Here is a 72089-nt window from a genome sequence, read left to right as displayed (position 1 = left end):
ATTATTTTGGTGGTGAACCGGTTTGAAACCGAACCGGTTTAGGGGTGAACCAGTTTTTGACTTCGTTGACCAGAACCGAACCGGTTTTTTGAACCGGTCCGGTTAAAAAAAACCGGTTTGTGCATGCCTAGTATGAACTTATGAAGTATGAATTTATATTTTAGAAGACTTATCTAGTTAAGCAGCCCCATTAATATTGATTTTCTTTTATTTGGTTACTAGGTATTTTTTGAGTACTATGGGATTCTAAGTGTGCGTTTGTTTGTGGAAATTTTTCCAGTTTTCTAGGAAAATTTTCCAAGAAAAACGGAAATTTTGAAAACGCGTTTGGTTCGTTCAATTTTCCAAAGTTTTCTAAGAAAATGAAAATTTTCAGTTTTCCAAATTGTATGTAAACTAGAAAAGTGATATTTACAGTTTTCCAAAGTTTTTCAAATTTCTAAGATGGAAAATTAAAACTCCACCGGTTCCAACCAAACGCATTTTCATTGAAAACTAAAAATGAAAACTCAACTCTATTTTCTGAAAACATTTTCTTAGAAAATGAAAACAGTTTTCCACAACCAAACGCACCGTAAGAGTTTCAAAAAAAAATTCGATAAAGCTACTACAAGAAACTTGAAGCTGTGATTCAATTGCCTACGTTTCATTCCATCTGGCACTAACATTAACAAAACAGGTTCACATGGTGCTGACATGGAAATTTCTATTTAACTATAAAATATTATAAATATTAAAATAACAGTAATAATAATAATTCCTTATTATATATCTTATTAATGCATATATACAGAAAAACACAACTAATTATACATATATATTCAAAAAAATCCTTATATTATTTTTATGTTCGGAAAACCCCTTACATTATTATTTACGTTTCAAATAAAATCAAATTGTAATTTTTTAAGAGAAATGACAGGTAATTCGTAATTATCTTTTAGAACTGCTTCAAAATGAGTTTATAAGAGAGTAGGCACGAATAAAACTTTAACAACCTGTATGTTTACCTTCAAAACCTTAGGCGAACTAACCCACATACTTACACTCACATCAAAACTAATTTGATGGATCACTTCGAAGCTTGTTTTGTGGCTATTGGATGGGTGGTATATTTGTTTTCCACTTTTCTATTGTTTCTTTAAAATTAATAATGTTTCTACATCTAAACTATTTGGTTTGTGTTCCCAAAAAAATAAAGGTCCATGCATTCATAGGATGCTTCTGATGGGTCTTGAGCATAACAACATTTCTATGTGATCATGCAACCCTAATTGCTTTGGATCTAAGTTTTTCTCTATTGAACATACAAATATGAACACCAAAGCAATAACCCTAGATCTAGCATATACAGTTCGAAATCCATATATATATATATATATATATATATATATATATATATATATATATATATATATATATATATTAGGGTTAGATAATTTACCTCACTTGTTATATTGTAATAACAAGAACAATTCTTGCTTGATCTTGACTTCTGAAAGCCTAGTGCCCCAAGTGTTGCACCTCTAATGGAGTCACAAACACCCAATGCAAAGGAAGACTTGGAGAGAGGTGGAAAATCGGCTACTCTAGGGTTTCATAAGCTTAGGGCCGAAATTCCAAGAGGTGTAGGGGATTTATATAGTTGTGTGGGCTGCTAGGGTTTCTGGAGGAAACCCTAATTCCTGTTTAAGGCTTAAGCAACCCATGGACTTCCTCTTTAGAGCCCTTGGATGAAATCTTATGGTCTTACCCATAAATTTCGTCCAGTCCACTCTATGGAGTCCATCAGCCCAGTTTTGCAACTATCAATGATTTGCAAAACAACCCCTCCATTATTAATAAGTTCCTTTAATCCCAAAATTAATATCAAATTAATTTCTGATTAATTACTAATTAATAATACGATTTTCAAATAATATATTAACCTTATAATATATTAATAAATCATTTTGAGTACCAATTTATTATTCATACAATAAATCCTACTCTTTCTCTCTCCACTAGTCATCCTGTCAAGTTGCATGAGTGAAGGCAACCTAAAAGGACCATGCTCATAATAAAATCAAGTACATATCAATTATTGTTATGGGCTTAGACACCTAATCCAACATTCTCCCACTTTGATAAGTTTAATAACTATTATTGCAAGTATGACTTCAAAATTTGACTAGCAATTGTAGCTTTCAAAAGCCGTTGTCGAACTCTGATCTTATCAGCAACACGTCCTTTAGATAAGTGATCAAATATTTATCCGTTCTACAATATATCCTACGGACATGAGACATGGATTATAATCATTCTCTCTGTCTAAGTTTTGTTTCACCATTTCCAATTTATGACGAGTGACTAATTGAACAAATCAAATCAGTCCAGGCTTGGCCAAGCGCTTAGGGTGTCATCACTAAATCATCGAGGGGCCCACATATATCGCTTTTATCCCATTTAGGGTAAAAGGAACAGATAAACTTCAACTCATATGCTTGTACTATTCACTCATCAAATCACACACAATAATATGTTTTATAACATCAAGTTACTGATGCGTTTACGTACTATCAATGAATAACCGACTTGTAAACAACAACTATATGTCTCTATTTCAAGAATATAAGCTATTATCATCTCACAATCACTCGTGATAAAATCCATGAAGTGATTCAAATGAGCGTGGGTTTAATCTAATACTCAAATTCTTATTCCAGAAGTACTCACGAACACTGCAGCAAACATTTGCTATGTCTAAGCACTTAGACAATCTACATTCGACTTCATGACAGTCTTAATTCACTACTTACTTCCAAAGTAGGACCGACTGTGGATGTTCGAATAATCTTATTATTCGGGAAGTAAAACATGCGAAGTGAAACACAAGAATAACCTAATCCAATATGGTCTCAAAACTTTTGAGTATAAATAAAACACTTATTATTTAATCACCATATTAATTAGACCTTATTCATTGTATAATGTTTCGAACAATCAACTGAATAGTTGAATTAAAACATCCGTCATGTCATGCTCTTAGCATGCACACCATGTTTATCTATGGTCTTTTCTTTGTGAAACAGATCAACTGAATACATTTCCAATGATGCTCATTTCACAATTCCAAATCCTTATCATAAGTGTAAGAATACAAAATTCCTGCCACTTACTAGAATATGTTAGAGTCTAACCTTTCATGCATTTATCCTTTTGTAATGTCAAGGCTCCAAAATCACAGAGACTTGGCCAATGATATTACAAAGCATTCCATTGGGGATTGGTTACAAAAACAATTCCATGGAAACAAAGTCTCACATTCAAGGTACATTCCTTAAACATCCTTCTTGCATAAAAGTTTCTAACTTACACATAGATTCTTAACATCCAACTGCCATTATGTAAATATTTCAATAATTGCCATATGACTATCCATTCTCAATAGAATCCTATCTATTCGGAATTATATCAACATGGTCCATCCATTACTATACTTCCAACTATCTACAAGCAATCAATTTTTGGTAAACCTTAGATTGTCCTTGACAGTTGTTTAACAACTTTAGTCAAATCTGGTTCTGGTCCTTTTTCCCTCTTAATGTCATAGCATTTGGAAAATCAGAACGAGTGAATATTATAGCATATGCAATCGATCCTATACCCGAAACATATGGGACTTGATACATAATGTCTTACATAAATATATGATACTTGATCAGTCTTTTGCTACAACATTTCTATATATAGAATTTCCTATGTTGAATCATTTCAACATGATATTCATATATGTTCATGACTAAATTCTATTAAAACTTCAATCTAAGCTTTTGGATTCGAAATGAAGTACAAGTATCCTCTCCCTTAATTTTACTATAGCGAAACAATTTCCAAACTCTGCAACTTTGCAAATTTGTAACATTTGTTTCCTATAAATAACATCGCTAACTTGCAACACTCAACATAACAATCATTCTCCCACCAACATAATTATTATGTTCTTTCTAACATAACAATTCTGCTCCCATTGAAATTAATTCCTATTGACATTCTTACCAAAGTTTAGATTTCGGATACGTGGTGCTTCGATAAGTCTTTATCTTGACTTCTCAAGCTCATACACCTTTCATTAAATAGATCATGTGTCTGTCTAAACCCTTTCAGAACTTATAGCAATAAATCCTGAATGTTCAAACTATTTTCCATTTCTCACAATTCGAACTATAAGGAGGGATGCCGTAATCATACTCGAATTAGAGAACGCAATTATCACAACCGCTAACTCTAATGATATCAATCAGATTTAATATCTACTAGTGAAAGCGTTTCCTCATAATCATTTTCATAAAGTAGAGAGAAACCTCTTGCCACTTAGATTTTATGGTGTATGTGTTTCTATCCATGTGAATATGTCATTTCCAACCACTATCATAAGACAAAGTCTATAACAAATTCAAACTCATATGAACTGAACTTGTTTAATCATAATTTCTTGCCACCTAGTAGCACAAGGGCCTACCATTGCTTCCAGGTTGTTGAGCAGCTCACCTACACTGATCAATGTACTTTCACTGATCAAAGTGCTTTGCCTTATACATTCAAATGAGAACTCATAGAACTCACATGCATAGTCAACTTAATTGGAATGGGCACAGAAACAAGAATATGTCAACACGATAGGTTGTTAACCTCAGGTCGTGTGCTAGTGATAACTAAAAGGTTTATTCTTGATTAGTTCTTGAAACTATTCAACACCATTAAGACTCCCACTGACTTCTTGACATATAAGATTCTTTGTCAAAGAACATTCCTTGACAAACAAATATTCAAGATTTAGTGTGTGTTCTTATCAAGACAAAACTTCATATAATTGGTCTTAGTCGATCTTTGTTTTATCCAAAACATCATAACTACCATTTTCAAATGTGCAAGAGTAAGAAAACATTTCTACTCCACATTTTATGAGGTGTTATAAACCTACTTAGAATATGTCACTGAAGGTACAACTTGGAGTAACTATAATATGACTCTAAGACTCGATTTTGGAACGAAGTATGACTCATCTCCTTGATTTAACTATTTCAACAATTCCCGATACCTCTTCTTAGTCATGCAAATGTACTAAGGTGTCCTTAGGGAATCAATTGTGACATGGTTCCATAATCATGAGGATGATCATAAACACGATACTAAAGTACTCTCCTTTCTTTTCAGATTAGAGAAACTTTTATCTTTCTGCCCAATTTGATTCTTCTTATTCGTTCTGGTATACTTTGAAACCTTTTCAAGGTATCAGAATTACACTTAATCTTGTAAGTATAACCATATTTAATGAACCAACAGTAAACCATGACGAATAGACTTTGTTGTTCTTTGTGGTGGATCTAAACAGTTCACATCAATGTGTACTAGATCCTTTAGTTCTTCACTTGAATCACATGCATATGTGAACAAGGAACCATTCTTAATTTGCCAAAGATCAAGATTCTCATACATCACACAATCAATTGTATGATTCCAAGCTTTTGTCCAATTGAACCTTGGGTGATGAGAATCCTTCCTCACTTGGTAAATTGTTACACTACCACAAACGATATAGCTAAGAATCAAATCCTTTTTTCAATATTGCTACTAATATATAAACACCAATTTTCACAAAAGCCATTGCAAGGAAACATAAAATAAGACAAAATCAGAAATTTTCTTTATTTATAAAATGCGGAAAAACTCGTTATTACAATGCAAATTCATATGAAAACTATGTTTGTAAATATTCCTAAGCAATCTATCATAACTCCTAAGTAGTAGCTCAAAAATCTGATCATCAAACCATGTGACCGAAATCCATCTCTTCACGATCAGATTCAGCTTACTCTTCTTTTAAGCTTCCTTCTTTCTCTTTGATTCTGCAAAACATCAAAATATAACTTTACATCATGTATTAAGAATCTATAATAGGAACTTAATATAGTTAGATAGTGGATTTACCTGAAGTAGGGTCATACTGTTTGACTTTACTATCCTTGCGATCTTTCAGGTAGATATGGCAGCTTCGCATCCAATGCCCCTTCTCTTGGCAATAGAAACATATGGACTCTTTGGGAATGACACATGAGACTATCTCCGAATTTGCCTTTCTCTTATGATTAAACTTTTCGACCATGGCCAATTTCTCTCCCGTAGGAGGAGAAACCATTTATGGACTATCACCTTTGCCATCACAAATGTCCATGGGAATTTGGGAGGTAGATCTTCCAATCAATTGCACTTTACCAGTGTGCCAAATCATTGCTGATTTAGCAGCAATTAGCAAATATGTCAGATTGATAAGGGCCACATCGTGGTTTGTCATATAGTAGTCCTTAACGAACTGACTATACGACTCAGGAAGTGATTGAAGAACCAAATCAACATCCAGGTTCCTCGGGAGAACGACACCCAATATTCCCAGTCTGTCAATGTGCGACTTCATCTTCAAGACTTGTGCATACACATACCTTCCATCTTGGTGTTTTCTTGCCAAAAGGGCTTGAGTGACCTTGAACTTTTCAAGTTGACGAAGACATGGATAACGGAGAATCACTGGAGGAGGTGGAGGAAGAGAAGTATGATTTCTGGTTCCACCAATGCACGAAGAAGGGATTGTTCTTTCACCTTGATCGACACGTGGAATATCATCTTCATGAGGAAAGCTTTTTCCAAAAGGATAAGGAAGACCATAGTGTCAGAACTAGAATATACAAAAGGGATAAATTCAAGTTAGTTGATTTAGTCCTTAATATAACACCCAAATGAAACATTAAGGCTAGAACCCAACACAATAATTCACAATTCGGAAGAAGGATGTCGTAATCCAATTGTAAATTATTTGAAGGTAAGTAAATGACGATTTACCAATTCCACCAAACAAAATTTTAGCGAATTAGGTTTTAGATGAAACTCCTGGATCTTTTGAGATTCATTGAACTTTTCAATGGCATGTTTAATCTCGATTATGCCCTTTAAATTTGTGACTGGGATACCGAGGATCACAAACAAGGTGTGAATAACCATGCAAATTAGCTTGGTACTCTCGATGTCATTTATCACCTAATCAACGTGTTGGTTAACCACACACGCCCTATTGATCAACGATAATTTACGAGAAACCCATTGCCATCCTTCATTAGTCCACATTAGTGTGCCGGTTAACCACACACGCTCCATTAACTGACCAATAAGGTGCAACGTGCAATTTCATGGGTTAGCATCAAATTCACATTTTCCTAAAGTAACTAAGATTTAAGAATTTATAAAAGCATTTAGTTACTTTATAGTTCATTATACTTTTAATGAGGGTTTAGTGTCCTATCCTACCCGTTCGGCTAACGACCCTCCACTAGTCAAGGGTGCGGTGGGTAAGAGTGGATACCTGTTGGGTCAAAAATATGGTTTATACTTTGCTTTTCTAGTTGATTGTAATTTTCTGTAATATTTTATGAGTTTACGGTCAGGTTTATGGCCAAGGGGGTTTTTACGGCCGTAAACAGGTTTACGACCGTAAACCCTGTTTACGGCCCAATGGGTGTTTACGGTCGTAAAACCATTTACGGCCGTAAACCCATTTATGGCCCATATTCCCCAAGTATATATATTGGTGTTAGGGGTGTGAGGAACAGATTGATGAACATAGAAGGAGTGTACGGAATAGAGAAAAGAGAGTGTGTGTTAGTGTGTGTGAATCTTGTATCCGGATCTTCATTCATATAAATACATACAAGATTCATCATCTTCTTCTTCTCCTTCTCTTCTATTTGATCTGAAATCATCCGTTTGATTGGGATTCCGCACCATCAAACGGATCTGATTGATACACAAGCAGATTAGGGACTTACAATACCCAATGACGGTCATTTTACAAGCCGCTTCCTTAAACACCCCTTATAGACCAGCTTCGTGAATGAGACCTACTATTGGTAAGACTGACTTTTCTTATACATATATAATATATTAGACTTTTAATTTTATATAGTATAAGAGTATATTTTAAACTTTTAAAATATTAGGTGGTTTAATCTTTTAATAAATTAAGCTTTTAATTTAATTAATTTTAAACTGTGTCAAGGAATTATTATTTGTCTCTTAATTAATCTCTTAATTAAATTATTACTAAAACCATGAGGGTGTATTTTTAAACTATTCAAAATGCGAGGGTTTAACTATTTAAATTACTAAAATCAAAACTTTTAATTTCAAATTTAAACTATAAAACCAAAAGGGTGCAATTTGAAACAATTAAAAAAAATACTAGGTTAAATCTATGAATCAAAATAATCTTATATTATTCAAATTTAACCATATCTTCAATTTTGATAAGGATAGCAAGTTACCAAACAGAAAAATCGATTTTAGGCAATAAAAATAAGTTATGGTAATTATCCAAATCAAAATCTGATCAGAAAATCGAATTTTTAGGTAACAGACGAGTCAAGTCGTCGAGTTGGGTTCTGAACTCGTCGAGTTCACCCAACTCGTCGATTTCATAATGGACTCGTCGAGTTCATGTGATAGCCAGCAAAAAAATCAATTTCTTGTTCTTTGGACAGTTCACTCTTGCATCAATTCAATTGAAAAACATCCTAGGCTCTGATACCACTGATGGGTTTTGAGCATAACAACATTCATATGTGATCATGCAACCCTAATTGCTTTGGATCCAAGTTTTTCTCTATTGAACATACAAATATGAACACGAAAGCAATAACCGTAGATCTAGCATATACAATTCGAAATTCATATATATATTAGGGTTAGATAATTTACCTCACTTGGTATATTGTAATAACAAGAACAATCCTTGCTCTATGTTGACTTCTGAAAGCCTAGTGCCCTAAGTGTTGCACCTCTAATGGAGTCATAATTACCTAATGCAAATAAATACTTGGAGAGAGGTGGAAAATCGGCTACTCTAGGGTTTCATAAGCTTAGGGACGAAATTCCAAGAGGTGTAGGGGATTTATATAGCTGTGTGGGCTGCTAGGGATTCTGAAGGAAACCCTTATTCACGCTTAAGGCTTAAGTAGCCCATGGACTTCCTCTTTAGAGCCCTTGGAGGAAATCTTATGGTCTTACCCATAAATTTCGTCCACTCCACTCTATGGAGTCCATCAGCCCAATTTTGCAACTATCAATGATTTGCAAAACAGGCCCTCGATTATTAACCAGTTCCTTTAATCCCAAAATTAATATCAAATTAATTTCTGATTAATTACTAATTAATAATATGATTTCCAAATAATATATTAACCTTATAATACATTAATAAATTTATTATTCATATAATAAATCCTACTCTCTCTCTACACTAGTCATCCTATCAAGTTGCATGAGTGAAGGCAACCCAAAAGGACCATGCTCATAATCAAATAAAGTACATACCAATTATAGTTATGGACTTAGAAACCTAATCCAATAGCTTCTTGCCTGTCATCTTCATAGGTAGTGTCCATCTTATAGGGGACTACCTTAAAACAATGTTTGTAGTGGTTGCTATCGACGGAACAACCAAACCTTCCCTATAACATTTGGTATGGCCATGGAAAATAATCTCTACTGTTGTACCTGGTTCATGATGAGGTTTAAAGAAGCTCGCGGACATGGTAGGGAAGTATCATTCATAACCAATATGGACGATGTCGTTAGTTCTTTCATAGATCTTGTATTCCCTGATTTTTATCATGGGTGTACTTGTAAGAGTGTGTTTAAGTATATGCGCACAAGAGGCGTCTTTGGCATAACATTACAACCTTTGTTATGGATGACATCCAACTCATATACTGTGTCTGGTTTTGAAGAAAACTTTCGTCGGCTAACCCTTGATGCTCGTGAAGTACTTGCCAACATCGGTCATATGAAATGGGCAAGAGCCTATTTTCTTAATATCCGTTGGAATGTAGTCAACATGGATGTTCCCCAATTTTTTTGGTGTTATTGGTAAATCAACGTAATATACCGATAATAACGCTTATCGAGGCAATTCCTGACTACATTCAATGGACTTTCATTGAATGCAGTTTAATGACAGGTAAAATATCGGGTGCAATATTAAATTATTTAATTACTTGTACAAGAACCTTATTTGATCATGTTTACTTTTCAGGGAGGTTGACTACCGTACTCACCTCGTATGCTGAAATGGTGTTTCATAAAAGGATGCAAAAGTTTGTTTGGTGGCAAGAAACAAAGATCTCGCCAGAGATTTCGTCTCTGTTCCTGTCCGACATTTATCGAGTTTTTGATTTTCAAAACACTTGTGTTGTAGATCTGAACCATAGTATATGTTCATGTGGGAAATAGAGTAGTTTGGGTATAGCATACGGTCATGCTATTGCGCCATCACGTCATTCGAACATCCATGAATTACCTGATATGATTCATATATATTATCGGGATGATGTGTTTCAGACTGCCTACCTGTGACAACCCGAAAATTCTTACCTTGTATAGTCCAACCATTTAACTCAACTGAGTGTCAGACTCATTTCTAATGAGTTCTAGCCTTGTTAAGGGTCATTCTAAGGAGTTTTAAGCCTAGTACACTTAAGGAATGAGTGTTAGAATGTACCTGCTAGAGACACTGTGCAACCTTCAAGCCTTAACACCACCAAAATGGAGTTCACGGCCAAAGAACATGAGTTTACGGCCATAAAGTCATGGCTGGCCGTAAACTCCCCTATAAGTCTCCCTTTCCTTCACTTTTCCTTCATTATTTCACTTCCACCTCAAGAACACTTGAATTCTCTCTCAAGTATCATCGAGATTTTCATTCCCGATCTTCCAAAAAGTAAGTGATTCTTCCCTCTAGTTGTTGTTACCCTTCTAACTCATGAATCACTCTTTGATTTCGTCCATGGAAATCGACTTTTGCTAGATCTTCATCTTTCACCAAGAACACCAAGAACACACACTTGTTCTTGGTGGCCGAAAACTCTTCGAAGGGCGGCATGTTAAACACTAGATTATAGCCTTGAAACATCACCAAACTCAACATAAATGAGAGTTTACGACCAATAAGAATCTCCCTTGGCCGTAAACCCTAATTAGGGCCAAGTCTTGAACCTTAAACACTTCTAGACCTTTGCTAACCTTAGGAACACTTGAACCTTTGAAACTCCTTGCCCTTATGACCCAAAATGAGACCATTTGGAGGGTTTACGGCCATAGAGTTTATGGTGTGACCGTAAACACCTCAACACCTTCCATTAAGTTGGTTTTTCTCATCCTTGTGTAGAACAATGGTCCCTCAAGCTTCCCAAGCCTTCAAATACCCACTTATGCACCTTTTACCTTGAGTTTACGGCCCAATGCTCCATGGCCGTAAACCCATGGCCGTAAACACCAAACCCATGGCCGTAAACACCAAACCATGGCCTTAAACATCCCTTAGATGAATCACATGTGATTCCAACACTTGGTCAAAGTGTTTCCTAGTCCCTTAAGGTGTTTCCTTTCATATAGTTGCTTATAAACACTATATTCATGCCAATATATGTCATTTAGGACTTGTTGTGTCTCGGGACTTCATTCGTGGAACTTCTCATCCTTACGCGCATATTCGTTTGAATCACCCACATAAGGTGAGTTCATACCTCGTAATCCATCTTTTAAACTGTTTTAAATGCTTTTAAGGGGGGGGGGGGGGAATACAAAGTGAACACAATGATAATTGTGTAATTGTTTGTTATAAACATCTTTCAAAAGGTTGCTTATGTCTTTTATAGGTGATCAAAACATTTCAAAAACTCTTTTAAAGTAATGTTACTTTTTAGTTTAACCAAACTCCATTTTTAAAGTACAAGCATAACTTAGTAATAAAATGAGTCTTTTCAATAACAGTTCAAGTAAAAATACTAGTAAACTATAAGGGGTATAGTTTAGAGGTTCAGTTCATACTAGATACAATACACGATAACATAAAGAGAAACAGGGAGGTAGATTCAATACACGATAACATAAAGAGAAACAGGGAGGTAGATACAATACACGATAACATAAAGAGAAACAGGGAGGTAGATACAATACACAATAACATAAAGAGAAACAGGGAGGTAGATACAATGCATGATAACATAAAGAGAAACAAGGAAGTAGATACAATACTTCAAAGAGAACATACTAAGATATTATAACAGAACGAACATACTAAGATGCTATAGCATAGAACAACTACATGATCTAATTATACCAATGAATCACTAACTCATTGTTCTTAACAAAAGGTGATAGTTAAATTGGGTATACATGATCATATAACTTTAATGTGAATTACACGAGTAGCAATTGTTTGCTACAGTCGCGTTTGGTCCCCAGAATCTCTTGACAGGGAGAGCGTATAGTATGGGTACTAGCCTTCACATTATGACCTTACTAAAACAAACATGTTTTAAGGTAATTAGTACTACAGGATGTCAATTCAAAAGACAACTACGTACTTATAAATTCCCATTACTTTCAATAAGTGACAGTTCCACTTGAAAGCTAATACAAATTATTTTCGAGTCAAGATAGTTATAAACTAGGGAAAACTTACATTTTACAAACGACACACTGAACAGTCGAGTCTAGTACATTCAGTAGAAAGGGATCTATAATGCTAACTTTATGATTCCTTAGTGTATGCATTCAGGGATATATATTAATCGGGTCCGATAGGTAGTAGGATGTGTGCTTTCCGCTTCATTTCATGTTCCTTGTTTGGATGTGGGCTTAGAGCAGATACACACAACCTACTATTTATCCGAGCTTAGCTATATATATGTTCCTTGTACACCAAGTAATCATAAGGGGTACCATGTATGGGTCAGGTCATAGGACACTAATTCAATGCACCGTTTTCTAGTACAAAACATACTTTTTAAATGAAGAACTTTTGGAATACAAAACTAGAAACTTAACCAGTAAAGGGTTTAATCCATTTTATTAAACCAGTAAAACTTAAAGGACCTTAGGTGGTTCATTCTATAATACCCTAGTTTATACACCAGGGTTATATATAATTAATATCCGATAGGTAGTTAGATCTATTCCTTCCGCCTCATTCCCTGTTCCTTGTTTGGTTGTGGGTTTAGGGCAGATTCACACAATTAACTATCTGTTCGATATTAGATTATATATAACTAGTATAAACTAAGTGATTATAGAAGGAACGACTGTGGTTATCATTTTATTATAAGAAATAAGGGTTTTCTTAAAGGATCTTTTCATCAAATATAAAGGAACTATTACAGTTAACTCCGTGAGTACAGAGTGAATACGCATGAGTTATATACAACGATGATCTAACATACAATGGGATGTGTGCCTTCCGCCTCATTTCCTGTTCCTTATTTGGTTGTGGGCTTAGGGCAGATACACACAACCGATTGTTCGTTTACTCTGAGTTTTATATAACTTGTATCCATTTAATACTCATAGAAAGGACTGTAGAGTCATTTTTACTTATCTTTCATCAAAGTAGGAAATATAGGATTTTCTGGAGGAACAGGCAAACTTTTCTAAACAAGAACTTACTACAACTTACTATAACTTTCTACAACTTTCTACAACTTTCTTACTACTTACTACATCACTAAAATCTTATGAACTCACCAGCTTAAATGCTGATCTACGCTTTCAAAATAACTTGTATTCTCAGGAGACCAGTAGACAGGTTCGCGCACTGGGATTCGGAAGATGGAGCAGTATAACTTCATGTCTTTTTGTTATTTACTATGTATTATATATTATGTGAATCACATACTTTGTAAACACTTTCTTTCTAATGAAATGGTTGTTTAGTACTTGCTTACTATGATGCATGTCTTGTGATACTAAACATGACGTCCTCCGCCCCAGAACGTTTCCGCCGTTCCGGTTTTGGGGTGTGACACTACCAGACACAAACTGTGCACCCTCTTCCCCCCTCCATCAGAATCAGAAATACCAAACCCTTTGATGGTTATTTTATTGCCAATGTAATTGCAATTAGTTATGGTTGTAATTGATTTGCAGTGTCTAATGAAAAATATTATTATTGCCTAATATTTGTTACATATTACAAAGATAGAAAAACATAATTTACAAGTACCATAGTAATAATAACAAACAAGCAAACATTAAATATTACATATATTAAGTAATAAGCGTTACATAAACTTAGTTGATGAACATAAAGCTTACAACTTGTACACAACAATTCCAAAAAAGAAAATCCAACTACAAATTAACGTTATCTTCAAGTGCAAATTTTGGGTTTCAAGTTTTTCTTCGATCGTAGTAAGTTACAGATTATCAACGAATTATTGTCTTTTGCTTTGTCAAACCAACAGACAAAACCCAAACTGTGGTCCATAAGTATTTAATATCAAACACATGACGTATATTGTGTAAGTTAATATTAATTCAAAGAAAGTTAATGAAATGATAACCCACATACCTTTTTAGGACAAACATAAATAATCATCCATGGTTATTTCTAGCCGTTGTGTAACACCTTGTTCCGAAACGTTTCCTAATTCGTGGTCGTGACCCGAAGATCGGTTATCATAAGGCTTAGGGCCCTTGGGATGAGAGTCTTAGACCCCTTTAGGTGTGGAAAATATAGATTGGGTGACCCGGGAGTTCAGTTTTTGTTTCGGCGCCCAAGGGTATATCGGTATATCGGAAAGTTTTAAGGCAATGGAGAGTTGGTAGAAGTGTAGAGCTTATCGTTACCTTTCCGGTGATATAAGGATCATCGAAAACGGACTTAGAACGAAGAAGTTATGGCTTTCAGAATCTTAGTTGTTTAGGGATAAGCCTAGTACGCGGGACGTACATGGAGTACGCTGGGTGTACTAGGCAGGAGGATCGTGGATGCCCTCTTGAGTACGCTGGTCATACCAGGAGTACGCAGGGCGTACTCCAGTCAGATCCAAACCCTAATTTAGGGTCTTGGACCCTAATTAATGGCCTTAACTCAACTTCAAACCTTCTTACCTTCAGCCTCCACCCCCATTAAACCCTTGATACGAAACCCTAGCCCCCCATTTGAGTGGTTCTTGAGTTTGAGGTGATTTCTTGTGTTTTGGTGCTTATTCAAGAAGGAGCTTCTTTAAGGAGTGTTGGAGTGCTTGAAGCTTTTGGATCCCGACTTTGTGCATCTTGATCCATCTTCTGGAGGTATAAAGTATCAATCTTGGTAGCTTATTTGTATAGATCTAGTTTTGGGTGGTACTTTATCATGTTTTGGTCCCAAGATTGTAGTTCTTGTGAGTAAAAGTTACTCCAGGACCTTTGAGCTCCATATTTGGTATTTGTTGAGGTTATTAAGTCATAAAAATGTCATCTTGAGGGTTTTGTTGAAGCATGCTAGAGTTGGTGTTCTTAGTTTAGATAAAAACCAGTATTGGGTCCCATTAAGGCATGCAAAGGAGTAAAGTTGCCAACTTTACGTGTTAAGACTTTGTTTAGGATCAGATCTGAGAATTGGACATAGTGGCTTAACCATTTAAGCTCTTAATAAGGTGAATGGGCTACTAGGGAGTACGTTGGGTGTACCCAGCTTTTACGCAACACGTACCGGTGAAGAGTGGCATACTCCGGGTGTAGATTGAGTACGTCGGGCCTACTCCGTCGTTTGACTTTTGTTGAATTTCGCGTATTGGTCCATATTTCGGACTTTTAGGGTTTGGGTCAATAGTCTTTTGACATTGGGGCATTATAAGGCTTTGGGCCTTCTTGGATTAGACCCATGATAGATTTTGGGGCCCAATGAAGAAGTTGGGCCTTATTGGGCTTTTTGGGGCTATTGGATTGGGCCTCAAATTTTGGGCCAAGTGAGGAGAAGGTAAAATTGACTTTTACCATAAGTTGGATATTATTTGATGGTGTTAGCGCGGGGATTTTTCCGGATCAACAGACTGATATTTTATCTGAGAGATTCAACAGATTGAGGTGAGTTTCCTCACTGTGTTTATTGGGTCGAAGGCACCAATTCCGGCCCATGATTTATTATGATTAGGATGCTAGTTGTTTGTGTGACTCTACATGTATGATATCTGTTATGTATATCAGGCGGGGCCTGATGATTATCTTGTATGTTATTTATCTTTATGATATTTGCATGTATTTATGTGTTTGTATGTATATCGGGCGGGGCCCACTGACGAGCGGGGCCCATTATTTACTGACAGATCTGTTCCGAGCGGGGCATGATGTCGGGTGGGGCCCATTATGTGTTTAATATGTATGGTATGTAGTATTTTGGGGAACTCACTAAGATTTGTGCTTACAGTTTCCATTTTATGTTTCAAGTACTTTCAGATCCAAAGGGAAGAGCTTAGGGTGATCGCATCGCACACACCATATCACTCCGCTTTTTATTTGACTCTGATGTATTTGGATGTTTCGATCATACTTTGATTTTATCATGGTTTTATGAACATGTCCTGAATCATGTTTTTATTATTTTAAAATTTGAAAATTTTGGTCTAAATTTTTGGGACGTTACACGTTGATGTCCTTATAATACCTTGAGAGTCACAATCATAGTATGCCATTTGTTTGGATTATAAGAAATGAATTTTTAGTAGTAAATTTAATAAGGTAAATAGTTTGGACGCTTGAATTCCTTTATATAATGGCATTTACTACGGTCATAGATTCCTGACACTATTCTGGAACCACATTCCGAAGCCACATTCCAGAATTGCTATTTCGGACCCTCGTTTCGGACATTACTTTTGGACCATAAAATGCACCTAACATGCATCCTCATAGGATTTAGACTTGTATTCATAGCCTACACCATGTGTTGTCATTCAATACAGTAACTGTCATAGATTCCTAACACTATGTGTAGTCATTCCTAACAGTAAATGTCATAGATTCCTGAAAGTATGTGTAGTCACACAAAAATCTCCCATCGCGATAGGGATGAGGTCTATCGGATATCCAACACCGAAGATCTCTAATACACAACCTCAATAGACATCAGTAGCAGAGACGAGACGCTCGTCAGGAATCGAGACTCTCAAGGGCCTACTCAAAGTCTCTCGTGAAATACTAAAACCGCGACAAAATGATGACGACACAAACGATCGACTCAGACCCAAGTCAAACAACACATGCGCATGCACAAAATTCACAAGAAAAGTACCTACACAACTAATAATATAAGCAGCATAAATAAATCAACAGAAATATAAGTAAAACATACCAGCCACGACGTGTCGAGCTGCGTGGGCCTCCTATGCTGTCAACTAAAATGCTCCCCCTCGAGCCCTAGGTACCTCGGCCTTCCCCTGCCAGCCATCAGTGATACGTAGGGTCGCTGGGGTCGGAGTCTGAATCGCCCTAGATGCAATCTGAGGACAATATGCCTTCATGTGGCCCGTCTAGTTGTAACACCCGGATTTCCAGGTATATTATTTTAATTATTTATTTTTGTGAATCATTGATCTACTCGACGAGTTGGTGCTATGACTCGTCGAGTAGAAGCGGGGTGGCCACGTAAGTTTAATGAACTACTCGACGAGTCCAAGAGTAGACTCGCCGAGTAGGCGCTGTGGGTGGAAACCCTAAATCCTCAGGCCTGTGCCCTATTTAAGGGACCTTATGGCCCTCATTTGCGGCCACCTTCACCCTTGAGAGCACCAGAGAACCTGAGAGCGTTGTAAGAAAGAGAAGAAGCCGTTTTCATCATTCTAAGTGTGATTTTGCAAGAAAAAAGGAAGGAGGGCAAGCAAGGAAGATTGAGGAGCTCAGATCTACCACCATTTTATCAGAAGAGGCTGCTAGAGGTATTAATCTGTGCTCAATCTCGTGTATTTGGTGATCTACTTGAATCTAGGGTTTTCTTATGCCTTCTTTAGCTTGGATTCGAAGTATGTGAGGTCCCAAGGTGGAGTTCTTCTTAGATCTAGACCTTAAGAGGTCCAGAGAGTCCTATCTATCTTGCTTTATGCTATTCCATTAGAGATATGAAACTAGGTTGCCATTTTAGAGGCTATTTCAACAAAAGAAGCTCTATGGACGTTGCATGAGTGTAAAGGTCGGACCTTTACGTGATTTTTGGGTATGGTAAGGTCAGATCTATAGGTTAGAGAAACAGATTTGACCTCAGAAGGTCATTTGAGTGTTGCCATGGAAGGAACTCGCCGAGTCCATTAGTGCACTCGACGAGTCGAGTCGGGGTTGCCCCGCGATTCATGACTAGTGGTAACCGTCGAGTAAAAGGTTAACTCGACGAGTCAAGTGAAGATCTATGAGGATTCGGAAGACACTTGGACTCGCCGAGTCACACGAGTGCACTCAACGAGTCTGGTCAAAGTTTGACCGTTGACTTGTGTTGACTTTAGTTGACCTTAGGGTTTTGGTCAAGCTGGTTCTAGAGAGAAATCTGGGAGGGGTAGAATGGTCTTTTACCCACTCCTTAGAAATTAGGACAAGAGAAAGTATTGATTAGAGATGTTATTATGTTAATAGGAGGAAGCTAGGTCGGGTTATCGAGCACGAGAGGTTATCCGACATCGTACGAGGTGAGTCTTCTCACTATACTTTACCTAGAGTGGTAATTATGTGTGACCGGAAGGTCTTATATGCTATGCAGAATATGTGATGTATGTTGGTATGTGATATGTATGTGCTATGTTATGTTTGTTGGGTTTTGAGCATTCTAACACTCCTAAGTGTACATGCAACCCTAAATACCTTGGATCTATGTTTTCTCTATTATACATGCAAATATGAACTTTCCAAGGTATTCATCCTAACTAGCATAATAACATTGATTCATATGAATATATCAAGTTAGAATTACATACCTCTTTGATGTAGAATATCTTCATGAAGCTTGAGTGCCTAGTGCCCCAAGTGTGACACCTCAAAGGGTTCACACAACACCATGAACTCTTGGAATAACCTTGAGAATAAGGATACTTTGATTCTCTCTAGTGAAATCGGCTAGCCCTCTTAGTGTACCCACACTAGTGCCAATTTCACCAACCAATGACCTCTTTATATAGTGTGGAGATTAGGGTTAAACCCTAATACCCATGACCTTTCATTTCTTATGATCCATGGGTTAAACACTCCATGGACTATCCATGAAAGCTTAGCCCAACTTAAATGAACTTGGCCCATCACACATATATATCTAAGAGTCCATATTTAATTAGTTCCTTTTGATCACTTAATTAATTATAAATTAATTCTTGATCAATACTAATTAAATAATATGATTATATATTAATATATTAGAACTTATAATATATTAATATAAAATCACTAGTATCCTTTTTCCTCATTTTGTCTATCCAATTGTCCCGATGCCATGCAACCCAAATGGACCATGCCGGGTCGGGTCAAGTCTTACCAGTTATAGTTATGGACTTAGACATTAATCCAACAGTCTCCCACTTGGATAAGTCTAAAACTATTATTGCGTATGACTTCAAGAACCGACTGGCAATCGTAGCTCTCAAAAGCTTCCGTCGAACTCTGACCTTGCCGATGATCTCTGACCTTTGTCAATGACTTGTCCATTAGATAAGTGATCATATATTCCTACATTCTAGATATCATATGGACTGAGACATGGATTATCAATCATTCTCTCTGTCCATTTGTTGTTTCCTGATTTCCGATTTATGATGACTGACTGATTGAACAAATCAAATCAGTCCTGGCTTGGCCAAGCACTCACATGTGTCATCGCTAAATCATCGAGGGGCCCACAGATATCGCTTTTATCCCGAAGGTAAAAGGAATGGATAAACTTCGACTCATATGGCTTGTTCTACTACTTGTTGAATCATACACAAAGACACGTTTTATAACATCGAGTTACTAATGCGTTTTCGTGCAATCAATGTATAACCAACTCATAGTAACAACTCATATCTCTAGGTTTGAAGAATATAAGATATTATCGTCTCATGATCACTCGTGATAAAAATCCATGAAGTGATTCAAATGAGCGTGGGTTGAATCCAATACTCAGAACTTATGAGCACTCATGAGTGTTGTAGCACCACTTTGTCCACCAACTTGGACCTCTACAAGCCAACTCATGACAGTCTTGATTCATATCTACTTCCAACATATTACCGACTGTGGATGGTTTGAATAACTTAATCACTCAGGAAGAGCGACTTAGTTATTCTGGAAGTCAAAACATGCAAAGAGAAACACAAGAATAAATGAATCAAATATGGTATCAAACCCTATGAATATAAATAAACACTTTTATTTATCACCATACTGATTACTCATTATTCATTGTTTCGGTTTTATCAACTTTATACTTGAATTAAAAACACTAGTTGTCCCATGCTCCAAGCATGTACACTATGTTTTTCTTAAACAATAGCTTTGCCATACACCAAGTATGCACTCTATGTTTGTCTATGATCCTTACTTTGTGAACTATATCGATTGAACATACTTTCAATGATTCTCTTTTCACACTCCCAAATCCTTATCGAAAAATGTGAGAATTTCAAATTCCTATCATTTATCGAAATCTGTTTAGATTTTAAACTTATATGCACTAACCCTCCTGTAATGAATATGTACAAAATCAAAAAGACTTGTCAACAGTCATTATAAGGTATTCCAATGGAGTTCAACTCCATGGAAACTAAGTCTCATATTCAAGGTACATTGCTTTGAACATTCTTCGTGCATTAAATTTTCTAATCTTACACAGATAACTTCCACCTATGGAGACAACTCCATATTCTCATTTTGACTATCACTTTTGAACGAGAGATGCCTCTTTTCAGAATATGTCAATATGGTCCTTCCAAAATTAAACACTATACTTCCAACTGTCCATGAGCAACCAATCTTTGGTAAACCGTAGATTGTCCTCGACAATTGCTTAATCATTTTAGTCATATCCAATTCTAGACCTTTTCCCTTCTTAATGCCCCAGGCATCTGGAAAATTTTAGAAAGGATAAATATTATAGCACATGCAATCGATCCTGTACCCAAAGCAAATGGTACACGATTCATGATGTCTCACATAAAGACATGATTCTAAACCAGTCTTTTGCTACAAAAATTTTTATTTGCCATGTTCTCTAAATTTGACTATGAAGAGGGATGCCGTAATCATAATCGAATTTTGAGAACGCAATATATGGAATTTCCTTAAGTTGAACAAATCCAACATGAAATTTATATATATATTCTTGACTAAAGATGATTAAGGTCTCAATCTAAGCCTTTAGAACTGAAATGAAGTATATCCTCTCCCTTAATTATAGCAAAACAACTTTTTCAACCCCTGCAACTTCACGAATTGAAACTTTTGTTTTCTATAATTAACATTGCTATCTTGCAATAGTTATCATAATTATCATGCTCCCACTAACATGATGATTATTAGCATAACACTTATGCTCCCACTAGCTTTGACATGTACTCAGAAATCAGCTGGACTTCTGGAAATCAATACTTTATTGAATTTCTTACCAAAGTTCAGACTTCTGATACGAGATGCTTTGATAAAAACTTTATCAAAATCATACACCTTTCCTTAGATAGCATGCATGTGTGTCTAAACAATTTCAATACTATGAAAAGGGATGCCGTAATCATAGTCTCAATTGTTTAGACCTTTTGCCATCTGCTTCAAATCTACTTGGTGGAAGTGTTTCCTCACCATCATTTTCATGAATCGGAGAGAAACCTTATGACCCTTAGATTTTATGGTGTATGTGTTCTTATCCATGTGTATCTTCAAAACCATAGTCACAAGACAAGGATAATGACAAATCCAAACTCATATGGACTGAACTCAATCTGAATTTCTTGCCACCTGGCAGCTCAAGGGCCTGCCATTGCTTCCAAGTTGTTATGCAACCAATTGAGAACTCTAAGAACTCATATGCAAAGCCAACTTTAACTGGAATGGGCACAAAATATGTCAACACGATAGGTTATAAACCTCAAGTCATGTGCTAGTGAAGAACCTCAGGTTTTATTCTTGATTAGTTCTTGAAATTCTTTTTAGGATCTTTAAGACTCCCACAGTCCTCTTGACATATAAGACTATCTTGCCAAATATTCAAGAGATAGTGCAGATTCTTTATCAAGACAAACACTTCACACAATTGGCCTTAGTTGGTCTTTGTTTTATCCAAAACATCTCAACTTACCAATTTCAAATGTACAAGAGTAGGACACTTTTACTCTTACATTTGACAAGTGTTTTAAACCTTTCTTTAAGATATGTCACTCAAGTTACAATCTTGGAGTATGACTCTAAGAATTGTTTTAGAACGAAGTATGACTCATCTTCCTGATCTAACCATTTCAACAATTCATGACTCCTCTTCTTAGTCATAAGAATGCACTAAGATGACCTTTAGAGGACTAATTGTGATATGTTTTCTAAATCATTAAGATGATCACAAACATGATACTAAAGTACTCTCCCATCTTTTCAGATTTGAGAAACTTTTATCTTTCTGCCTAATTTGATTCTTACCATTCGTTCTGCCATACATTGAGACTTTTCCAATGTTTCAGAATTATACTTAAACTTGTAAGTATAACAATATTTACTAAACTTTAGTAAATCAAATAGTCTTAACGAGCTTTGTGGTGGACATGACCAGTGCACAAGAATGTGTACTCGATCCCTTTAATCCTTCACTTGACTCACACATCCATGTGAACAAGTAATTAGTCTTGATTTTCCAATGCTTGAAAGTTCTCATTCATCATACTATTCAACTTGCATGATTCCAAGTTTCGGTCCAATTGAAACTTGGTCGATGAGGAACTTTCCTGATTTGGTAAATTTAGACACTACCACAAATGAAAGAATCAAATCCATTTTCCAATATTGCTGTCAGTGGAATCATATAGGCAACAATTTTCCACAAATGCCATTGTAAGGATACTTCAAATAAATAAAATTAAACAATTTTATTTTATTTTAAAACTTTGCGGAAAAACTTATCCTTACAATCCACATGGAAAATTATTGTTATCTATTCCTTAGAAATATATCATAACTTCTTAAGCAACTGCTCAAAATTCTGATGCGATCGAAATCCACCTTCGCGATCAGAATCAGCATATACTTCCTTTAAGATTTCTCTCTATTCTTTGATTCTTAAAGCATCAACATGTGACCCAGTCACATCATGTAATGAGAATCTCAGAATAGAAACTTAACAGAGTTAGATAGTGGACTTTTCCTGAAGTAGAGTCAAACTTCTTGACTTGATCAACCTTATGATCTTTCAGGTAAATAGGCAGCTTCGCAATAAATGCCCCTTCCTTTGGCAAGAGAAACATATGGACTCTTTGGGAATGGTGTACTGGACTATCACAGACTTGCCTTTCTCTTTACCATTTGGTCAACCGAGTTGACTATGGCCAATCCCTTTCCATTGGGAAACGAAAGCTTTTCTGGATTTCAAGTGTCACCATTTTCAATGTCCATAAAGTTTTGGGAAGTTGATCTTCTAATCAAATTTGCTTTACTATCGTTCCAAATCATTGCTGATTCAGCAGCACCAAGCAAATAGATATGATCATTAAGGTTCATGTCATAGTCTGTTTCATAGTAGTCCCAAAGGAACTCACTATGTGACTTAGAAAGTGATTGAACATCCATCTTTCTCAAGACTTTGACACCCAACTCTCCCGGCTTGTCAACATGTGACTTCATCTCTAAGATGTGATCACACATAGACCTTGCTTGCCATTAGGGCTTGAGTGACCTTCAACTTGTGGGTTAGGGAGAATAATTGGAGGAGGTGGAGGAAGTAAAGTTCCAAGAGATTTGGGAAGATCATAGATGTCTGAACTAGACATCTTTTGGGAGATATTCAAGATAGTTGATCTAAAGTCCTTAATATAACACCCAATATGAAATATTAAGGCTAGGATCCAACAACCTATTTATAACTGGAAGAGGGATGCCGTAATCCGAGTTATAAAATAGTTGAAGGTAGGTAAATGACGATTTACCAATTTCCACCATGAAAAACAAAATAATTTAATTAGGTTTTTACTTGGATTTGAAACTCCTAGATCTTTTGAGATTCATTGAACTTTTCAATGGCATGTTTCAATCTCGAGTGTGCCCTTCAGGTTTTGTGACTGGGATGCCGAGGATCACAGAACAAGGTGTGAAGTAACCATGCAAATTACTTGGTACTCTTAAATGTTTATCACCCAACCGATGTGCCGGTAAACCACACACGCTCCACCGGCCTATGATAAACTTTAAGAAACCCTTTGCCTACCTTGTTAAGTCCAATTTGTGTGCCGGTTAACCACATACGCTCCACTAACGGCTTTAACAAAGTGCAAAGTGTAATTTCATGGATTAGCACCTTATTCACATTTTCCTAAGTAACTAAGATTGAGAATTTATAAGTGTTTAGTTACTTAGTATTTATCATTAATACTTTTAATGAATGGAGAATTATAGTCCTTGTCCTACCTGTTCGGCTAACGACCCTCCACCAGTCAAGGAAGCGGTGGGTGAGAGTGGACACCCATTAAGCTGCCATTTTATAGGCAACAACCTTATACCCCCCTTATAGACCGACTTCGTGAATGAGTCCTACTAATGGTAAGACTGACTTGCTCTTATACATATATATATATATATATATATATATATATATATATATATATATATATTATTAACTTATAATATTATAAAGTATAAGGGTTGAATTTTAACTTTTAAAATTCTAAGGGCTTAACTTGGAATTAAAGTATTCATAAGAGAAAACTTTTTCAAATTCCAAAACTTGAGAGCAAGTTTTGAAACTATTCAAAACTAATTAATTCCATAACTTATGTGTTTAAAGTAGTTTTAATTAAAAGACTCTTCAAGTTCCATAACTTGAGGACAAGTTATGGAAGACTTTAAACTAATAAAAGAATGTAACTTTTCTTTATTTTGTAACTTATGGAATTAATTAAGGTTACATATTTTATTACTTAATGAAGTGACTCTTGAATCTTCATAACTTGAGGACAAGACTCTTCATTTTTGTAATCATTGCCAACTTTTATGAGTTTTATGAAACTTAAATGTGACTTTTCATATAACTTGAGGACAAGTTACAAAAACACATTTTAGAATCAACTCTTAGATTAAAATGGATTGAAAACACATAATCAATTAACTTTTCTATTAATCTAAGCAACTCATATGAACAAGATAATTGGAATCAAACTTTTGCATGTAATTAGCATAACACTTAAACTAATACAAAACATGAATCTATTGACAATTATCTTTGAAATTGGATTAGCATGAACATTACCACATCAAAAACAAGTTTATAAGTTCAAAAACAACTTATGGTAATGTTCCTAGTCCAATTCCAGCCAAAACAGTCGAATATATGCTGTCAGGGGGTCCAACTCGTCGAGTGCACGAACCAACTCGGCGAGTTGGATGCTTTTTGCCTTGGACTCGGCAAGTCCATCAGTGGACTCGGCGAGTCTGCTGTGCAGACAGCACCAAAATTCGATTTTTAAGCAGTTTAAGCAAGTATAACAAGAAAACAAGCCTAGGCTCTGATACCACTGTTGGGTTTTGAGCATTCTAACACTCCTAAGTGTACATGCAACCCTAAATACCTTGGATCTATGTTTTCTCTATTATACATGCAAATATGAACTTTCCAAGGTATTCATCCTAACTAGCATAATAACATTGATTCATATGAATATATCAAGTTAGAATTACATACCTCTTTGATGTAGAATGTCTTCATGAAGCTTGAGTGCCTAGTGCCCCAAGTGTGACACCTCAAATGGTTCACACAACACCATGAACTCTTGGAATAACCTTGAGAATAAGGATACTTTGATTCTCTCTAGTGAAATCGGCTAGCCCTCTTAGTGTACCCACACTAGTGCCAATTTCACCAACCAATGACCTCTTTATATAGTGTGGAGATTAGGGTTAAACCCTAATACCCACGACCTTTCATTTCTTATGATACATGGGTTAAACACTCCATGGACTATCCATGAAAGCTTAGCCCAACTTAAATGAACTTGGCCCATCACACATATATATCTAAGAGTCCATATTTAATTAGTTCCTTTTGATCACTTAATTAATTATAAATTAATTTTTGATCAATACTAATTAAATAATATGATTATATATTAATATATTAGAACTTATAATATATTAATATAAAATCACTAGTATCCTTTTTCCTCATTTTGTCTATCCAATTGTCCCGATGCCATGCAACCCAAATGGACCATGCCGGGTCGGGTCAAGTCTTACCAATTATAGTTATGGACTTAGACATTAATCCAACAATGTTATGAGTAGTATGGTATGGACTGGAAGGTCATTATGATAATGGACCGGAAGGTCAACAGTGAATGGACCGGAAGGTCAAGATGATGAGGACCGGAAGGTGATTACGGGTAGGACCGGAAGGTCTACCAGGGTTGTGGGACGGAAGTCCTCTGAGACACAGTGACCAGAAGGTCTTATAGCCTTGAGTGGCGTATGTGCGTATGTGGTATTTTGAGGAACTCACTAAGCATTCATGCTTACAGTTGTTGTGTTATGTGTTTCAGGTATTAGCGAGGATCGCGGGAAGGCGTCGGCATGATCCGTACACACTCATGGAGTTTATGTTTTGAGATTCTGGGATATGTTTTGTTATGACACATTGGATACATTATGTTTTGATATTACTTTGTGATTAAAAGTATGTTTTAAAAATGAAAAATTCTTTTGGAAATTTACGTTATTACAAGTTGGTATCAGAGCCTTGGTTTGAGGGATTCGGATGCACCTTCAGGTGTATTTGAACTCAAACTGAGGATTTGAGAAGGTTTTTCATAAAATAAACAATTTTTCAAAAAAGTAAAAGAATTTGAGAAAGGCAGAAGGAAGCAATGTGTACGATCAGCTAGCGCCCGAACGGTGATTTCCCAAAATACCCTTACATTATGTGTTATGAGTTATGTTATGATATGTTACGCATGCTAGAGTAGGCTAGGTATTCATATTAGGACTAGAGTGGCCTGATTTGTGATGCCTTAGCCTAGGAAGATTTCTGCTGCTATGAGATGCTTGAGAGGGAGTAGGTAGCAGTGAGGAGCTTATGAGAGGTCTACCGAAGGGTAGCCTATGCTAGCGAGATGTAGAGTACTTGTGATATGGGATCCTAGGAGGAGGACTTGGGGTGAATAATGATGCGGTGTGGACGGTAGTATAGGGCCCGTACTACTGAAGACACCGGATCAGTGCACAGTCCAAGTAAGAATCCTTAGGGTACTAGGGAACAAGTAGGGTTGAGTTATCGAGTGCAAGTATGCTCGAGCGAGTCTCTGATATTTTTATGTTGTATTTCAGAGACATCATGGTTGGGACACGCCACCGAGCAGAGACCAGCGACGTGAGTGACGAGGAGCTTCGACAGATGATCCACGATGAGGTGGCTGCGACTATCCGCGCAGAGATACCGGAGATGTTTGGGTCTATCAAGACCACATTGATTGAGACCTTTGATGAGCGGTACACAGCGGTTACTGAGGCTGCGGCTGCTGCAGCTACTGCAGCTGTTGCTGCTACTAGACCACATGGGGGTGACTCGTTGCTGTTCCGGGAGTTCAGCAACACGAAGCCACCAGAGTTTGATGGGACGCAGGACCCGATTACTGCGATGAGATGGATTTCTGATATCGAGGGATGCTTCTACACCTGCTCGTGTCCGGAACATCTGAGGGTTCGGTTTGTACTGAACCAGCTTCGCTTGGGGGCGAAGGACTGGTGGAAGTTTGTGATGGCAGACTTCACTATGGCGGAGCTTACTGTGGTGACCTGGGAGAGGTTCACCACGATGTTTCGAGATGAGTATGTCCCCCCTGTGGAGAGGGAACGTTTAGCCTAGGAGTTCTTGTCCCTCAAGCAGGAAACTGAGTCTGTGACGGTGATTACGAGGATGTTTCATGAGAGGGTGTTGTTTTTCCCCGAGCACGTGTCGTCTGAGCAGGCACGTAAGAGCCGGTACTTGAGCATTTTGAGGAGGGATATCAGGAAGTTCGTGACGAACTCATCACACCGGACATTTGCTGAGCTCTAGGCAAATGCCCGGAAGAGGGGGCTGGAGACTCAGGCCCAGGAGGAGGCCGAGTCTCAGGGGAGGGACCGACGGCCGGCACAGTCTTAATCGGCAGCCAAGCGGGCAAAACCCGCCGATTCGAGATCTGGAGGCCAGAAGGGCCGTACTTGTGGGAAGTACGGCAAGGGACATTATGTGGTTTGTCGATCAGGTGCTTGCTACAAATGTGGCAAGGAGGGGCACATAGCCAAGGAGTGCCCCAAGGGGTTCGTGGTTTGCTTCCATTGCAACCATACTGGACACCGCAAGGCCGAGTGTCTGCAGCTGCGGGGGACAGCACAGGGAGCACCGCAGGGATCTGCCCCTGTTGTCGTGTGAGCTACTGAGGTTCGGCCGGTGAAGGCCGAGGCACCGAAGGCTCGCGGGAGAGCCTTCCAGTTGACAGCGGAGGAGGTCCGCGCAGCGCCCGATGTCGTGGCTGGTATGTATTCTTTCATTTAGTTTATGCTGAGTTGAGATATTTTGCTTATATTATGATATGCATAGGTACTTTTCTTGTGAGTTTTGTACCTGCTTTGGTGTTATTTGACTTGGGTGCGAGTCGGTCATTTGTGTCGTTAGCATTTAGTCAGCACATCAGTATCCAGCGGGAGGCGTTGAGTCGACCTCTACGAGTTTCCATAGCTGACGAGCGAGCGGTGTATGCTACGGATGTGATTCGAGGATGTGTTGAGTTTCCGATAGATCTAGTCCCGATTGCGATGGGGGAAGTGTGTCATAGTGGGCATGGATTGGTTAAGCTGATTTGGGGCTGTTATAGACTGCGAACGACAGTTGGTGACGATACGAGACCCTAGTGGGGGAGTACTTACGGTGTACGGCGAGGGTACCCGTTCTGGGTCAGCGTTCTGTTCGGCTGCTAGAGCGAGGCAGAGTCTACAGCAGGGCTATAGTGAGTTTGTGGCCTACGTGATGGACACGCGAGTAGCAACGGAGAGGCTGAGATCGGTTAGTGATGTGCCGATAGTGCGTGAGTTCCCGGATGTTTTTCCCGAAGAATGGCCGGGTGTGCCTCCCGAGATGCAAGTGGAGTTTCGCATCGATTTAGTTCCAGGAGCGGCGCCTATCGCCAAGGCGCCCTATCGCCTTGCGCCACCAGAGATGCAGGAGTTATCCTCACAGCTTCAGGAGCTGTTGGGGAAAGGATTTATCAGGCCGAGTAGCTCACCTTGGGGAGCGCCGATCCTTTTTGTCAAGAAAAAGGATGGTTTACACCGGATGTGCATTGATTACCGGGAGTTGAACAAGTTAACGGTCAAGAACCGTTACCCACTACCTAGGATTGATGATCTGTCCGATCAGTTGCAAGGAGCATCTTGGTTCTCCAAGATAGATTTGAGGTCTGGATATCACCAGATGAGGGTGCGAGATGAGGATATCCAGAAGACGGCGTTCAGGACTCGTTATGGGCATTACGAGTTCGTGGTGATGCCTTTTGGGCTCTCCAACGCACCGGCAGCGTTCATGGATCTCATGAACAGGGTGTGCAGACCGATGTTGGATCGTTCGGTGATCGTGTTCATCGACGATATACTGGTGTATTCGAGATCCAGAGAGCAGCATGAGGAGCATTTGAGAGAGATCCTCGGAGTATTGAGGTCGGAGAGGCTTTACGCCAAATTCTCCAAGTACGATTTCTGGTTATGCGAGGTCCAGTTTTTGGGGCATCTCGTTAACCAGAATAGGATATTGGTCAATCCGGCCAAGATTGAGGCTGTGATGAGTTGGGTGGTGCCGAGATCCCCCACCGAGATCAGGAGTTTTCTGGGGTTGGCCGGCTACTATCGGAGATTTATCAAGGATTTCTCCAAGATTGACGTGCCTCTCACCAAGTTGACCCAGAAGGGCGTTGCTTTTTCATGGGGTCCGGAGCAGCAAACCTCGTTTGAGACTCTTCGCCAGAGGTTGTGCGAAGCCCCGGTGTTATCCCTTCCAAAGGGAATGGAGGATTTTATGGTGTACTGCGATGCATCGATATCGGGGTTAGGTGTGGTGCTTATGCAGAGAGGGCATGTGATAGCGTATGCATCGAGGCAGTTGAAGCCTCATGAGACGAGGTATCCCAACCACGATATGGAGTTAGGGGCAGTGGTGTTCGCCCTCAAGATTTGGCGTCACTATCTGTATTGGGTTCGGTGTACCATATACACGGACCACAAGAGTTTGAAGTATTTGATGGATCAGCCCAACCTGAATATGAGCCAGATGAGATGGTTGGATGTGGTAAAGGATTATGATTCTGAGATCCTATACCACCCGGGCAAAGCTAATGTTGTAGCTGATGCTCTAAGCCGAAGGGCAGAGAGTGCCCCGATTCGAGACACTTGTATGCGATTGATGGTGATGACTCCGGTGCTGGACACCATTCGGGAGGCCCAGACAGAGGCCGTGATACCAGAGAACCGCAAGAGGGAGCGGGTGATCGGGCAGGTGTCTGAGTTCGTTACCGATAGCCGATGGGTGATGACCTTTCAAGGTCGGATTTGGGTGCCATATACAGGAAGGGCACGTACCATTCTGATGGAGGAGGCGCACAGATCGAGGTTCTCGATCCATCCCGGGGCCACTAAGATGTATTTGGACCTGAAGAGAGAGTATTGGTGGCCCTGTATGAAGAGGGATGTCGCGTGGTTTGTTGAGAGGTGCTTAACCTGTCGCAAGGTTAAGGCCGAGCACCAGCGTCCGCATGGCAAGTTGCAGCCACTTGCGGTTCCCAGTGGAAGTGGGAACAGATTTCTATGGATTTTATCATCAAATTGCCGAGGACCGCGAGGGGCGTTGATGCAATTTGGGTGATCGTTGACCGGCTGACGAAGAGCGCTCACTTCCTTGCTATCAGTGAGAGCTCTTCTGCAGAGAGGCTGGCCGAGTTGTATGTAAGAGAGGTGGTATCGCGTCATGGAGTACCGATCTTGATTGTGTCAGATCGAGATGTACGTTTCACTTCCAGGTTCTGGAAGAAGTTCCATGCGGAGTTGGGTACGAGGCTGCATTTCAGTACCGCATACCACCCACAGACGGACAGGCAGAGTGAGCGGACGATTCAGACGCTCGAGGATATGCTTCGAGCATGTGTGTTAGACTTCGGAGGAAGTTGGGACACGTACTTGCCGTTGGCTGAGTTTTCCTATAACAACAGCCACCATTCGAGTATTGGTATGCCTCCCTTCGAGTTGTTGTATAGGAGGAGATGTCGGACTCCCATTTGCTGGGGAGAGGTAGGGCATTGCGTGATGGGTAGCACCGAGATAGTGCGTCAGACGACTGAGCAGATACAACAGGTCAGGCAGAGGTTGTTGACAGCTCAGAGTTGCCAGAAGAGTTATGCAGACAGGCAACGATCCGAGCTTGAGTTTCAGGTGGGAGACTTCGTACTCCTGAAGGTGTCTCCTTGGAAAGGAGTGATCCGATCCAGGAAGAGGGGCAAGCTGGGGCCCCGGTATATTGGTCCGTTCAGGGTGACCGCGAGGGTGGGCAGGGTAGCGTACCGTTTGGAGCTACCTGCGGAGTTGAGCCAGATTCATGATACCTTCCACGTGTCCCAGTTGAGGAAGTGTATAGCCGACGAGTTGGCGGTAGTGCCACTAGAGGATATTCAGGTGGATGCGAGCCTGAATTATGTTGAGAAGCCGATCGCGATCTTGGATCAGAAGATCAAGGTTCTGAGGAACAAGGGGGTGCCCCTGGTTCAAGTCCAGTGGCAGCATCAGAGAGGGTCCGAGTTGACTTGGGAGCCGGAGGCAGAGATGCGGGAGCAACATCCTGAGTTATTTGCGGAGCGAGACTTCGAGGGCGAAGTCTAATTCTAGTGGGGGAGAAATGTAACACCCGGATTTCCAGGTATATTATTTTGATTATTCATTTTTGTGAATGATTGATCTACTCGACAAGTTGGTGCTATAACTCGTCGAGTAGAAGCGGGGTGGCCACGTAAGTTTAATGAACAACTCGACGAGTCCAAGAGTAGACTCGCCGAGTAGACGTTGTGGGTGGAAACCCTAAATCCTCGGGCATGTGCCCTATTTAAGGGACCTTATGGCCCTCATTTGCGGCCACCTTCACCCTTGAGAGCACCAGAGCACATGAGAGCGTTGTGAGAAAGAGAATAAGCCGTTTTCATCATTCTAAGTGTGATTTTGCAAGAAAGAAGGAAGGAGGGCAAGCAAGGAAGATTGAGGAGCTCAGATCTACCACCATTTTATCAGAAGAGGCTGCTAGAGGTATTAATCTGTGCTCAATCTCGTGTATTTGGTGATCTACTTGAATCTAGGGTTTTCTTATGCCTTATTTAGCTTGGATTCGAAGAATGTGAGGTCCCAAGGTGGAGTTCTTCTTAGATCTGGACCTTAAGAGGTCCAGAGAGTCCTATCTATCTTGCTTTATGCTACTCCATTAGAGATATGAACCGAGGTTGCCATTTTAGAGGCTATTTCACCAAAAGAAGCTTTATGGACGTTGCATGAGTGTAAAGGTCGGACCTTTACGTGATTTATGGGTATGATAAGGTCAGATCTATAGGTTAGACAAACAGATCTGACCTCAGAGGGTCATTTGAGTGTTGCCATGGAAGGAACTCACCGAGTCAATTAGTTTACTCGACGAGTCGAGTCGGGGTTGCCCCGCGATTCATGACCAGTGGTAACCGTCGAGTGAAAGGTTAACTCGACGAGTCGAGTGAAGATCTATGAGGATTCAGAAGACGCCTGGACTCGCCGAGTCACACGAGTGCACTTGACGAGTCTGGTCAAAGTTTGACCGTTGACTTGAGTTGACTTCAGTTGACCTTAGGGTTTTGGTCAAGATGGTTCTAGAGAGACATCTGGTAGGGGTAGAATGGTCTTTTACCCACTCCTTAGAAATGAGGACAAGAGAAAGTATTGATTAGAGATGTTATTATGTTAATAGGAGGAAGTTAGGTCGGGTTATCGATCACGAGAGGTTATCCGACATCGTACGAGGTGAGTCTTCTCACTATACTTTACCTAGAGTGGTAATTATGTGTGACCGGAAGGTCTTATATGCTATGCAGAATATGTGATGTATGTTGGTATGTGATATGTATGTGCTATGTTATGTTATGAGTAGTATGGTATGGACCGGAAGGTCATTATGATAATGGTCCGGAAGGTCAACAGTGAATGGACCGGAAGGTCAAGATGATGAGGACCGGAATGTCATTACGGGTAGGACCGGAAGGTCTACCAGGGTTGTGGGATGGAAGTCCTCTGAGACACAGTGACCAGAAAGTCTTATAGCCTTGAGTGGCGTATGTGCGTATGTGGTATTTTGGGGAACTCACTAAGCATTCATGCTTACAGTTGTTGTGTTATGTGTTTCAGGTACTAGCGAGGATCGCGGGAAGGCACCGGCATGATCCGTACACACTCATGGAGTTTATGTTTTGAGATTCTGGGATATGTTTTGTTATGATACATTAGATACATTATGTTTTAATATTACTTTGTGATTAAAAGTATGTTTTAAAAATGAAAAATTGTTCTGGAAATTTACGTTGTTACATTGCAGCTGAAACAAACCCAATTCCCTTGGTGAAATCCCTAGCCATATGCCCTTCCTTGCCACACAGGTAGCAATCTAACCTGAACCGACAAGGTCCCTCGTGTCCCTTGCCGCACTTCCCGCAAGTGTGGCCCTTCTAGCCTCCAGATATTTGATTAACGGGCTTGGTCCGCTTATTTTCCGGTTGCGACTGCACTAGCCTCCTATCTTTCCCCTGGGTCTCCCTCTCCTCCCTAGCCTGGGTCTCTAGCTCGATCTCTCTCCTCCTGGAATTGGTCTGCAGCTCAGCCAATGTCCTATACATGGTGTTCTCCATGAACTCCCTGATATCCCTCCTCAAAATACTCAAATACCAAGTCATACGAGCCTGCTCCGTGGATACCTGCTCAGTGCAGAACAAACCCCTCGCATGAGACATCATGGTGATCTAAGTCATAGTCTTTGTCTTCTTCTTGGAGGCAGGAACTCCTGGTCCAACCTTTCCCGCTCAACTACGGGTACAAACTCATCCCTGAACATCACAGTAAACCTCTCCGAAGTCACCGCAGTATGCTCTGCAAGCGTGTAGTCAGCTGCCACAAACTTCCACCAGTCCTTCGGTCCCAAGAGAAGTAGGTTCAATGCGAATCGAACCCTAAAATTCTCCAGATAGGAGTAAGTATAGAAACATCCCTCAACTTCAGGATCCATCTCATAGTGGCAATCGTATCCTGGGTCCCATCAAACTCGGGTGGCTTTGTGTTGGTTAACTCCCGATACCACAACGAATCACCCCCTGCGGTCTCGCAAAAATAAGAGATGCGGTGGGTGCGACAACATCAACCTCGGTAACAACGGCATAACGCTCATCAAAAGTCTCAATCAGCATGGTCTTGATAGACCCAAACATCTCTGGGATAGCCTCTCGGATTGTTGCGGGTACCTCCGTGACATCAATCTTGCGGATCTCATCATCACTGGCACTCGGCCTCTCAGGGTCGTTGGAGCCTGAACCTCGGGTAACCACCATACTGAAAAATATAAGAAAAATATCAGCAAACAGGCTAAAGTGAAAATACCAACACTCTCACCCCTACAAGCCCTTTATTTCCTTGAGGTTATTCCTCGATCCGCATATGGATCCAGTGCTGCCAGTAGTACGGGCCCAATACTATCTTCCACACCAACCCGTATTTGTCTCGAGTCGTACCCTCAAGACCCTAAGTCACAAGGACCCTACCTCCTCACATCAGCTGAGAACTCGCCATGTAGGTTCCTTGGAACCACTACTAAGCATCTAGACTGCTCCCCAGCACTACTCCGCCTCCAGAGACCTCCACTGTCCTCGACATTTTCTTCGCGTATACCACTTGTACATAGTACGAGACTCAATAGAAATTCAAATAAATGATCCGACCTCAAATCCACAACCAAACAAGGAACAAGAATAAAGGCTAAATCAGGCATTCTGTAACACCGTAATTTTTCAAACAGATTTTTCATTTTAAAATCGCATACTTTTCATAACATATTGTATAGAAAACTCGTTTATTCAAATTACAAAGCACAACTCCATTAATGATCCAGGATCCTCAAAACATAACTCTTTCTCTGGTGTGTACAATCAAGCCGGTGCCGTCCCGCGATCCTGAGAAAACCTGAAACACATAACACATAACACGGTAAGCACAAAGCTTAGTGAGTTCCCCAAAATACCACGAACAACAACTAGCCACTCGAGGCTAAAACTCTGCGAGACCTTCCGGTCAATGTGTCTCAGTGGGACCTTCCGGTCTCATAGCTCGTTGGACCCTCTGGTCCGGTCATAGCTCGTTGGACCCTCCGGTCCGGTCTAACTCGTTGGACCCTCCGGTCCGGTCTGGTTGAGCCTTCCGGCCTCATAAATCGTCCGACCCTTCGGTCCAGTCTGTAACACTCCGCATAGCATAAATCACAAAGAACTAATGCACAGCATAAGGCATAATAACACAATACTCAATGTAAGCACATAAGACCTTCCGATCACATATAACTACCACTCAAGGTAAAGTATGGTGAGAAGACTCACCTCGGATAGCAGGTAAGCAAATAACCTCGTGCTCAGATCTCGAACTAGCCTCCTCCTAACACAAAGGATGAATATCTCTTATTAATACTCTTTTCACGACTCAGATAATCTAAGGCAATTCTTTCTCTTTCTAACTCTTTAAAGTGGGTAAAAGACCATTTTACTCCTCCAAGGTCTCTATCACATATGTTGACCAAAACCCCAAAGTCAACAGAAGTCAAACTCGAGTCAACAGTCCAAGTTTGACCCGACTCGTCGAGTGCACTCCTGCGACTCGTCGAGTCCCCTCGTATCCTCAGAAGTCTCAAAAGTCCAGCTCAACTCGTCGAGTTGACCCCCAACTTCGCCGAGTTATCGCACAATCAATCCATCAGGACAAACCCTCGTCGACTCGTCGAGTCAGCTCATGGACTCGGCGAGTCCCTTTGATCTGATTTCTCATTCAGACGATTTCAACCAGATCTATCACTCTAAACTATAGATCTATCATTCCAAGGCTCAATAATTACGTAAAGCTTCAATCTTTACGTTCATACATGATGCTATTGCTTCAAAACGCCAATATATGCTCTTCATGAAGGTTTTTGCTCATCAACCCTCATTTGGACCACTAAAGCTGGGGCACCTAGCCTCCAAGGACCTCACAAGGTTCAGATATGAGGTTTCCCACCTCAGATCATGTCTGACTTAGCTCATAAGCACAAAAGAAGGGGAGTTAAACCCTAAAAACTCCCAAGATCATGAGGTCCAACCAAAATAGAAGAAAGGGTGCAAGATTATACCTCATACAGCAGTCCCATGTGAAGAAATGCTAGATCCACAACCCCCATCTCGTTCCTTGCTTGAATCATGCTCTTTTCCTTCCATAAAACCCACAAAAATACTTGATTTCATCATAAGAACTCTCCCATGGCTCCAATGGCGATTTAGGGTTTCTCACAGGAGATATGAGGCGCATCCAAGGTCATAAGTTCCTTTAAATAGGCTCTAACCCCGGAACTTAGGGTTTTCTCTACCTAGTACCTACTCGGCGAGTCCATCCTTGGACTCGTCGAGTCCGCTCATTAAATCCACGTGCTCAGTCGACGTGACTCGGCGAGTCAGACCTTCGAATCGTCGAGCCCCTCCTAAATCTTCAAAATGGAAACACGAACTATCATACCCGAAATTCCTGATGTTACAAATCTCCCCCACTTGAATTAGATTTCGCCCTCGAAATCGCTCCTCCAAAACATACAGATCTAATCCAATAACCGAACAGCACCATCGAAGGGATCTCATACCACACAACTATCTTCCTCTCTGGGCACCTGAATCCAAACAGGAACTCCTCCCTGGAAAAGGACAGACCCATCTGCCACTATGCTACCCCTTCTGACTCTCAAGAATTTGGGACTCTAGTAGCCTGACACACAGCCAGACCGCCCTCTCCAGATGTCACCACGTTATTCGCTCCTCGAATAACAAACCCCGATAGCTCACTGTCCTTCTGATTCTCTATTGGGGACCGATAAAACAAGTCCATGCCCAAAACTGGCTACCGATCACTTGTCCCAGACATGATAAACAATCCAGATCATATACCAAGGAATGGAAGGATCATATCACACCAGGGACTCATCCACTATACTGCAATCACAACCCTTCTGAACAACGAACCCTCAACACCCTGTCCTCAGACATAAACAATGACCATGCTTGTTCAGAAGCGTCCTCCGATATCTGACAAACATAAACCTGTAACACCCGGATTTCCAGGTATATTATTTTGATTATTCATTTTTGTGAATCATTGATCTACTCGACGAGTTGGTGCTATAACTCGTCGAGTAGAAGCGGGGTGGCCACGTAAGTTTAATGAACTACTCGACGAGTCCAAGAGTAGACTCGCCGAGTAGGCGCTGTGGGTGGAAACCCTAAATCCTCGGGCCTGTGCCCTATTTAAGGGACCTTATGGCCCTCATTTGCGGCCACCTTCACCCTTGAGAGCACCAGAGCACCTGAGAGCGTTGTGTGAGAGAGAAGAAGCTGTTTTCATTCATTCTAAGTGTGATTTTGCAAGAAAGAAGGAAGGAGGGCAAGCAAGCAAGATTGAGGAGCTCAGATCTACCACCATTTGATCAGAAGAGGCTGCTAGAGGTATTAATCTGTGCTCAATCTCGTGTATTTGGTGATCTACTTGAATCTAGGGTTTTCTTATGCCTTCTTTAGCTTGGATTCGAAGTATGTGAGGTCCCAAGGTGGAGTTCTTCTTAGATCTGGACCTTAAGAGGTCCAGAGAGTCCTATCTATCTTGCTTTATGCTACTCCATTAGAGATATGAACCGAGGTTGCCATTTTAGAGGCTATTTCACCAAAAGAAGCTTTATGGACGTTGCATGAGTGTAAAGGTCGGACCTTTACGTGATTTATGGGTATGATAAGGTCAGATCTATAGGTTAGAGAAACAGATCCGACCTCAGAAGGTCATTTGAGTGTTGCCATGGAAGGAACTCGCCGAGTCCATTAGTGCACTCGACGAGTCGAGTCGGGGTTGCCCCCGCGATTCATGACCAGCGGTAACCGTCGAGTGAAAGGTTAACTCGACGAGTCGAGTAAAGATCTATGAGGATTCAGAAGACGCCTGGACTCGCCGAGTCACGTGAGTGCACTTGACGAGTCTGGTCAAAGTTTGACCGTTGACTTTAGTTGACTTCAGTTGACCTTAGGGTTTTGATCAAGCTGGTTCTAGAGAGAGATCTGGGAGGGGTACAATGGTCTTTTACCCACTCCTTAGACATGACGAAAAGAGAAAGTATTGATTAGAGATGTTATTATGTTAATAGGAGGAGGCTAGGTCGGGTTATCGAGCACGAGATGTTATCTGACATCGTACGAGGTGAGTCTTCTCACTATACTGTACCTAGAGCGGTACCTATATGTGACCGGAAGGTCTTATGTACTATGTGATGTATGTGTTGTATGTTGTTATATGATATGGATGTGTTATGTATGTTATGAATGCTCATGACCGGAAGGTCATTATGATATGGACCGGAAGGTCATTACGGGTAGGACCGGAAGGTCTACCAGAGTTGTGGGACGGAAGTCCTCTGAGACACAGTGACCGGAAGGTCATATAGCCTTGAGTGGCGTATGTGCGTATGTGGTATTTTGGGGAACTCACTAAGCATTTATGCTCATAGTGTTTGTGTGATGTGTTTCAGGTACCAGTGAGGATCGCGGGAAGGCGCCGGCATGATCTGTACACACTGATGGGATTTATGTATTAGAGATCTTGGGATTTGTTTTATTATGATGACATGTGGTACAATGGATTTTTATGATATCTTATGAATGAAATCATGTTTTAAAAATGAAAAATTGTTTTGGAAATTTACGTTGTTACAAGCTGGTATCAGAGCCTTGGTTTGAGGGATTCGGATGCACCTTCGGGTGTAACTGAAATCAAACTGAGGATTTGAGAAAGTTTTTGTTAGAACAATGTTCTATCAGGATCGTTAGATTCTATGCAAGCAAACAATTATGAACGTAAATAAGAACACGTGTATGGCTTCGAATATGTCGTATGATTAATGCTTCAACACCTCAGAAGAGCTCGATTAAGAACTTCGACTGTAGAGGTGTTTAGGGTTGCAAAACAATAGACGTAATAATCAACTGCGTATTATGCATACATGCATGCATATTTATAGTATAACCCTACTAGATAATCATGGATGGACAGGCCCAATCCGGATACTAAACAAAAAGCCCATGACGCAACACAATTAAACTCTACAATCTCCCCCTTTGCGTCAATGGAACCGAAAGCTCACTTCGGTTGAGCTGCAGAAGTCTTCTTTATAGTTTTGAACACCTTCGGAATGATAGCCAAAAGATGATGACGGAACGTTATGTACCATCGAAGCATGTCAGTAAAATTCTTCTTATCAGCCTCCGAGTTCTGCTTGCACCGATGAATAATGTTGATGATGTGCTCTAAGCAGTCGGTTGAAAATAAGTGTTTATCCACAAGAGCGAATAAAAACCTGTGAGCTTCGCCTTTGGTAAACATCACAGTGAGATGTTTTGAATCTATTTGGCCCATCTTCATTTTGTTTACATCTCCTGGTTTTGGTGTTGGCTTAATGGTCGGTTTCTTGTTCATGACTTTCGCTATCTCTTGATCCATGGCCGCAACCTCATGGATGTAAGAAGCCAACATCCTCTTCAAGTGTTCCAAAATTGGCTCATATTCTCTCGGATTTGTGAGCGGAATGTTGAACAGCAAAATCCAATCATGAGGGTTAAGATTAGGAAGATCTGCTAAAGAAATAATCGACACCGAGTTTGTAGAACCTCGTGTGATTTTGAAATTAACATTCACAAACTTCCCAGCAGGTGTTGGTTTGAGTACCTTGACAGTGATTATTTTCTGTGCACTCCATGTCAAGTACTGAGGTTGTCCATACTTCAAATAGAAATCAATCAGCTCTTGGTCAACCTTGGGATGAGGAAAAGGAACCTCAGCAGTCGAGTCAAAGCAGTGAAACGTGAATGCTCTTCTTGTGATTGGCATATCGAACTGCGAGTCCTTAGAGTTATCACAGTCAAACGAAGCAACAGGTTCCAACCAATAAACACTTGGAAACTCTATAGCTTGATTGATAAGTGCCTCTTTAGTCCATAAGGGAAACAAGGCCTTCTTGCATTTCAAGGCTTCTTCTTCTTCCTTGTTTCTCCTTTCCCTCTCCTCTGCTTCCTTTGCAACCTTTAAATTCTCATCCAACTCTCGGTCTCTCTTCTTTCTTTGAAGAGCCTCAGCAATGGTTTCTTCCACATCACTATCTCTGTCATCATTGATCTCCTTTCGCTTAGCTTGTGAACCAGAACTTGAAGCTACATTATCCTTCAGTTCTGTTGTGACTTTGACTTTCGGTTGGGTAGTTTCTGTTTTCACAATCACTTTCTGTTGAACACCTTCTCCCCCTTGTTTTGGAGGTGTGAATGGCTCCGAAACACCCTTCATTTCGTGTAACATGGCAAGGGCAGGAAGAATTTTTGTAGTGAGATGATTTCTGATTGTCAAAGTAAGAATAGGATCATGAGCACCAAGGAGATTGGTCAACATGTCCTTCACATCTCCTGCACAGCTACGAAATACAGCCCTTTCGGTCTTCAACAAAGAAATCTCTTTTTCTGCTTGGGCTAGCTGCACTTTCTGTACTTCAATAGTGGAGGATTGTCGGGCCAGATCTTCCTTCAGAGCACTTTTTGTTGCTAGATTAGCGTGAAGAGAGTCAAGGCGAGAAGTCACTGAGCTGATAAATGATGAATTCTCGGTTTGAATAGATGAACGCACAACTTCAAACTTGATTTGCTCTTCTTGAAGAGACTTAGAAAAGGAATCCACAAAGGCTTGAACCTTGGCTGCATTCGTGTCAGCATGCCCCTTCAGCGACTCAAGGAAAATCTGAGTGGTATGAACAATGTCAGTAACATCATTGGTGGCGTTTTTTCAAGAAGAGGTAGACTCATCAATGACTTTTGTGGATTTTTCAATTGACTCTGTGTATTGTTCTAGAGCAATATCCATAAACGCTTTGAGCACCACTCCACTATAGGACTTGCTGTCTTCAAGCAACTTATCCAACTTCTCATGAATGCTCTGCAAGTGTTGGCTGGTAATAGGAGCATCATTATCCTCATCAGTAGGAAGCCGATAAGGACTGAAGTATGTAGAGTCATATTCATCATTAGCACCACCGAGAGTGGCACCAGAATCGGTTGAGGTAATGGGTGAAAGAGGTTTAGAAGTAACTGGAGGTACTGTTTCAGTAGTTGCCCCCGTATCAGATACGTTGACTACTACTGTTGGTTCAGGAATGGTAGTGGTGGTAGACTGGGAGATGAAAGGAGGAGGTAAGGGAGTTGTAGAAATAGGAATAGAAGTAACTGGTGGTGGTGGTGGTAAAGAAGTTGTAGTTGGTGATGTGGTAGGTGAAGGAATAGGTGCAACAGAAACTGGAACTGTTGGTTTCGGTGATGAAGGTGGGGTAGGAATTTTGTCATGAATAGGTTCAGTTGGAGTTGGGGAGTGGGGAGGAGTATTACCTCTCGGTGATTCATGATGACTTTCCTCTTCTTCATCTTCCTTGTCATTGTCTGAGCTAGGAGGAGTGGGACTCTTGGATCTTCTGGCCATCTTTTTATTCTTCTTGGGCTTGGAGGAATCTCCTTTATCAGACTTTCGCTTCTTTGACTTAGAAGCCTTAGACTTGTCCTCCTCTGTTGACTCCTTCTTTGTTGTAGCCCTTTTCCCTCGGTTTCCAGGCTTGTCCACAACTTCCAGGGCAGCCTGCTGTTCTGGAGAAAGGACTCTCGGTCCTGTAGGAGTAAGTTTGCGATAATCAGCCATTACCGTACTCTCAGCTGTGACACATCGATACATAGACTCAGGAATAAAGCCATTGTGAGGGAACTTGATTGGATCAGAAATAATGATCTTCTTGGTGTGAAACATGGCAATTGAAGCAACCAGGGCATCCTTCATTACAGGAATATCCAAAGTGTTAATCGCCCTACGTGTAATAAGAGTCCAGAAGCGTCCACACGAAATCTCTGAATGCCTCGTAGAAGTGTTGAGACTCTGCACCACTTGAGACCAGATAATCGTCCCATAATCCATATTAATACCATTGTAAATTCCATAGAGAAGGGTTAGAAAACCCTTGCTGGTGCCATCTGATCCACCACTCCTTTCTGCTAAACTCTTGATGAGAAGAGTAAGCAATCCATTCCACTGAGATGGTAAACACGACTTCTTGACCTTTGTAACTGTAGTGAGCACATCCGTATACCCCATCTCGTAAAGCATCGAGAATAGTTGAGTAGTCGTGATAAAGTCTGGCGAGATGACAGAGGAATCCACGGCAAGATGCATCAACGAACAAAATCTCCCCTTTGAAATAAAAGCCTTTTTATTATGTATTTGAAAGTAGATGCGTTCTTTGTTCTTGTCATACATGGCCGTAGAGGAGACCTGCGATAAGAGCGACATTGGAACGGATTCCACCTGCGTTAGGGCTATAACCAACGGGAAATACTTCAAACATTCAACAACGTGCAGCATATATGAATCATACAAAAACGGATTGAGTTCGATGATCATATTCTGATTTGGCTTTATCGAAAGCAATGTGGATAAAGCGGTCTGATCATGAACTGATGAAGAAGTCGCCATTGTTGATCGAAGAGGGAAGATGAATAGTTTGAACTTGCCTTGTAATTTGAGAGAATTTGTTGCTAGTAAAAGACAAACAAAAGTAGAACACCCTTTATATACTGTTGCCAGGAGAGAGAAAAATCATGACGATAATGACGTGATCACTAAAACGTCGCCTGAAAAAGCGCGATGTGACAGTGTCGTTACTCCCAGGAATACGTCAACACACGTGGGTATAGAGACCGTTCAAATTCACGCGCCCAAATTCTTATCCTCAATTGTCGTTTGAAATTCTGCATCGTTCCAAAATTCAGGATAACCCCTGTTTAGCCAAAAGATAAACAAAATTCGAACCAACAGCAACCAGAATGTGGAAAATAAAATTTTCGTGCAATAGAGTGACAAAGATAAAGAAATAAATAAAATGTGTATGGGATGTGAGTGATGTCTTTTTAGAAGACAGAAAGAAGGGGATTCCGGGCAAGAATCGCTTCCTTCAAAGTCAAGAGAGACTTGAAGTGCTTGTGTGGTTTCCCGAAAAATACGATCAAGTGTTTGTAGAGAAACATTGAAAGTCTTCTTTTGATTATTAGGCTGTGGGTAGCTTATCTTCAACCGAACTTCGAGTCTTAACATAAGACCGAACGTTGGAAGAAGTACTTGTGAGACCGATGTGGTCTGTTGAACAAGTAGGTAGGATATATTTTATTATGACTAAAGAAGATATAGAAATCTTAAAAACAAAAATAAACTGGATCTTTATGGGAAGAAAAGCCTTGGTGTTAGACGAATTCATAAAAGATCACTCAAAAATAAAAATAAGATTTCAATTAGTAAGATCTTGAATGTAATCATTCACCGTCAATTCATTATAGGTGTTGAATTTTGGGTTTCACTCAGCACGTGGTATACGTATCTAAGATCATAAACACAGATTTTGTGCAACCATAAACCTCAGTGGTAAGGACCGAGAGTCTCAAGGGTTGCAGTGATGAACCGAAAGTAGATGGAGAATATAAGGAAGGTGGTTTAAAGAACCGAAGGTACCTTCTGCTATATAGGTGGGACAAAGCAGAAAAACTCTTAACTCATATGAGAAGAGTAAGGTAGCTCGAGACTGAGTTAATTTTAATAGCCTGATTGGGAAGAAACGATAGGTAGAGATCGATTCATTAAGGCTTTGCTCTTAGTCAAAGAGGCTTTGGTCAACATGTAGCAGCATGCTTCTAGGGACCCTTAACTAGTTCTTATGGAAATGATTGTACCTGCCTTAGCTCCAAATTCTGTTGAATTGGTTCACTTATGATCTAATAAAAAGAAAGAGCAAACAAACACACCACACAAACAAAACAAACAAACAAACAAAACAAACAAACAAAGAAAACAATTTTTTTTTTTTGAGATTTTTGAAGTTTTCTGAAAAATAATAAAAACAGAAAGAGAAAATACTTTTGGAGTTTTGAAGTTTTCTGAAAAATAATAAAAATAGAATGAAAATATTTTTGGAGTTTTGAAGTTTTCTGAAAAATAATAAAAACAGAAAGAGAAAATATTTTTGGAGTTTTGAAGTTTTCTGAAAAATAATAAAAACAGAAAGAGAAAATATTTTTGGAGTTTTGAAGTTTTCTGAAAAATAATAAAAACAGAAAGTAGTTAAAAGAATAGAGATTATAGAAAACACAGAATATACAACCGAAACCTTATCCTTATTGAATGAAGCGAAATAGACCGAGCGTTCAGTTCATTTCGGTTCCTTAAAATTCCAGAGCCGAAATAGACCGAGCGTTCGGTTCATTTCGGTTCCCGAAAATTATGGAGCCGAAATAGACCGAGCGTTCGGTTCATTTCGGTTCCTTAAAATTCCAGAGCCGAAATAGACCGAGCGTTCGGTTCATTTCGGTTCCCGAAAATTATGGAGCCGAAATAGACCGAGCGGTCGCTCCATTTCGCCTGTCTACTTTTTAGTGTAAGATTTGAGGATTCGGTACCGACTCTGCTTCCATCATTCCCAGGCCTTGTAAAATTTTATTGAAACTAGCTTCAGGTAAGGCCTTAGTGAATATGTCAGCCAGTTGATCGGAGGATCGAACAAAATGCACTTCCACGTTCCCATCTTCTACATGATCCTTGATGAAATGATATCTAAGTGTAATGTGCTTAGTCTTTGAGTGTTGCACTGGATTGTGACAAATCCTTATTGCACTTTTTGAGTCACAATAGAGAGGAATCTTCTTCATATTTAGCCCGTAATCTCTCAGTTGACTTTGAATCCATATGACTTGAGAGGTGCAAGATGCTGCAGCTATATACTCAGCTTCGGCTGTTGAGAGTGACACGCAGGTTTGCTTTTTGGATTGCCAGCTAACGAGTTTTCCATCAAGAAATTGGCATCCACCTGTAGTGCTCTTTCGGTCTAGACCACATCCTCCAAGATCAGCATCAGAAAAGGCTTGAATGAAGAATCCAGATCTTGCAGGATACCAGAGACCGAGAGATGAGGTTCGCTTCAGGTAACGGAATATATTCTTCACTGCAACCATGTGAGGTTCTCTTGGATTAGCTTGAAACCTGGCACAATAACAAATAAAAAACATAATGTCCGGTCTACTAGCTGTTAGATACATGAGGGACCCTATCATTTGTCGATAAAGTGTTACGTCAACAACAGGTTTTTCCAGAGATGGAGTTAACTTGGTGCCAAATGCCATAGGAACCTTCACTTTAGAGTCTCCTGTCATGCCAAATTTTGTTAGTAAGGTCTTTGTATACGCCTCCTGGTTGATAAAGATACCTTCTGGTCCCTGTCTAATATTCAAACCAAGGAAAAAATTAATCGGACCCATTGCGCTCATTTCAAATTTAGTCTCCATCAACTTCTTGAATTCAGCTGTTAAGCTAGGATTCGTAGAGCCGAAGATGATGTCATCGACATAGATTTGAACTATCATTAGATGTTCGCCTTATTTCTTTCGAAAGAAGGTTGGGTCAACCGAACCTTGCTTAAATTTCGACATTTTCAGAAAGCGAGTTAAAGTTTCATACCAGGCCCTTGGTGCTTGCTTCAAACCATATACCGCTTTATCCAGCACATAGCAATGATCAGGAAATTTCTCATTTACGAACCCGGGAGGTTGTTCAACATACACTGTCTCTTTTAGTTCTCCATTCAAGAAAGCACATTTGACATCCATTTGAAAGACTTCGAAATTTTTGTGAGCAGCATATGCAAGGAAGATTCTTACTGATTCCAACCTAGCTACTGGAGCAAAAGTTTCCTCATAATCTATCCCTTCCTCTTGACAATAACCTTTAACCACCAACCGAGCCTTGTTGCGAATGACATTACCCTCTTTATCCAATTTATTTCTGAACACCCATTTTAAGCCAACCACCGAAGCATCCTTTGGTGTAGGAATCAGCCTCCAAACTCGGTTGCGTTCAAACTCATGGAGCTCATCTTGCATTGCTTGAACCCAATCAGAATGATCAAGTACATCATTAATTGTTTTTGGCTCAACCTTGGAGATGAATGAATTAAACATACATAATTCAACTTTAGAGAATAATGCAGTTTGTTTCACTTTCAACTGTGAACGAGTGAGCACTTTTTCAGATGATTCTCCAATAATTTGAGCTTTGGGATGGTCCTTGGTCCATTTGACTAATGGAGGATAATTTGGGTCATATGCAGGATCCAATTCAGCATCCACCTCCTCTTCCAATTCTGATTGATCACCCTCGCCTTCGTCAGTTGTATTTTCTTTCTCCCCCTCGACTGGCGAAGTGAAACCTGTCGCAGTATCAGAATTAGCATTCTCTGTTGGAGAAGGATTCTCCCCCTCGATTGAACTGCTATTGAGTGGGTTTGTAGCCGAGTTGTCCCCTACACCTGGACCTATAAGAATCGGGGATGAAATTGGATTCTCCCCCTCGAAAGATACTCCAGTTGTCTTTGGTGCTGATGAACTCTCCCCCTTGAATATTGGGCCGTTAATTGGAGAGTCAGTTGAGGATTGACCATCTGTAGTTTTAAGAGGTTCACTTTCCATTTCTTTGGCAGCTTCATCTATGATCTTTTTGAGATTATCAATTTTGTTATCTGCTGCTTTCGCCTCTGAGTGTGCCACTTTCTCTGGTTCATCGAATAACCGAATGTACTCTTCAAACAAGTTGGATATAGGAACCGAGACCTGTCCAGATTCCGGAAATATTTCAGCTAAGTCACCTTCACTCCTTTGCACTTTCTTCATGTAATTATCGTCAAAGGTGACGTAATATGTTTCTTCAATTCGTTTGGAGTGTTTGTTTAACACTCTGTAAGCTTTTGAAGAGAGTGAATAACCAAGAAAAATTCCTTCATCTGCTTTGACGTCAAACTTGTTTCGGTTCTCCTTTGAATTAAAGATGAAGCACCTTGAACCGAACACATGGAAAATTCTGACGTTGGGCTTCCTATTGTTTAAGATCTCATATGGAGTGATTGAGAATCTCTTGTTGAACAAGGACCGATTCTGAGTGTAGCACGCGGTTGCAACAGCATCAGCCCAGAAGTATAATGGGAGTGAAGCGAAACTGAGCATGGTTCTTGCTGCTTCACATAGAGAACGGTTTCGTCTTTCAACAATCCCATTCTGTTGTGGTGTATAAGGGGCCGAAAAATTGTGAGTGATCCGCTTGTCAGCCAGAAAGTCTTCAAAATCGTTATTCTTGAATTCCAGACCGTTGTCACTTCTGATATTCCTCACCGTTTTCCTCAGCTGTACTTCTACTTGCTTGATAAATGTCTTCAACTTGGGAGTTGCATCTGATTGCTGTTTAAGAAAGAAAACCCAGGTGAAGCGTGAAAAATCATCTACAATCACAAGTATGTACTTACTACCACCAATGCTCTCAATAGCCGAAGGTCCACATAAGTCAATGTGTAATAGTTCAAGAGCTTCAACAATCTTCGTATTGATTCGTGTAGGGTGGCTCTTTCTGCTTTGTTTGCCCATCTCACACGCTGCACACAGATGTTCTTTGTCAAACTTAAGAAGAGGGAGCCTCGAACGTGATCACCAAGCACCAACTGATTAATGTCTTTGAAGTTCAGGTGCGATAGTCGCTGATGCCATAACCAGATTTCATCTGTGTTCGCCTTTGACAACAAACATATTGCTGGTTTTCCTCGTATTGGGTTGAGGTTTAAGGGGTACATCTCTCCCTTGCGTTCAGATTTCAACAGAACCTTCTTAGATTGTTTCTTAATTATCTCAGATCCCTCATCATCAAATGAAACCTTCAAGCCTATGCCCACAACTAATTGTGACACACTAATGAGGTTATGTTGCAATCCTTCCACATACGCCACTTTTCGAATCGAGAAATCTCCATTTGTTATCATACCGTATCCCTTGATTGTTCCATAGGAGTTATTTCCATATTTTACACACCCACCATCTTTCAGGGACCAAAACTCCCTCAGCTCTTCCTTCCTTCCTGTCATGTGACGCGAGCAGCCACTGTCTATATACCATTCATCATCGAACTGCTCGTCACTGATTACCTGCAAATTTAAGCAGATTTAGGAACCCAAAGTTTCTTGGGTCCTGGTGAGTTTTTCACAGAAAAAGGAATTACAGAAGAAATATCAACCAAATATGTTCTTTTTACTAGAGTGGTTTGATCTTTTCTTTTAATGGTATACACCTTGATTTTAGTTTTATCTTGTTTGATTTTTGGTGTATTACTTGGTGTGTTGTTAGATGGTTTAGGAATTTTCTTTTGACTCCTAGGGTTAGCTGATAATTTCTTATTATGGAACTTAGGATCTGATGCAAGCTTTCCCTTTCCTTTGATGTCCTTCACAGGATTTGTTTTGCATTGGGACTTGGAAGGACCAAAACTAGACTTAGGACCGAAACTGGACTTAGGACCGAAACCTGAGTTTCGGTTCTGAGTGACGGTGTTGGGACCGAAAGCGTACTTTCGGTTGTTAACCACAATGTTCGGACCGAATCTTATCTTTTGATTATGTGAGTCTGTGTGGGGACCGAAACTTGACTTTCGGTTCTGAGAGCCCTTTTGGGGACCGAAACTGGACTTTCGGTTCTGAGTTTTGGAATAATAGGAACTTGGGCTGAAGTTTTCTTTTCCATTCAGTTTTTCCTTTCCTTTATCCGTTGATTCTTTCTTATGAGGAACATAGTTGGGATTTTAAGATTCCCAGTGACGTTTTCGCTCATTCAGATTCTTTGCATATCTTTGATTTCTCAAGCGTTTCTGTTCGGCTAAGTCTTTCTGAGATTTGTGGATATTGAAGCTGACTTTTAGCTTCTCCTTTTGACTTTCGGTTGTATTGGCTGGAACAGTTGATTTAGTCATTGGTTCTTCAGGAATTTCCTTAGTTACACTAGTGCTTGGTTTGTCAAAACTTGAGGGTTTGTTGATGGGTTCAGCAACATATCTTCCTTTAACCCTCCATGATGTTTGCTCAGATAAGCCTACGGTTTCGTCTGCATTGTCGATAGGGGCAGACCAGAAATAATCGTCACATCCTTCGGCATTGTCTTTGTCAACCAAGATCTTTAATTCTGCCGTTTGTTTAGCAGTGACCCCTGTAACTGCATATACCTGATTCGGCACAGTTTGAACCTTTTGATAGACCATAGCTTTTTCCTTGAGTTTCTGTGGCTTTTCTTTAGACAAGTGAGCAGATTCAACCGAATTTTATGAAATAAGGGGTTTCTCATTCTCGGTTTCTTTCTTCATGAACTCAGAGCAATCAACTTCGTCTTCAACTGAGATTTCGCTCATCTCACTTTCTTCTTCAAACTCAGACGTATTTTCTAAGTTCATTTTATTTTCTAACATCAATTTGGCGTTAGACGAGTCAAATGATTTAATAGTTTCGGACTTTATTTTTAACTTATCATTTTCATCTAAAAGATCTTTGAGCATACATTTATGTTCCTTAGAGTCAATGAAGGTTTCTATTTTGTCCAGTCCGATTTTGTAATGAATTGATGTTTCTTCTGAGGACACTTCTGATTCACATTCTGCTATGACCTCATCCTCCTTAAATTCAAGGAAGGGTAACATCATTTTATGAATCTTCTTTCCTATCTCACAATTTAAATGCAATTGAGCTATATTAAAGTATAAACGCTTAGCAATTAAACAAAAAACATTCCTTTGTTTTAAAAACTTTAAACTGTCTCTTTGTAAATAAATACTTTCGTCCCTAGCTCTATTCAATTCTCCCTCCTTCAGCTCAATCCACATCCTCCTCTCCTCACTTTTTGAAGACACCCTGCTGAGTTGGTCAGTTAGGTTAGAATTCGCTAAGCGAGTTTGCATGAGACTACCACTTAAGTTAGAAAATTTAAATTTTAATTCATTTAATTCTTCTTCATAATCTGTTATTGGAACTTTAAGTGATTCAAGGATGGATTGTACCTTTTTGATCAGCCGATCGCAGTCGTTGATCTTCTCACTCACAGGTTGGCTACAAAACACTTATCCTCAGTCAGGTTCGGTTCTTCACTTGCACTTTCAGTTGATGCACCAGGTGTGACCATTAAACATTTGCCAGCCGAACCTACTTCCTTTGCCACATACGCCCTGCCATGAGTGGGCTTTCTTACCTCTTCATCTTCAGAATAGGTTGACCATACTTCGACGCCACCGAACTCATCTTCACCTGCATTCTCCTGCACACAATCAAGGCATTCATAGAGCTGTTAGTTGCCTTCTTTTTCTTGATCTCTTCCAACTTGCGCATGTAGTACACCTCATCATCTTCACCATCTCTTTTCTCAGCCATTTTCCTAAGCATACAATCTTTGGCAAAGTGGTTCTTGCCATGACAGTAGTTGCAGTCGAACCCAGAGTCTCCTGCAAGTTTGCTCTCCTTCTTATCTTCATCCTTTTGAGAAGAGACTTTCGCTTCGTCCTTCACATTCTCTGAACTGTAAATTCCCTGCCAGTTTCAGTTCTTGTTGACGGGAAATTTTCTTCGTGCAAACTTCTTTGGATTGGTGACCATCATAGCGTATTCTTCGCTTGTAAGATCACACTCAGACATATCAGACTCTTCTTCTTCTTCTGCATTGCTTTTTCCTTTTGAGACAAGAGCCAGCGATCCCACACCAGAAACCACTTTCGCTTCTTTGGTTACTACACTTTCATGGGACTTAAGTATTCCCACAAGTTTCGCTAGTGAGTAGGATTTAAACTGTTCATGCGCTTTCACAGTTGAAACCACAGCCATCCATTCTGGTCTTAGACCGTTCATAAAGGTCACCTTCTGCTCAATCAGTTTTCTTTCTATTCCATGCTTGATCATCTTACTTAGGAGATGATTGAATCGATCGAAAGTTTGTATGAGTTTCTCCTCTGGTTTCTGTTCGAAAACTCCAAATTCTGACAGCAACAAGGTTTGAATGGAGTGTTCCAGATCTTCATCAGTTGAATAGAGTTGTTTCAACCTATCCCAGATTTCTTTGGCCGTTGTGCATGAACCAACCAACCGAAAGGTGTCAGATTGCAAGGCGAATCTGATCATTCTCATGGCCTTCACATTACATAGCAATTTGTCTTTCTCGTCCTGTGGCATCTTTTCAACATCTGCTACCAGCTTGTTATATTCCTTTTGGGACTTAACTGTCGTGTTCGTTCCTGAGGGAACAAACGGCCCAAGCGTGATAGCTTCCCAGATGAGATAGCCATTGTCTTCAGATCCAACCACGTAGTCTTCGAAGTGATGCGCCCATACTTCATAGTCTTGAGTGTAGAGAATGGGTATTCTGGTTGTAGATCCAATACTGTTTGAGATGTTGATGGGATTTGTTTGCGAATCTTCATGAGACATGGTGAGCTGCTAGAATCAAACCTGTAAACTTGATATTAGGGTTTTATCTAGAAAACAGAGTTACCGTCGATACGAAGAAGACGGCTTCTATTTATACGATAAAAGCGGAAACCCTAAGGAATTCTGAATACAGAAGGAATGTGTATTGATCACACAGTCTCCTGCTCTGATACCAATTGTTAGAACAATGTTCTATCAGGATCGTTAGATTCTATGCAAGCAAACAATTATGAACGTAAATAAGAACACGAGTATGGCTTCGAATATGTCGTATGATTAATGCTTCAACACCTCAGAAGATCTCGATTAAGAACATTCGACTGTAGAGGTGTTTAGTGTTACAAAACAATAGACGTAATAATCAACTGCGTATTATGCATACATGCATGCATATTTATAGTATAACCCTACTAGATAATCACGGATGGACATGCCCAATCCGGATACTAAACAAAAAGCCCATGACGCAACACAATTAAACTCTACAGTTTTTCATAAAGGAAACAATTTTTCTAAAAAGTAAAAGAATTTGAGAAAAGCAGAAGGAAGCAGTGTGTACGATCAGCCAACGCCTGAACGGTGATTTCCCAAAATACCCTTACATTATCTGTTATGAGTTATGATATGATATGTTACGCATGCTAGAGTAGGCTAGGTATTCATATTAGGACTAGGGTGGCCTGATTTGTGATGCCTTAGCCTAGGAAGATTTCTGCTGCTATGAGATGCTTGAGAGTGAGTAGGTAGCAATGAGGAGCTTATGAGAGGTCTACCGAAGGGTAGCCTATGCTAGCGAGATGTAGAGTACTTGTGATCTGGGATCCTAGGAGGAGGACTTGGGGTGAATAATGATGCGGTGTGGACGGTAGTATAGGGCCCGTACTACTGAAGACACCGGATCAGTGCACAGTCCAAGTAAGAATCCTTAGGGTACTAGGGGATAAGTAGGGTTGAGTGATCGAGTGCGAATATACTCGAGTGAGTCTCTGATATTTTATGTTTGTATTTCAGAGACATCATGGTTGGGACACGCCACAGACCTGAGACGAGCGGCGTGAGTGACGAGGTGCTTCGTCAGATGATCCACGATGAGGTGGCTGCGGTGATCCGAGCCGAGATTCCGGAGATGTTTGGGTCTATCAAGACCACATTGATTGAGACCTTTGATGAGCGGTACGCAACGGTTACTGAGGCTGCGGCTGCTGCAGCTACTGCAGCTGTTGCTGCTGCTAGACCTTAGGGGGGGGGGGTAACTCGATGTTATTCCGGGAGTTCAGCAACACGAAGCCATCGGAGTTTGATGGGACGCGGGATCCGATTGCTGCGATAAGATGGATTTATGATATCGAGGGATGCTTCTACACCTGTTCGTGTCCGGAGCATTTGAGGGTTCGGTTTGCACTGAACCAGCTTCGCTTGGGAGCGAAGGACTGGTGGAAGTTTGTGACGGAAGACTTCACTACGGCAGAGCTTACTGTGGTGACCTAGGAGAGGTTCACCAAAATGTTTCGAGATGAGTATGTTCCCCCTGTGGAGAGGGAACGTTTAGCCCAGGAGTTCTTTTCCCTCAAGCAGGGAACTGAGTCTGTGACGGTGATTACGAGGATGTTTCATGAGAGGGCGTTGTTTTGCCCTGAACACGTGTCGTCTGAGCAGGCACGTATGAGCCGGTACTTGAGCATTTTGAGGAGGGATATCAGCGAGTTCGTGGCGAACTCATCATACCGGACATTTGCCGAGCTCCAGGCAAATGCCCGGAAGAGGGAGATCGAGCTGGAGACTCAGGCCCGGGAGGAGGCCGAGTCTCAGGGGAGGGACCGGCGGCCGGCACAGTCTCAGCCGGCAGCCAAGCGGGCAAAGCCCGCCGATTCGAGATCTGGAGGCCAGAAGGGCCGCACTTGTGGGAAGTGCGGCAAGGGACATGATGGGGTTTGTCGATCTGGTGCTTGCTACAAATGTGGCAAGGAGGGGCACATAGCCAAGGATTTCCCCAAGGGGTTCATGGTTTGCTTTCATTGCAACCAAACCGGACACCGGAAGGCCGAGTGTCCGCTGCTGTGGGGGACAGCACAGGGAGCACCGCAGGGATCTACCCCTACTGCCGTACGAGCTACTGAGGTTCGGCCGGTGAAGGCCGAGGCACCGAAGGCTCGCGGGAGAGCCTTCCAGTTGACAGCGGAGGAGGTCCGTGCAGCGTCCGATGTCGTGGCTGGTATATATTCTTTCATATACTTATGCTGAGTTTGAGATATTGTGCTTATATTATAGTATGCATAGGTACTTTTCTTGTGAGTTTTGTACCTGCTTTGGTGCTATTTGACTCGGGTGCGAGTCGGTTATTTGTGTCGTTATCATTTAGTCAGCACATCAGTATCCAGCGGGAGGCGTTGAGTCGATCTCTACGAGTTTCTATAGCTGACGAGCGAGCGGTGTATGCTATGGATGTGATTCGAGGATGTGTACTCGAGATTTTTGGTGTGGAGTTTCCGATTGATCTGGTCCCGATTGTGATGGGGGACGTGTGTGTCATAGTGGGCATGGATTGGTTGAGCCGATTTGGGGCTGTTATAGACTGCAAGCGACAGTTGGTGACGATACGAGACCCTAGTGGGGGAGTACTTACGGTGTACGACGAGGGTACCCATTCTGGGTCAGCATTTTGTTCGGCTGCTAGAGCGAGGCGGAGCCTACAGCAGGGCTGTAGCGGGTTTGTGGCTTATATGATGGATTCACGGGTGGCCGCAGAGGGGCCGGGTTCGGTTAGTGACGTGCCGATAGTGTGCGAGTTCCCGGATGTTTTCCCTGAGGAGTTGTCGGGTGTGCCTCCCGAGAGGCAAGTGGAGTTTCGCATCGATTTGGTTCCGGGAGCGGCGCCTATCGCCAAGGCGCCCTATCGCCTTGCGCCACCAGAGATGCATGAGTTATCCTCACAGCTTCAGGAGTTGTTGGGGAAAGGATTTATCAGGCCGAGTAGCTCACCTTGGGGAGCGCCGATCCTTTTTGTCAAGAAAAAGGATGGTTCACACCGGATGTGCTTTGATTACCGGGAGTTGAACAAGTTAACGGTCAAGAACCGTTACCTACTACCGAGGATTGATGATCTGTTTGATCAGTTGCAGGGAGCATCTTGGTTCTCCAAGATAGACTTGAGGTCTGGATATCAACAGATGAGGGTGCGAGATGTGGATATCCAGAAGACAGCGTTTAGGACTCGTTATGGGCACTACGAGTTTGTGGTGATGCCTTTTGAGCTCACCAATGCACCAGCAGCGTTCATGGATCTCATGAACAGGGTATGCAGACCGATGCTGGACAGGTCGGTGATTGTATTCATCGACGATATTCTGGTTAATTCGAGATCTAGAGAGCAGCATGAGGAGCATCTGAGAGAGATTCTCGGGGTTTTGAGATCGGAGAGGCTCTATTCCAAATTCTCCAAGTGCGAGTTCTGGTTACGGGAGGTCCAATTCTTGGGGCATCTCGTCAACCAGAATGGGATATTGGTCGATCCGGCCAAGATTGAGGCTGTGATGAGTTGGGAGGTGTCGAGATCACCCACCGAGATCAAGAGTTTTTTGGGGTTGGCCGGCTACTATCGGAGATTCGTCAAGAATTTCTCCAAGATTGTCGTGCCTCTCACCAAGTTAACCCGGAAGGGCATTGCTTTTTCATGGGGTCCGGAGCAGCAAACCTCGTTTGAGACTCTACGCCAGAGGTTGTGCGAAGCCCCGGTGTTATCCCTCCCAGAGGGAATGGAGGATTTTGTGGTGTACTGCGATGCATCGATATCGGGGTTCGGTCCGGTGCTTATGCAGAGAGGGCATGTGATAGCGTATGCATCGAGGTAGCTGAAGCCTCATGAGTCGAGGTATCCCACCCACGATCTGGAGTTGGGGGCAGTGGTGTTCGCCCTCAAGATCTGGCGTCACTATCTGTATGGGGTTCGGTGTACCATATACACGGACCACAAGAGTTTGAAGTATTTGATGGATCACCCCAACCTGAATATGCGCCAGAGGAGATGGTTAGATGTGGTAAAGGATTACGATTGTGAGATCCTGTACCACCCGGGCAAAGCTAATGTTGTAGCTGATGCTCTGAGCCGTAGGGCAGAGAGTGCTCCGATTCGAGATACTTGTATGCGATTGAAAGTGATGACTCCAGTGTTGGACACCATTCGGGAGGCCCAGGCAGAGGCCGTGATACTAGAGAACCGCAAGAGGGAGCAGGTGATCGGGCAGGTGTCTGAGTTCGTTACCGATGGCCGAGGGCTGATGACCTTTCAAGGTCGGATTTGGGTGCCGTATACAGGCGGGGCACGTACCATTCTGATGGAGGAGGCGCACAGATCGAGGTTCTCGATCCATCCAGGGGCCACTAAAATGTATTTGGACCTGAAGAGAGAGTATTGGTGGCCCTGTATGAAGAGGGATGTCGTGTGGTTTGTTGAGAGGTGCTTGACCTGTCGCAAGGTTAAGGCCGAGCACCAGCGTCCGCATGGCAAGTTGCATCCACTTGAGGTTCCCCAGCGGAAGTGGGAACAAATTTCTATGGATTTTATCACCAAATTGCCAAGGACCGCGAGGGGCGTCGATGCAATTTGGGTGATCGTTGACCGGCTGACGAAGAGCGCTCACTTCCTTGCTATCAGTGAGAGCTCTTCTGCATAGAGGCTGGCGGAGTTATATGTGAGGGAGGTGGTATCGCATCATGGAGTACCGATCTTGATTGTGTCAGATCGAGATGTACGTTTCACTTCCAGGTTCTGGAAGAAGTTCCATGAGGAGTTGGGTACGAGGCTGCATTTCAGTACCGCATACCACCCACAGTCGGACGGACAGAGTGAGCGGACGATTCAGACGCTCGAGGATATGCTTCGATCATGTGTGTTAGACTTCGGAGGATATGCTTCGAGCGGACGGACAACCACCATTCGAGTATTGGTATGCCTCCCTTCGATTTGTTGTATGGGAGGAGATGTCGGACTCCCATTTGCTGGGGAGAGGTAGGGCAGCGCGTGATGGGTAGCACCGAGATAGTGCTTCAGACGACTGAGCAGATACAGCAGGTCAGGCATAGGTTTTTGATAGCTCAGAGTCGCCAGAAGAGTTATGCGGATAGGCGACGATCCGAGCTTGAGTTTCAGATGGGAGACTTCGTACTCCTGAAGGTGTCTCCTTGGAAAGGAGTGATCCGATTCAGGAAGAGGGGCAAGCTGGGGCCCTGGTATATTGGTCCGTTCAGGGTGACCGCGAGGGTGGGCAAGGTAGCATACCGTTTGGAGCTACCTGCGGAGATGAGCCAGATACATGATACCTTCCACATGTCCCAGTTGAGGAAGTGTATAGCCGACGAGTCGGCGATAGTGCCGCTAGAGGATATTCAGGTGGATGCGAGCCTGAATTATGTTGAGAAGACGATCGCGATCTTGGATCGCAAGATCAAGGTTCTGAGGAACAAGGAGGTGCCCTGGTACAAGTCCAGTGGCAACATCGGAGAGGGTCCGAGTTGACTTGGGAGCCGGAGGCGGAGATGCGGGAGCAACATCCTGAGTTATTTGCGGGGCGAGACTTCGAGGGCGAAGTCTGATTCTAGTGGGGGAGAATTGTAACACCCGGATTTCCAGGTATATTATTTTGATTATTCATTTTTGTGAATCATTGATCTACTCGACGAGTTGATGCTATAACTCGTCGAGTAGAAGCGGGGTGGCCACGTAAGTTTAATGAACTACTCGCCGAGTCCAAGAGTAGACTCGCCGAGTAGGCGCTATGGGTGGAAACCCTAAATCCTCAGGCCTGTGCCCTATTTAAGGGACCTTATGGCCCACATTTGCGGCCACCTTCACCCTTGAGAGCACCAGAGCACCTGAGAGCGTTGTGAGAGAGAGAAGAAGCCGTTTTCATTCATTCTAAGTGTGATTTTGCAAGAAAGAAGGAAGGAGGGAAAGCAAGGAAGATTGAGGAGCTCAGATCTACCACCATTTGATCAGAAGACGCTGCTAGAGGTATTAATCTGTGCTCAATCTCGTGTATTTGGTGATCTACTTAAATCTAGGGTTTTCTTATGCCTTCTTTAGCTTGGATTCGAAGTATGTGAGGTCCCAAGGTGGAGTTCTTCTTAGATCTGGACCTTAAGAGGTCCAGAGAGTCCTATCTATCTTGCTTTATGCTACTCCATTAGAGATATGAACCTAGGTTGCCATTTTAGAGGCTATTTCACCAAAAGAAGCTTTATGGACGTTGCATGAGTGTAAAGGACGGACCTTTACGTGATTTATGGGTATGATAAGGTCAGATCTATAGGTTAGAGAAACAGATCTGACCTCAGAAGGTCATTTAAGTGTTTCCATGGAAGGAACTTGCCGAGTCCATTAGTACACTCGACGAGTCGAGTCGGGGTTGCCCCGCGATTCATGACCAGTGGTAACCGTCGAGTGAAAGGTTAACTCGACGAGTCGAGTAAAGATCTATGAGGATTCGTAAGACGCCTGGATTCGCCGAGTCATACGAGTGCACTTGACGAGTCTGGTCAAAGCTTGACCGTTGACTTGAGTTGACTTCAGTTGACCTTAGGGTTTTGGTCAAGCTGGTTCTAGAGAGAGATCTGGGAGGGGTACAATGGTCTTTTACCCACTCCTTAGACATGAGGAAAAGAGAAAGTATTGATTAGAGATGTTATTATGTTAATAGGAGGAGGCTAGGTCGGGTTATCAAGCACGAGAGGTTATCTGACATCGTCCGAGGTGAGTCTTCTCACTATACTGTACCTAGAGCGGTACCTATATGTGACCGGAAGGTCTTATGTACTATGTGATGTATGTGTTGTATGTTGTTATATGATATGGATGTGTTATGTATGTTATGACTGCTCAGGACCGGAAGGTCATTATGATATGGACCGGAAGGTCAAGATGATATGGACCGGAAGGTCATTACGGGTAGGACCGGAAGGTCTACCAGAGTTGTGGGACGGAAGTCCTCTGAGACACAGTGACCGGAAGGTCATATAGCCTTGAGTGGCGTATGTGCGTATGTGGTATTTTGGGGAACTCACTAAGCATTTATGCTCACAGTGTTTGTGTGATGTGTTTCAGGTACCAGTGAGGATCGCGGGAAGGCGCCGGCATGATCTGTACACACTGATGGGATTTATGTATTAGAGATCTTGGGATTTGTTTTATTATGATGACATGTGGTACAATGGATTTTTATGATATCTTATGAATGAAATCATGTTTTAAAAATGAAAAATTGTTTTGGAAATTTACGTTGTTACAAAACCTCAGCTCCCTTCTCAATATCCCTTTCAAGACTGAGCACCAGGTCATCTCCCGACCCAGCAATTGAACCTCCAAAGGTTACCCATTGCATGTACCAAAACGTCTCACTGACTTCCTTATCAATACAACTATCTCGGCCCAGTGCGACACACATGTCGCGAAGTTTGCTTTACCTCAAGCGAATACGAAATTCGACTCACTCTCGATCTCTGCCGTCTACTACTCATTAGTTCCATTCGTTTCGCAGTTTTCTCATACCTACGAATTGACCCACTCAGGTCTAAGACACCAGATGGAACCAATACCCCCATCCAAAGGAAATTCCTTTCTGAATCCGGAATCTCATTTTGCCTACTCAATACACCACTAGGATCGAACTCAACTCGAGAGTCTGGTCTTGCACAGAGTTGGAACCACTCGTCCCAACGAACCACTCAACTCATGACTCATGACCTGCAACCCATGCGTTCCTCACTTATCCACTTCCCTTTGGTTGCGACAACCACTACTCAATTTAGAATATAACGACTCCCGACAAATATGGAGACCCCAGTCTCGCCCCTGGTTCGACCCCAGGCTTCCACACACTCAAATATTAGGGCTACCTAAGCCTAAAACTCTTCTGCGTCAAGCTCTGATCAGAGAGCACTTCATCACAACATTCTCTCGCTGACTAGTGGGTACTACGGCTCCCTACAGTATCACAACAACCTCTCACCGAATAGTGAGTACTACGGCTCCCCGTAGCATCGCCACACCCCTCACTGAATAGTGAGTACTACGGCTCCCCATAGCATCACCACAACCTCTCACTGAATAGTGAGTACTACGGTTCCCCGTAGCATCACCACACCCCTCACTGAATAGTGAGTACTACGGCTCCCCGTAGCATCACCACAACCTCTCACTGAATAGTGAGTACTACGGCTCCCCGTAGCATCACCACAACCTCTCACTGAATAGTGAGTACTACGGCTCCCCGTAGAATCACCACAACCTCTCACTGAATAGTAAGTACTACGGCTCCCCGTAGCATCACCACAACCTCTCTGCACTGACTCACTGAAACTGCAGCTCCTCGCAGTCTTATCGCACTTACTCTTACCACTTCACAATCTCATCCTCAAGATGACACCACACTGCGATCATTAACTCATGCTCTGTGGCCCAACATAGATAGGTACACACACACACACCCATCCAGGATAAGCATCACTACTTCGGACGACCACCATCGTGACAAAACCTCTTTTTCTCGCTGCAATTCACATTCTCAAATAAATCCATTTGATGTCAATTAACTGAAGGGCCCCCACCGGAACCATAGAGATTTGATACACCACTCGTCATCTCAAACTCAAACTAAAAATAATCCAAGATTTTAGGACATTAATAGCCCATACTCTGAACCAGAAATTCTCAACCGCCGAACTAACCTCACAAGCCAACCACCTCGAATTCACCATTTTAACCTTGAAGGATTCCTAACCACCACAAGGTCTCCGACCAGCGGCCACTTGCCGTGGAGACACTCATCCTTTCTCAAACACGTACCATATGTACTATCTCACTCTGCACCTCTCCTTGACCACCAATAACCCTGGTCTCAAGAATCCGCACTGCAGGCCTCTCTATCCAGTTCTCTAACTGCTCTTGAACAAATCTCTGATCTCCTCAAAAAGTACCCGATTCTCCCCTCTCAGGGTTCGAACCATCACCAATTGGTTCACCAACAATCTAACCCACAGACTGTTCTTCCCAATAACATCACACCTACTCTTGGAAGGTGATACACAATGCTCGATAATCTCCCCGATGGAGGTCAAGCAATTCCAAATACCCCAAATCTGTAATGCCCGTGTTTCTAGGCTAGGGATTAATATTGACATGATAGTCTAGGTTAACCTTTGTGACTCATTTTGGAGAAATGAAAAGGAATTATGTGAAAATTATTTGTTTTATGCTTAATTATTAGGATTTAATTAATTAAGATTAAAAATGAGCGTCGAAAATAAATATTAGATAAAGCAGATATTTATTAAGAAAGTTGTAGTGGTCGTGACAAGGATTACGGATATAGAAAGAATGCCGAAATCCGAGTTATAACGAAGAAGTTATGACCTGTCGAAGTTTCACGACAAAACGGACACGGTGCTGAATGTCTTAAAAAGTGAGTTTTCGATAAACTACTTTTTAGTCTTAGTGATCTAAACGAAACTCGTAGTGTTCGTTAAACCGAGTGTAGGTATAAAAAGAACACCCAAATCTGACTTCGTATGAGGAAGTTATGATTTTTCGAAGTTTCAGCTTAGCAGTAGACAGCTAAAAACTCGAATTTTAGATCGAGTGATTTTTAGCCGACACAACCTAAACGAGAATCGAAGGTCTCGTAAATATATCACAACGGTAAAAAGTCTGACGAAAACGGACGTAGGATGAAGAAGTTATGAATTTTTAACGGATTTCCTGTCCCGGTCTGTTAAAAATAATAATATAAAAATTAAAGTCAAAATTAGCCGACGAAGTCCAAACGGAAGTTGTAGAGCGTAATTTTACCTACGCGTGCATATAAAGAACGTCAAAAACGGAGCTCGTATACGAAAGTTATGGATTTTAGAAGTTTTGGCGCGAAAAACAAGAAAAATTGCTAAAACCGAGAAATTTCGCAAGGTGGACTTCGGCCACATGTCCTCGCTTAGAATATGCCACGTGTCTGAAAAACTGATGAGTCATCCGAGCTGCTGAAGCTGATCCGAAGTTGTCCACTGAGAAGGCGGCACTTACCCTCTAGCACATGTCCAAACCCTCGCAAGGCTGCCACAACCCCCCTACTTCGGACCTAGGCTTCAGTCCAATCACAAGAGGCCAGCAGCCACTTCGCACGCGCAACCCTCGTGCGAGCCCTCCCCTGCGAGCTTCAGATCTTCGCCACCTGGAGGCTTCTCAGCCGTTGGATCAGGAGGCTCGCTCCTATAAATAGGAGGGTGCGAGACCTCCCGGGTATATTTTGGAAAAGTGTCAATTTTAGCCTCTAAACTCATATTTCTTTCATATTAACATCCCCGGAAGCCCCGGTATCGATTATAACCCCCGGAATATGCCATGAAGTGCCCGTGAAGCTCGGAAAATTTATCTTTTCGGTTTTGAAGCCCGACCTTTCGCAGAGCCCGGTTTCTCAATAAAACTCCCGGTTTTATTAGAAACGAACGTTTTAGGAAACGAATTGCTGCCCGATTATCATCAAATCATGTGAGTGTATAGTCACTTTCATCTTACACATAGATATGAAGTATTTTATATAAAATACGTGATATGTGTATATATGTTGTTTGTTTATTTGAGATGGATGTTGAATGAATGTTTTATACATGTTTAAAATGATTTAAAATGTATATATATTTTATCTTCAAATATGTTGGGTAAAACATGGGTAGATAAAGTATGAGGGATAGAAGTACATTATAGATGTACGTTGGTAGCTATGAATTTACTAGAGTATTGATGTACGTTGGTAGCTACGGATTTAGTATGTTGGCAGCTATGGACTTAGTGCCTGTTGTATAAACCTTGGCGACGATGTGACTTCGTGCCTATTTGACATAAATTGTTGAAGGAAAACAATGTTGTCACCCTGGTGTTTGTTTTATTTGACATAAATTGCTGAGGGAAAGCAATGTTGTCACCTAGGTGTTTGTTTTATTTGACATAAATTGCTGAAAGAAAGCAATGTTGTCACCCCGGTGATCGTTTTATTTGACATAAATTGTAGAGGAAAGCAATGTTGTCACCCTATTGGTGGTCTTATTTGACATAAATTGCTGAGGAAAGCAATGTTGTCACCTTATTGGTTGTTTTATGTTAGGTTGTCTTGTTTGACATAATTTGCTGAGGAAAGCAAAGTTGTCACCCCGATGGTTGCCTTATTTGACATAAATTGCTGAGGAACATCCGAAGCAATGTTGTCACCCCTAATGAAAATCCTTAGGCTAGGTCCCTTGTGATAGTTGTTTTAGGGACGTAAGGTGAGGATAACGGGAATGGGTAATTAGGGTTGTTTTTGGTTGATGAAATTAATAAATTATTTGTTGATTGATAAACTTAAAGAGTTTATTATTTATTGTGGGTTGAAAACCCTATATGCTCACCAGGCTTCCAAGCCTGACCCACTCAACTTTTTATATTACAGGTAGTGGACCCCGAGCATAGTCGGATGATGATGATGAGTGATTTTTGGATTATAGTCAAGTAGTTATAAATGACTGTTGTAAGGCTTATAATGTCTTGTTTATGCTTTTGATCTGTATCGGAACATGACATCCCGAGGTTTTGATATAAATATGAGATTATATATTTCTTAAAGAAAGGTTTTGACAAACTTTTATCATGTTTTGTTTTGGGGACCAATTCCACAACATCTTTTAAAAAGATTTCTCTGATTTTATTTCAAAGAGCGTAAATTAAATCGGTCTTTTCTGGCCGAGAAATTAGGGGATGTCACAGTTGGTATCAGTGCATTAGTTTAAGCGAATTAGGAATTTGTAGGATTTCTAGACTTAAACTTAGAATGCTAAGTGATGATTGTGAGATGAGTGTCTACCATATTTTAGACACGAGCACTAGTTTATTTTAGGACAGATGCCTAAAATGCCCTTATGTGCTAAATGTTATATGTTTGCCATATATGCCATTATTTTTTCGGATCTATGGTCTGTTGCCGACCGGATCTGGAAACCTTATGTGTGTAGGATTCTAAGCGTATGATTACGAGATTAGAACTAACATGTAAACGTTTCGGAGTGATAAGGGAATTGACATGTCTAACAAGGATAAAGACCTAAATTCGCCTTATTCGGTATATAGATTATAATGGCAAGAACCCGAAGTGGAGCTGGAAATGTAAATAGAAATCAGCAACCTCAACCCCAAGTGGTGGAACAGGTGCCTATAGTAAGAGCTACACCAGAACCCATCACCATAGCTGGAGTACGAACTATGATTCAGACCATGTTGGCTGAACAAAGGGAGGAATTGAGGGAAATGTTGCTGAACAACAGGGATGAACCTTCAGTTCCTGTTGAACAACGTGAATTGAATGACGATCGATTTGAAGAAGGAAACAACAGCAGATCGATTGGTCATAGTGAACCGCTTGTGGTTGGGAGAAATAACCACGACGGTAGAGTGGAGAGAAATGGGTGCAAGTATAAGGACTTTATGACTTGCAAGCCATCGACCTTCACTGGAAAAGAAGATCCTGTCGGAGTAGTGGACTGGATCTCGGAAATGGAGTTGGCTTTCATGACTTGTGATTGCCAAGGCAAGTTACAGACCACATTTGCAGTACGTCAGTTCAGGGGTAGTGCTGCTCGTTGGTGGAACACTCTGGGGAAAACCGTAATCCTTAATGAGCCACTGCAACTGACTTGGGCAAAGTTCTTGGTGCACTTTAAGCGCAAGTACTACTCGGCCCAAAACGTGCTTGAGTTAGAAAACCAATTTCTGACGCTGAAGAAGGGGAGCATGACCGTTGATGAATATACGAATAACTTCACAGACAAAATGGATTCTGCTTTGCGTATTGTCCCAGATGAGCTGGCGAAAATTGACAGGTATGCAAAGGGACTTCCATGGGAGTATGCGGTGCCAGTACGTCATGCACTTACTTTGGAGGCAGCTATCTGGGCTGCCAAGTCTGTAGAATATATGATTAAGGGAAGAACCGCCAACAAGATTGAAGTTGGTGAGAAAAGAAAGTTTGAAAGGACTTCAGGGTCCAACGAGAAAAGAAAATTCTCGAAGTCTGGAGGAGGAGAAGGCGGAGCAAAATGGTGCGAGAAGTGCAAAAAGAAGCACTTCGGGAAATGTAGCAAAGAGGTGACCTGCTACAAGTGTAGAAAGACTGGGCATTATGCCAACGAGTGTCCGTCCAACAAGAGGATGTGCTATCGATGTAACGAGGAAGGGCACATTTCGAAGGACTGCCCAAATAAGAAAGAGGCAGCAATGCCCAATGTTCCACCAAAACCAAAACCAAAGGCATTCCAAATGATCCTTAATAAAGCAGATGGAAATACAAAGGATCAGGAGTAAGGACCTTATATTCCCAAAGCTAAGATATAAAGTAGGAATGCAGTTAATAACTTGTGGTGTAGCCTATTAAAGGCGTAGTATAGGGTAAACTCAAACCTCTGTGTAATTATTTTAAGAAATAATACAAACCCTGGTTTTGTCATCTGATGAATTGAATGACTATCTGAAATTCTTGTATGGTGACTTGGAGAACTGCGAGACAATACTTGGGACGAGTAGGAGTAGGTGTGAATGGTAGTAGAGGCCTATAATACCGGAAGCACAGGACTCGTACTTGGATCAAGGAAAGTCACAAGGTTACCAAGAAGCTAGAAATTGATTTCGTTATTGTTCGAGTACTTCAGTACCTTCGTTTCGGTAATGACTAAGAAGATGATTGTTATTCCGACCCTAGAGGTCATATCAAATTGAGTCCGACTACGATGAGTTTTCTATGTGGTTCAGAGAACCAAGTTCGATGTAGTAGTTGACTTAAGCCGAATTGAAGTAAAGGATGTTAGCAGCTCAAGATCGTCAAAAGAGCTATGATGACAAGAAAAGACAACCGATATCATTCGAAGTTGGGGATTCGGTTTTACTTAAAGTCTCGCCATGGAAGGGACTTATAAGATCTGTTAGAAGGGGAAAGTTGAGTCCATGATTTATTGGACCATTTAAAGTTCTTCAGAGGATCGGGAATCAAGATTACAAGGTAGAATTACCGGAAGAACTGGAGGGTATTCATAACACCTTTTATGTGTGTTATTTGAGGAAGTTCACGGGAGATGTGCCCGACATAATTCCCATTTCTGAATTAAGGTTGGATGAAAACAAGAGGTTAATTGAAGAACCTGAGGCAATCGTTGACCGTAAGACTAAGAAGTTGTGACGCCAGATGGTCGATTTAGTGCTTGTGCGTTGGAAACATACGAATGGGCCAAATCTCACCTGGGGAAACGGAGAGTGACATGGTGAGTCGCTACCCGTATTTGTTTGCTGATGTGTGATTCCGGGGACGAAATCATTCTAAGGGGGAGAGAATTGTAATGCCCGTGTTTCTAGGCTAGGCATTAATATTGACATGATAGTCTAGGTTAACCTTTGTGACTCATTTTGGAGAAATGAAAAGGAATTATGTGAAAATTATGTGTTTTATGTGTTTTATGCTTAATTATTAGGATTTAATTAATTAAGATTAAAAATGAGCTTCGAAAATAAATATTAGATAAAGCCGATATTTATTAAAAAAGTTGTAGTGGTCGTGACAAGGATTACAGATATATAAAGAATGCCGAAATCCGAGTTATAACGAAGAAGTTATGACCTGTCGAAGTTTCACGACAAAACCGGCACGGTGCTGAATGTCGTAAAAAGTGATTTTTCGATAAACTAATTTTTAGCCTTAGTGATCTAAACAAAACTCGTAGTGTTCGTTAAACCGAGAGTAGGTATAAAAAGAACACCCAAATCTGACTTGGTATGAGGAAGTTATGATTTTTCGAAGTTTCAACTTAGCAGTAGACAGCTAAAAACTCGAATTTTAAATCAAGTGATTTTTAGCCGACACAACCTAAACGAGAATCGAAGGTCTCGTAAATAGTAGCACAACGGTAAAAAGTCTGACGAAAACGGACGTCGGATGAAGAAGTTATGAATTTTTAACGAATTTCCTGTCCCGGTCTGTTAAAAATAATAATATAAAACTTAAAGTCAAAATTAGTCGACGAAGTCTAAACGGAAGTTGTGGAGCGTAATTTTACCTACACGTGCATATAAAGAACGTAAAAAACGGAGCTCGTATGCGAAAGTTATGGATTTTAGAAGTTTTGGCGCGAAAAACGAGAAAAATTGCTAAAACCGAGAAATTTCCCAAGGTGGACTTCGGCCACCTGTCCTCGCTTAGAATATGCCACGTGTCCGAAAAACTGATGAGTCATCCGAGCTACTGAAGTTGATCCGAAGTGGTTCACTGAGAAGGCGACACGTACCCTCTAGCACATGTCCGAACCCTCGCAAGGCTGCCACAACCCCCCTACTTCGGACCTAGGCTTCGGTCCAATCACAAGAGGCCAGCAGCCACTTCGCACGCGCAACCCTCGTGCGAGCCCTTCCCTGCGAGCTTCGGATCTTCGCCACCTGGAGGCTTCTCAGCCGTTGGATCAAGAGGCTCGCTCCTATAAATAGGAGGGTGCGGGACCTCCCGGGTATATTTTGGAAAAGTGTCAATTTTAGCCCCTAAACTCATATTTCTTTCATATTAACATCCTCCGAAGCCCCAGTATCGATTATAACCCCCGGAATACAACACGAAGTGCCCGTGAAGCCCGAAAAATTTATCTTTTCGGTTTTGAAGCCCGACCTTTCGCAGAGCCCGGTGTCTCAATAAAACTCCCGGTTTTATTAAAAACGAATTGCTGCCCGATTATCATCAAATCATGTGAGTGTATAGTCACTTTCATCTTACACATAGATATGAAGTATTTTATATAAAATACGTGATATGTGTATATATGTTGTTTGTTTATTTGTGATGGATGTTGAATGAATGTTTTATACATGTTTAAAATGATTTAAAATGTATATATATTTTATCTTCAAATATGTTGGGTAAAACATGGGTAGATAAAGTATGAGGGATAGAAGTATAGTATAGATGTACGTTGGTAGCTATGAATTTAGTACATTATAGATGTACGTTGGTAGCTACGGATTTAGTATGTTGGCAGTTATGGACTTAGTGCCTGTTGTATAAACCTTGGCGACGACGTGACTTCGTGCCTATTTGACATAAATTGTTGAAGGAAAAAAATGTTGTCACCCCGGTGTTTGTTTTATTTGACATAAATTGCTGAGGGAAAGCAATGTTGTCACCCAGGTGTTTGTTTTATTTGACATAAATTGCTGAAAGAAAGCAATGTTGTCACCCCGGTGATCGTTTTATTTGACATAAATTGCAGAGGAAAGCAATGTTGTCACCCTATTGGTGGTCTTATTTGACATAAATTGCTGAGGAAAGCAATGTTGTCACCTTATTGGTTGTTTTATGTTAGGTTGTCTTGTTTGACATAATTTTCTGAGGAAAGCAAAGTTGTCACCCCGATGGTTGCCTTATTTGACATAAATTGTTGAGGAACCTCCGAAGCAATGTTGTCACCCCTAATGAAAATCCTTAGGCTAGGTCCCTTGTGATAGTTGTTTTAGTGACGTAAGGTGAGGATAACGGAAATGGGTAATTAGGGTTGTTTTTGGTTGATGAAATTAATAAATTATTTGTTGATTGATAAACTTAAAGAGTTTATTATTTATTGTAGGTTGAAAACCCTATATGCTCACCAGGCTTTCAAGCCTGACCCACTCAGCTTTTTATATTACATGTAGTGGACCTCGAGCATAGTCAGATGATGATGATGAGTGATTTTTGGATTATAGGCCAGTAGTTATAAATGACTGTTGTAAGGCTTATAATGTCTTGTTTATGCTTTTGATCTGTATCGGAACATGACATCCCGAGGTTTTGATATAAAAAGAAGATTATATATTTCTTAAAGAAAGGTTTTGACAAACGTTTATCATGTTTTGTTTTGGGGACCAATTCCGCAACATTTTTTAAAAAGATTTTTCTGATTTTATTTCAAAGAGCATAAATTAAATCGGTCTTTTCTGGCTGAGAAATCAGGGGATGTCACAGAATCTCCGATGAAATCCTCAGAAACTTCTCATCATGACTACCTCTAGTCATTCATAATCTCATACCATCCCACTACCGGACATCTCAATAGTCCAGTCGTAACCCTGACTCTCAGTCTGAAAATAACGAACTAACATATTCGTCATCCTCGACTCTTCAACCAACGTTCCATCATGTGGTTGTAATAAGAGTGGAGTCCTCGTTACCACACTCTATACTCATCATAGACAATAAGAGCCACCACCCCAATATCCTCTTCTTGATCGTCTGCCGTTGCAGCTAATACATGCCCTACTATGCTCAAATACGGTGTATCCTTGTCCTTAACCATCTCAGTCCCCACTGACAACCTGCTCATGCTCTAACACTACCTCTCGGCAGACATACTGCCCAAATACTCTGATGAAAGATCGTAACCAAAGCTACCCCACAGGGCTCACCCCCAACCTTGGAAACCGAAAATTTTAATACCTCTCCTGTTTCCCACAGGAACAGAAATAGCACCGCTCAGGTCACAGAAAATAACATCTCCACCATCGGCTGATTGCTCAACTCATGTCGTAATCCTCCATAACCGCCATCTCTACTCATCCCTGAGTCTTGGGACTCTAACTGGCATCTCACCAACAATCCCTCGGAGCTAACTCGATTTCCCTTTTAAGGGATGCTCCACTAAAACTCGTTCATCATGGCCCTTTGGCCCCATACTCTTTCACATCTGATCTCGGTCTAACCAATCACCACGGAGTAACTGGTAGAACCAATAACACTAACCGCCACGGGTCATGGTACTCGAACCATGTGGCCACCTCTCGATCTGCTATGAATCATGGTACCTGAACCATGTTATCTCTTCTCAATCCGCTACGAATCATGGTACTCAAACCATGACATCACCTCTCGATCTGCTACAAATCATGGTACTCGAACCATGAAATCACCTCTCGATTTGCTGCAAATCATGGTACTCGAACCATGAAATCACCTCTCGATCTGCTACAAATCATGGTACACGAACCATGAAATCACCTCTCGATCTGCTACTTAAAACCTCCGGAATGTTCCCTGTATCGAGTATGGGTCCTCTGCTTTCAGTAGTACGGGCCCATACTACCTGCCACATCTACCCATACTTTCCACACAGACCATCCCCGAGTTCCTAAGTACCTGCTCGACCTTCTCAATCACCAACCCCGTCATGCGTGTTCGCTCCTCTGCGAAATATCCTACTCTGTCAGCGTACTCATCTGACTAGGGTCACCCTTTCCTAGGCTCTTCCTAGGTTCTCACACTTCTCCGCCATCAGCTGCTGAAGAACTCCTTATGATGCCAGCCATCTACCTCCTGAATATCGTCATATTCACTTAGTAGCTGACTCTCATCATCAAGAGTTTCACAAAGCACGAAGCAAGCAACATTCGGGCATGGAATAATCTCTACCAACATGTAAAACCACTCTAGTATATTACCCACTTGCTCTCCTCATACTCAAAGGATACCACCGCACTCAAGCAACTTTAACCCACGCGGGCATCTGACTACTCTCTCAGTAGACTCCTCAAATTCTCATCTAGGTATCTCTCCTAGATTACTCCTCTACCCAAATCCCTCTCTAGAGGATTCCTGCTGGATACTCTTACTCAACACATACTCGAAAGCACATCATTTCCTTGAAAATTTTTCTCAAATCCTCAGTTTGAGTCCAGATCTACCCGAAGGTGCATCCGAATCCCTCAAACCAAGGCTCTGATACCGACTTGTAACACCGTAATTTTTCAAACAGATTTTTCATTTTAAAATCGCATACTTTTCATAACATATTGTATAGAAAACTCGTTTATTCAAATTACAAAGCACAACTCCATTAATGATCCAGGATCCTCAAAACATAACTCTTTCTCTGGTGTGTACAATCAAGCCGGTGCCGTCCCGCGATCCTGAGAAAACCTGAAACACATAACACATAACACGGTAAGCACAAAGCTTAGTGAGTTCCCCAAAATACCACGCACAACAACTAGCCACTCGAGTCTAAAACTCTGCGAGACCTTCCGGTCAATGTATCTCAGTGGGACCTTCCGGTCCCATAGCTCGTTGGACCCTCTGGTCCGGTCATAGCTCGTTGGACCCTCCGGTCCGGTCTAACTCGTTGGACCCTCCGGTCCGGTCTGGTTGAGCCTTCCGGCCTCATAAATCGTCGGACCCTTCGGTCCAGTCTGTAACACTCCGCATAGCATAAATCACAAAGAAATAATGCACAACATAAGGCATAATAACACAATACTCAATGTAAGCACATAAGACCTTCCGGTCACACATAACTACCAAACAAGGTAAAGTATAGTGAGAAGACTCACCTCGGATAGCAGGTGAGCAAATAACCTCGCGCTCGGATCTCGAACTAGCCTCCTCCTAACACAAAGGATGAATATCTCTTATTAATACTCTTTTCACGACTCAGATAATCGAAGGCGGTTCTTTCTCTTTCTAACTCTTTAAAGTGGGTAAAAGACCATTTTACCCCTCCAAGGTCTCTATCACATATGTTGACCAAAACCCCAAAGTCAACAGAAGTCAAACTAGAGTCAACAGTCCAAGTTTGACCCGACTCGTCGAGTGCACTCCTACGACTCGTCGAGTCCCCTCGTATCCTCAGAAGTCTCAAAAGTCCAGCTCAACTCGTCGAGTTGACCCCCAACTTCGCCGAGTTATCGCACAATCAATCCATCAGGACAAACCCTCGTCGACTCGTCGAGTCAGCTCATGGACTCGGCGAGTCCCTTTGATCTGATTTCTCATTCAGACGATTTCAACCAGATCTATCACTCTAATTACGTAAAGCTTCGATCTTTACGTTCATACATGATGCTATTGCTTCAAAACGCAAATACATGCTCTTCATGAAGGTTTTTGCTCATCAACCCTCATTTGGACCACTAAAGCTGAGGCACCTAGCCTCCAAGGACCTCACAAGGTTCAGATCTGAGGTTTCCCACCTCAGATCATGTCTCACTTAGCTCATAAGCACAAAAGAAGGGGAGTTAAACCCTAAAGACTCCCAAGATCATGAGGTCCAACCAAAATAGAAGAAAGGGTGCAAGATTATACCTCATACATCAGTCCCATGTGAAGAAATGCTATATCCACAGCCCCCATCTCGTTCCTTGCTTGAATCATGCTCTTTTCCTTCCATAAAACCCACCAAAATACTTGATTTCATCATAAGAACTCTCACATGGCTCCAATGGCGATTTAGGGTTTCTCACAGGAGATATGAGGCGCATCCAAGGTCATAT

This window comes from Lactuca virosa, chromosome 8, assembly GCF_052849685.1.
Source record: "Lactuca virosa cultivar CGN04683 chromosome 8, Lactuca_virosa_CGN04683_v6, whole genome shotgun sequence".
Lineage (NCBI taxonomy): Eukaryota > Viridiplantae > Streptophyta > Magnoliopsida > Asterales > Asteraceae > Lactuca > Lactuca virosa.
The sequence above is the reverse complement of the archived record's forward strand: the minus strand, read 5'-3'. Positions refer to the sequence as shown.